The following is a 72,089-nucleotide window of genomic DNA, read 5'->3' as shown; positions in this document are numbered from 1 at the left end:
TTGCTGTTTTAAAGGTAAAACAAAAATGAGATTAATAAATTTTGGAAATTGTATGCACACCAAATAATTATAAGTACCATCTAATCACTCTGTCTGTACAATCTCATGTTCCACCTTCTGTCTTCTTGTTAATCCTCACCCGAGGATATTTCTCCCCCCACTGATTTTTAGAGAGAGTGGAAGGGAAGGGGAGAGATACAGAGAGAGAAACATCAATGTGATAGACACATCGATTGGTTACCTCCTGCACGTGCCCCAGTCTTGGGGAATCAAGCTTGCAACCAAGGTACTTGCCCATGACCAGAATGGAACTCAGGACACTTCAGTCCACAGGCCGATGCTCTAACCACTGATCACAACTGGTTAAGGCTACCTTCTGACTTCTTATGACTGCCTCTCCAGAGTGTAAAATACAGTAATCTATTCATGTTAACTGACGGTAAACAATTCAGTCAATTATCTGGAATATTTGTATAACCAACACAAAATATCTGAATATTTAGAAACATCTAGATGTTTTGTTGTTATGTAGGTAGACAGAGTCTATTGCTCATACAAATGTAATTTTGGTATCAACATTAACACAAGGTTTTTTTCCCTCAAAGAGTTATGATTTACATTACTTTCCTTTTTTCTAACTGAATTTCAATCCATGTTTTAGTATTGGCCAAACATTAGTAAACCAACACCATACTATGCACAAACACTAACAAATTTCTGAATATATTATCAGGACAGAAAATTTAGTTTCCTGAGAAACATTTAATAGACAATTTTGTCTATTCTGTCCTCACCACATATATATTGTCACACATTGAGCTTGCCAAAAATATAGAAAACTAAACAGTAGGCACACAATATTTACCATAAAGAAAAGGTCATTTGATGGGTACATGGCTACACTTCAAACAGAAAGGATCTACAGAACTCTCAAGTACATAGCAAAATGATTTAACACACTCTGGGAAAATTACACTCCTACTCTTCAAATTATCAAGTGAAAAGAATAAAATATTGAAGGAAAGCCTTTGAGAATTGCACAAATTGCTAAACTAGCATGCTGTTTGTCCTTAATGCATGCAAATTTATAAGAGCAACAACCTTTCCAATTCAGTTTTTAGCTCTTGGAACCAATCACATAACCTGTGATAAATTTAATTTCCAATTTTGTAACCTTTCCTGGTTTGACTTACTGTTAAGGCACTTAGAGTACGTCTGACCGAATCTGTCACACAGGCAATAGTAATAACTGTATATAATGAAGTCTGCTCATTCAAATGTCTAGGTGCCGGGAGCCAGTCCATCCTTGCTGTTTCAAAGGACCTGGCATATATGTCATACTGTTCTTAAAATGTTTGCTCACCTGCTTGGCATTATGTGTTTTAACCAAGGTCTCCTCTCTGAGAAAGGTTGTTTCCCCAGGTAGGGATTTTCCCCTGAAGTTAGGGAGGGAATAAAACCCCTCAACTAAGTGCCAGGCGTGTAATTAATCACTTTAACTACGAACAATCATGCTTAAGCTACATAATCTTTACTCCCTGGAATGGAGATAAGAAACGCCCTAACCTTTGGAATAGAGATTGATAGGATTGGAATCAACTGGTATAAATACAGATGTAACAAGACAGAACTTAGAAGACAGAACCAAGAGACACAGAACCTAGCGAGAGAACATGGCAAAAGATCCTGGACTGCACCTGACTACAGAAATTGGCAAGAGAACCTGGCTAGAACCTGGTGACTGAACCTGGCTGGAGAACCTGGACAGAACCTGGCTGGAGAACCTAGCGAGGGAACATGGCTACAGAACCTGGCTGGAGAACCTGGAGAACCTAGCAAGAGAACATGGACACAGAACCTGGCTGGAGAACCTGGACAGAACCTGGCTGGAGATCCTAACCAGAACTTCGCTGGAGATCCAGACCAGAACTTCACTGGAGATCCAGACCAGAACTTGGCTGGAGATCCTGGCTAGAGAGCCTGGCTAGGCTGCTGATCAACTGAACGCTATCTCTGTGTCATTCCTTCTTCGCCAACTCCGTCCACACCTTTGGGGACCCCTGGACCTGCTGGGGTTGGACCCCAGCATCTAGGTATATAAATTCATCCTTATCTTATGAAAAATTATCTCAAAATTTATACTGTGTGTAGAGTATACATTTTAAAATTCATTTCATAATTTTATTTGTTTAAAGGTACTTTGTTCCCAGTGATTATATATATATATATATATATATACATAGTAAAAAATCTATAACATATGATTTTGTAAGACAAACCATTAATTTATAATCATTTTATACATGTCTGTTCTGATAATAATGATGCTGTACAATCTGTATCAGTTCATCATACTTTGGCAGAAGCAACCACTTTTTATTATGGCCATTTACATGGCCATTTCAGCTCTGTTTTTATTTTCATTACATTCACAATTATTATCTTGTATTATTTTCACACCACTGAATAAAAATGGCTACTCTTGTTTGATCTTTTCTATTAAAGTGAATCTAATATTAAGCAACAATTTTCTTTTTAAGTTAAAATGATTTTTTTTCATATTGTGTGGGAAGTACTGAAGTCGTGTTTAAATTGAAGTCACATAAAGCACTTAATATTGTATTATATTATTTAATCACCTTTGGTCAGGCTTCCTTAAATTACATTTTGCCATGGTTACTCCATTAGAAATTCCACTGGAAATCCTCAGTTAAATTAGATTTTGTGATACCACTGAGGACAAGGAAAAGTCAAATGCAGCAAGATGTTTGCTCCCATTATTCTTCTGCAAGTTCATATTCTTCTGTTGAAATAATTGATGCAATTTACAGTTCATCATTACCTAAAGCATATTTTTATGTGCCATGTCATTAATGATTATTATTTACATAACAGCTTACTGAATTTAGGCAGAAGTGGAGGTCATTATAGATTGAATGCATAATTATATTTTGGTTAGAATAAATGATGAATTATTTTACATGAATAGTTATCATATACAACAGTGAGAATTAGATGTGAGTTAGTACTCCAGGGGTGAAAGGTTCCTGTAAGTGTTCCAAATTTAGATAATGATTTAGAAGTATAACTAGGTAGGGGGGTACTTTCCTTGTAAGACAAGGTGGAATCTTTAGAGCTCCAAATTTATGAAAACTAATAAATAGCATTTCAAAATATATTCCCAAACAATCAAATAAAGAGAAAAAACACAACAATCAATCAAGCTATTTGGTATATATATCCTATCTAATAAAAGAGAAACATGGTAATTGACGTACGACCGCTACCCTTCCCATAGGCTAATCAGAGCGATATGCAAATTAACTGACAGCCAAGATGGCGGCCAGCAGCCAGGCAGCTTAAACTGAACATGAGGCTTGCGTGCTTCAGTGATGGAGGACTGCAATGTTCCCCGCCTGCCTTGCCAGCCTCTGAGCTTGCAGTTTAAAAAACATTGTAACAAATATAGAAGCTAAACAAAACCCCAGAAACCAGCTTTCAGAGAGCTGGGATCTCAGAGCTGGAGTTGATACAGAGTTTCGATTATAGAACCGAAACAAACCAGATACCTGTTTTCAGCAGCTGAGGCGACAGGGGGCAGCGCCCAAACCCCCTGATCGCCCTGAGGCTCTGTGTGTGACAGGGGGGGCTGGGTCACAACCTCCCTATCGGCCCTGCTCTGATCATGACAGGGGAAGGTGCCCCAACCACCTGATGGGCCCTACTCTGATGGGGGGAGCTGCCCAAACCCCTGATCACTCTGCGGCTCTGTGTGTGACAGGGTGCGGCGCCCCAACTCCCCCACCCCACGGGCCCTGCTCTGTGTGTGACGGGGTAGAGCCATAACCTCCCCATCGGCCCTGCCCTGAGTGTGAGAGTGGCGGCGCCCCAACCCCCTGATCGGCCCTGCTCTGTGGATGATAGAGGGCGGCGCCCCACCCCCCCCACCCCCATGGGCCCTGCTCTGAGTGTGATGGGGTAGAGCCATAACCTCCCCATCGGCCCTGCCCTGACTGTGACAGTGGCGGCGCCCCAAACCCCTGATCGGCTCTGCTCTGTGGGTGATAGAGGGCGGCACCCCAACCCCCTGATCTGCCCTGCTCTGTGTGTGACAGGGGAAAGCTCCCCAACCCTCTGATGGGCCCTGCTCTGTGTGTGACAGGGGGGAGCTCCCCAACCCCCTGATGGGCCCTGCTCTGTGTGTGATGGGGGTGAGCTCCCCAACCCCCTGATGGGCCCTGCTCTGTGCATGACAGGGGGGAGCTCCCCAACACCCTGATGGGCCCTGCTCTGTGTGTGACAGGGTGGAGCTCCCCAACCCCCTGATCGGCCCTGCTCTGTGCGTGACAGGGGGGAGGTCCCCAACCCCCTGATTGACCCTGCTCTATGCATGACAGGGTGGAGCTCCCCAACCCTCTGATTGTCCCTGCTCTATGGGTGACAGGGGGTGGCGCCACAACCTCCCCATCGACGTTGCCTTGAGTGTGACGGGGGGGGTGCCCCAACCCCCCAATCGGCCCTACCCTGAGCATGACTGAGGGTGGCATCGCAACCTCCCAGGCCACCCTGCTCTGTGCATGACAGGGGGCGGTGCCTCAACTCCCCAATTGGCCCTGCTCTGAGCCCGACCAGGGGCTGCACCTAGGGATTGGGCCTGCCCTCTGCCACCCGGGAGCAGGACTAAGCCAGCAGGTCTTTATCTCCCGAGGGGTCCCAGACTGCGAGAGGGCACAGGCGGGGCTGAGGCATGCCCCCTCTCCCCCGAGTGCACAAATTTTTGTGCACCGGGCCTCTAGTATATATATATATAATGCCTCCAATATTATTTTCTTTTCAACTGTTTTTTGGTATTGTAGAGGTATGGCCTAGATCCGTGGTTGGCAAACTGTGGCTCGCGAGCCACATGCAGCTCTTTGACCCTTTGAGTGTGGCTCTTCCTAAGCCTTAGGAGTACCCTAATTAAGGTAATAACAATGTACCTACTTATAAAGTTTAAGTTTTAAAAATTTGGCTCTCAAAAGAAATTTCAATCGTTGTACTGTTGATATTTGGCTCTGTTGACTAATGAGTTTGCCGACCACAGGCCTACATCATATGATTCAGAGGATTCTGCTCTCAGGAATTATGTTTTATACACACACACACACACACACACACACACACACATCATTCAGACCATTACAATTGACACAATGGGGGAGTATGCTCAAAACGGGACATGTAAACTAATGGCTGTCACTCCAGTTCCTATTTTTTACTGCTCAATCAAAAGCTGATGTATTATGTTGCCATAATAGAATGCTTATCATGATCCAGTCCCACAGACATCTTGGTTACACTAGTGGTTAGCAAAGTAATTCATGATCTTAATGTCTAAATGATGACCGACAGCTCAGGTTTCACTGTCATTCCAGAAAGCAACTTCTTCCAACTCTTTCTATGACCTTAAATGATAAAGGACACAAAGGGGAGTCTAACAACCTTCTGTATCTAAAAGGAAATGACATCTTTTAAAAGTGATCTCATCCTTTTCTGTAGAAAATAGAGTCATTATCCTCCCTTCTCCTCCCTTCAGTTGCAGCCATTTTCTGCTCTCCAATATGTGAGGCCACCCATGACATGTAAAATTTAGTGCAGGTAAGCTCACTTGAGAAATGGCCACAGAAAAGAAAAAGAAAAAGAGAGAAAAGAAAAGAAATTGAACAAGCTCACCAACTGCTAGTGCATTAAAAGTAAAACAACCAGGAGAAAGGACATCAACTAGAGTGCATTTCCACACAAGCGACAGGGAAGAATGAGAACTGCCAGTGGGTGGAAGGCAGAGGAAGAAGTAAGGCTAGTTGGATTTCTAAGCAACAATCCACCCAGGGAAATGTGGATACTAAAGCTAATTCTTGGATAAACAAAAGAAATGGAAATTTATTCCTATTTTCATCTGAATTAATTTAATTTTGGAGCAAGCATAGTCGAAGGATTAGAGCACTTGTTCAGTAATCAGGTGTCTTGGGTTTTCAGCTCTGCCACCAACTGTAGTAAATTGCTTTGCCTCTTAGTCCTTCACAGAGATAATGGTAACTATCCTTTGCTTTGTTTTCAGGAATGTTTTTGAGAGGTGAGATAATGCCTTTAAAGTGTTTAAAGCTCTTCAAAGAAAAGCTCTAAATTTAAATATCTGATCCATTTGTAATTAGACATCTATTTTTCAAATACTGTGGAGCTGTTACTAAGTACACAGTATTGGGTTAGGTGTTATGGAGGTACAGGAATAAATAAACTTAAACTCATGTAGTCATGAAGCTAACTAATTGAGTAGCAGGACCACTCACAAATATAAATAAATATAAATAATTGTTATTTAGGCAATATGGGCACATGCAATAAGAGAAATAAACATAACATTTTAGGGGGTCAAGCAAAGTAGCAATCACTACCTGTCTAGGAGAAACAGGGTAGATTATATGGAGAAAGGGAACTTTAGATGACCCTTGAAAGATGTCTAGAATTTCAAAAAACAAAGATGTGGAAAGAGCCTTTCCTAAGGAGAAAAGAACATAGGCAGGGACGTGGTGTCTGATTTGTGGAATGACAAGTAGTTTGGCTATACTCTATATAGAGTATGTGAAGGGAAGTAGCTGGGGATAAAGTTAGAAAATGTAGGTTAGGATCAGAATACATGAACTTCAATACTTGGCTTGGAAATTTGGACTTCATTTGGCAAGGAGAAGCCACATAAGGTATCACATGACATTGAGCAAAATGGCTCTACTTTTATAACTGAACAGATTGCAATGGGGCACACTGGAGGTTAAGTGACTAAGGTATTAAGTTCAGGTGTGAGGTATTAGTTGAATAAGCATAGTGGTAATGGGCTTGAAGAGAGAGGGAGGTAAAGGTAGAGATAGTGATAGAACTAGAACTAGAGCTAGAGATAGATATAGAAATACAGCTAGAGCTAGAGCTAGATAGAGATGAAACTTTAGAGATCAAATTAATAATAAATTCTGACTGTCTAGTGTGGTTTGAGGGTGAGTGAGGAATTTAAGGATGACTCCTGTATTTATGAACCTAAGGAATTTGCAAAATTTAAATAAGTAGCTATAGAAAATTTGAAGATAACAATAGTAAGCCAACTTTTGGATATTTTGAGTTTTAGGTATTAACATGTACTTAGGTGAAAACATTCAAATGTTTAGGTATCATTTGGAACTGTGGGTCTGAGACTTAAATAAGGAAGTTGTTAGTGAAGGTATAGATTAGGAAAACCATTTGGACAGAGATGATAATTTTAAATTATATATATATATATATGTATATATATGTGTGTATATATATATATATATATATATATATATATATATATATATATAATCACTAGAGTGGAGCTTATAGAAAGAGAATTAAAGAAAGACAGAATCTTAGGTAATAACTACAATACAGGAGACAGGGAATGGATAGCTAGAAACAAATGGCCAAAACAGTAGAAGAATTCATAAGGATGAGTAATCCTATGAGCCAACAGAACAAATAAATTTCAACAAAGACATGTTAGTGTAATGTACTGTATTAAATGTTACAGAGAGGTCAAGCATATGGGCTAAGAAAATACAGAAATTTAACTGTTAGGAGGACATTAGTGACCTTCAAAAACCAGTTTCTATAGATGGGGGGGGGGGGGGAGTCAGCTTGACTATAAGTTGGTTGGAATTTAAATAATGATAAGTTGAAAAAGTGAGTCCAGATTTTATTTCTGAGATAGTTGGTGATAGAAGTAAGCCTAGATATATGTCATAAGCTTCAGTGAATTGAATTTCAGAGGAAAAGTCTTTGTTAGTTTTGTTATTTTTGTCTATCTTACTTTTGGTTTCTCTTAGACCAGAGTGTATTAGTGGCTATAGGGAAATACTAAAGATGTGAGAAAGAATGGGCCAATGGATGAAATATTGATACTAAAATAAAATAGAAGGAGAGGACAGAGGGGTTAATCTTGGAAAGAAGGAAGAAAATATTTTCCTCAAAGAAAAGACAAAAGGAAAAGATGATGAGGGAAAATCCAGAGAAGCTTTGAGATGGAAGGGGTGGGCAAGAAGGGGGTTTATGCATGGTGGTCTTTTTCTCTTAATAAAGTAATAAATTAGCCGAAACCGGTTTGGCTCAGTGGATAGAGCATCGGCCTGCGGACTGAAGGGTTCCAGGTTCGATTCCGGTCAAGGGCATGTGCCTTGGTTGCAGGCACATCCCCAGTAGGAGATGTGCAGGAGGCGGCTGATCGATGTTTCTCTCTCATCGATGTTTCTAACTCTCTATCTCTCTCCCTTCCTCTCTGTAAAAAAATCAATAAAATATATATTTTTTAAAAAAGTAATAAATTAAATTTTTCATAAGTGAGGAAATAGGATTGTCGCTGAAGGTTTAAGGAGATTATATATAATTTAGAATAACTGTTGTAGGGACTACAGAATGGTATCAAGAAAAGATAAGTAAAAGAATTGCCAAGCATCAACCAAGGACCAAATGAAGGTAAACTGAATCAGTACAGTTTCTTGATTTTCTTCAGCAATGTTCAGAAGCCTGTATAAAAGTGTGAATAAAACAGACATTGAGATTTTTCAGAGTAAAAGATTGTGAGTAGCAAATATGCAAAAACCCAAGGGGGCTAAGAATTCTAAAGTGCTATAAAAAATATTATTCAAATATTTGACCATGGCTTCTATAAAAATTAAGAAAGCAAATAAAACCAGAAGTGATGCATTATTTGAGAAAATAGGAAGGATTTAAAGGACACTTAGTCATGACAATAGTGAAATACTGATTTGTTAAATGTAAGGACGTCAAATCTAAGGAGCTCATAATATAGAAAACAGGATTTCAGAAATCTGTACTTATAAGTCACAAAGTTCTAACCCATGACTGTTAATGGGCTTTTAGCAGATTGATGAATGGCTGACATGGCATGAGTTATATATGTATTAATATTCTTATTATTACCCTTTAAAATATAGAATTGTTAAGTCATCAGTTCAAAGTTACCAAGTCATACCTAATGCTGTTATAAATCTGAAAATCATGCTCAGAAAAGTAATAGGGTGGGGAACACAAAGAAATCATTCATGGAAGTCTACAATGTATCAAGCACTGTGATAAGTTTTATATAACATATAATTTACTTTTTCCGATAGTCTTGTCAGATCGCCATTTCATGATTTCTCCAATCTCCTCTTCTTTTCCAGGTTGTTTTTGAAACAATAACTTTGGAACATCAAGGCTACTTCCCTATTGATGAAATTAATGTATTAGCACATCCCTATAGTAAGTTGCCTCAATTTTTTAATATTCTGGTACATAGTTGGGGGCATTTTTGCTTTATAGATTTAAAGAAGGTATTAAAACCCAGGGAGATGTCATTCTGCTTAGAGAGTTCCCTGACAAAACTTCTAGGTATTGTTTTTCCAGCCCAGATGTCCAAAAATATGTATTTCACGTGTCAATGTTATTGTATGTATCTAGGTGTCTTTAAATATATGTATATATGAAGCCAACTCCACAAATTCATGCACATTGAAAGGAAATTAATTAGAAGAAATATTTTAGAGGCCTGGGAGGGACCATGGGAGATTGGCCAGCCGGGGAGGGGCCACAGGACATTGGCTCCAGGGTGTGTCTAGCCCGTCTCGCCCAGTCCCAATCAGTCAGACCTCAGCAGCAAGCTAACCTTCCTGTTGGAGCGTCCATCCCCTGGTGGTCAGTGCATGTCATAATGATTGGTTGAATGGTGGAACAAACAGTTGGACACTTAGCATACTAGACTTTTATTATATAGGATAATAAATTAATTTCAGTAACTTGACCAAAGCACTATAGGTATTGAGTGAACAATGAGATTCGAGGCCTGGTTGGAATATATGTCATTTTGTAGCCTCAAGGCTATTTCTTCTCAAATAATTTATCTTGGCTTAAAATGGGTGCAAATAGGTTGATGAGTCCACCGTGATCTGTATAGCTGTTTTATACAGTAGCTATAGGATCCATGATCAGTATATCATTTCCTTGACTTATTAGGAGATATTTGATGATTTATTGTAACCTGTAAATATGAGCTTACCATGATTGCAGGGCCGTGGAGATGGATAATGGTGAATTGAACCTGGCAAGTAACTGATCCTCCAGAGAGTCACTTTGAACTTTGAAAGTACATTTAGATTTAGGCTTAGCTAGATGATCATTTTAGTTCTTTATCTCAGCCAAATTGAATTTCATCTGCATCTATTTGGCCTCTGTGATAAGAGGGGACTGAAAACATTACCAAATACAATTTTTATAACCTGAGTAGATCAGTTCCTCAACATGTTAGCATGGCAGAAAAAAGCAAATATTTCTAGAGTTTCAAGCTGCTCTTGCACTGAGAAGATAGGTCATGTTGATTGATTTGATAAAGAGGTAGAATAAAAAACCTTAAAATTAAATCTTTTATTAGCATATGAACAGCCACAGCTTTAACTTCACAGAAGTACATTCATTTTCACATACTCTTTACATGGCTTCAATTTCAAGTCAGATTTGAAAGCAATTAGTACAAATGATTATCTAGGTAGAGCAGAGAAATTACCACAATATTTATGTAAAAAAGATTATGTATCAGAAGCAGCCAGATAAATGCTAAAACTAGTCCTTAAAATATATCAGTATAAGAATGACCTTTGTTTCAGTTCATTCTACTTGAATTCTTTTTCACCTTTAACTTTTATAAGTTTACATTTTTCAAACCATACATTTGGCAGCCACCAAAGGTGCAATATTTTAAGAGCATTCACACAGTCATAAATTATGGACATTAAGCACATGTAATGGTGCCAAATTACAGAAAGGTGAAGGACATCACAATTTGAATATTTATCTGAAGTTTCTGCACCAATAGTAAAAAGTAAAGTTATTTGATAAGTTATTTGCAGACATGAAAGATTTATCTTAAACTTAGGAATGAACCAATGCATTTATTGATTCCGGTGACTGTTCCATTCTTTAAATGCTTCCTAAATGGCCCATGTTTCTGGTTGCAAAGTCATCATATGCCATTAAGCATTATGGAAATGTTAGCATGATATGATTCAACAACATTAAAAATGCTAAATACAAGGACAAGTAGAAAGATGAATTAAATTAAATAGAATAATGCTCTAATAAATTTACTATTCTAATTTTAATTAACAAATCACATGATGAAGAAAAAAATATATATATATGTATATGTATTATGGTGAGATTCCAATTGGCCAATCTTAATGGCTTCTTGGATATGGGGAGGCTGAAATAACAGTATTCACCTTTCATAATGCAAGCTACATGTGTTGTGGCTCATCTACCTCTCAGATCTTTCATTCCTTTCAGGCTTTGTCATTGTCATGTATTATCGAATTCAAATTGTCCCTAAACCAGAACTGAGCCTTACAGGGTGATTTTTGAAGGCCTCCATATTGCTTTCATTTTCTCTTTTTGGTGTTTATACCTTCTAGAATTGCACTATACAACACATGGCCTCTGCATTTAATACATTAAAATTATATTAAATTAAAATTAATTAAATTTAAATGAAAGTTAAAATTAAGTTTCTCATTTGTATTAGCAACATTGCTATCATTACAAATGTTCTATTGCACAATGTTGCCCTAGAATTCTATATTGCATGTATAATTATTTCTCAGGACTCGTATTTTGTTATAAGATGGAAACAGAGTGTGTTAACATATTACTCTTACACAGATACATTTGCATAATCATAAAAGAGCTATTGAAATAACAAATAGTCTTCATAATCCAAATAAATTTGAATTATAAAGAGCAGAAAGTCAGATCCCAAGAAAAGTAGATGACAGAATTATTTTAAGAAAGAGATTGTTTTCTAGCACCATTCAAATCATATCATACACAAGGGTTGCCCTGCAGTCGCTGATATGTGAAACTCTGCTTGTTTATGCATTCTTTCCTTATTTTGTTTATTCTATTTATTCTATTTACTGTGTGGCTGTCCCTTTCTGTGTGCTGGGGATTCAGTTATAATAAAAATAGATAGGCTTTTATCCTCAATGAGCTTATACTCTAGAAAGGGAAAGCAACAATTAAACAGGCATTTATAATATTATATAGCAAGTGTTATGAGACAATAAAAGGGAGAACATAGGAAATGCATGCAATAAGGACTTTGATGGACTTTGAAGGACAACAGCGGAAGGACTCTGTTGTTGGCAATATATATTGCGATTACCCTTTGTGTGTTGCCCTGATCAACTCTAAGAATGCTTCTCTAATATCTTTTCTTTTATTACATGCTAATAGGATATATGTTTGTTTTGTGACATGTGTCAAACACATGGTTTCAACTTAAGCCACCTCAGAGTCCTTCCTTGGTATTCTGAAATGTAGAAAAAATGTTTTTTCATCATGTTGTCAGATGAAAAGGTATATGGTGGCAAATTATTTTGAGGGACTTCAAATATTTGATTCCCCCCTCTATTTGCCTCACCTTCTTGCCTAGCACATCCATTCTACTCTTAATAGCTAATTTCCTTATATTAGAGCCCACCAGGCATCGCCTCCTAAACATTACCACAGTTTTTCAAACTTACCTGATGACATTTTCTTTTCTAATCAAAATTTGCTAATCTTCTGTCTTGTCTTTCTCTTGTCCTTGCTAGAAAAACAAACAAACAAACAAACAAACAAACAAAAAGCAGTTATATAATGTAATAATGCATACAAGTGTAGGAATAGCATTTTCTTTTACACTTATGCATCTAGAGGGGCTACCAGTGTTCTATACCAGTGATTTCAAATTTTTCATCTTGTGGCACATATAAAATAATGACTGAAGTTCTGGGGCACACCAAAAATACGTTATCTTTTGCTAATCTGACAAAAATAGGTATAATTTTGACTCATTCACACCGGATGGCTATTGTTGTGTTGGCTGTTGTCATTTTTTTTTACTTGACAATCTAAGGGCAAAGAAGTTAGTGCCCCTGACTAGTCAGGTATTGCATGTTTTAAAAATTCTTGCAGCACACCAGTTGAAAACCGCTATTCTAGACTGAAGAAGAAACCCCCAAACTAAGATTTCTTGCAAATCATCTTTATAACAGACTAGACAAGTGATTTTCAAACTATGTTTTATAAAATTTTGGGTTAGTGAATGGGCACCCTGGGATTGGTGAGGGAGAGGTAGACACTTAATATATATGGTTTTGTGTCCCTTCACTTCCTATTTAATCAGAGAAGCTCTTCTTTTTTTCTGTTTTCAGACAGGATTCTATGTGAGAGTTTATAAAATTCACAAAATTCTTCACTACAATACTCTCAAATGGACAAACATTCTTACATATTCTTTTTTTTCCCCTATGCAGCATAGTACCTTAAACACTGAAGGAACTAAAAAACATACATTGAAATAATGATTGAATAAACAAATTAATAGATATATAACAATGTCAGTCCCCTTTCTGTTTATGTCCATCACTGAATTTGCACTATACTTCTTATGAAATTTAAGTAATATGTATCTCTTTGAATTTATTTTCTGGAGTTGTTTTCCTCTACTAACATTTTAGTGACTAAATAAAATTTCCTTTTCTTTAGCATTCCAGATCTTTGTAATCTTTGAGATTGTTATAAATTTCATTATCATCCATGTTAACTTATCATTATTACTATTTCTACTAAAATTAATAACCAAAGTATTATCAAATGCTTATTTTACATATGTTACTTTCTTTAATGTTAACCAGAAATCTATAGAATTATAGAGTAGGTAATATCTTCATGTTATAGAGAAATAAAGACCACATAACATACTCAAAGTGTATATAGCTAGTAAGAGAAGAAGCTGGGATTCAAATCCAGATTGATCTGATTTTGAATTACATGCTCTGAACCATTACAGTAAACTAAACAGCCTTCCTCTACATTATACTGCTTTTTAATTTCATTTCTTCATTTCTGACTTTAAGTACATTGGCATAATCAATATCTACATTCACTAAGCTCTTTGTGTGAGAAAAAATCTACCCTTACTGACCTCTTTGTCTCTGCATTGCTGTATCAAGAAAGAGCATCTCCAATTCTAATTGACTGCACTTCTTAGCAGTAAGCTTCATTTCTGTAAGCTTGGCTGAGCACCATTTTAAATAAAGGAGGAAATGATGGGGGTTGATAGTTCAGTACACCAGCCTATCACATACACAGCCATGGATGGTAAAACTAATGTGCTAAAGTATCCAGAGTCCTTCTATAATTCTACCTCTGATAATTGGTTAAATTTGTCCCAAAAGAAGTTATGCATTTTTCCAGGCAGACTATGCATTTGCATGGTACCAGGTGATCCCAAACTGGCAATACAAGCAAGCCATTTATACCCCAGGAAACTGAACTGATACCACTGTGTATACCAATTGATAATAAGGTCTGTGGCAGTATACTTTCAATGAACTATTCAGAGTAAACTCAGTCAAATAATATATTTCAAAGAGAAATCTGTAAATTTAGAAACTAAATCTTCACTACATAAAGAACTTCTGCACAAGTGGAGAGATGTATAAGCACAGATGAAAGAATTATTAACAAGGCAAAACATATCAAAATGATGAGAGAGAAAAGTGTAAGAAGAGGAGAACAGAAAGCTAAACATTAAGTTGAATCATATAACATTGTTATTTTATTAATCAAAACTAGTTGAATGTTGACAATCTTATATGGTTCAACATAATAATAATGTCCTTACAGACTAAGAAGGAGAAAATAAACAGCAGAACCTGGCAAGACTTCAGAATGTGAAACTGAAAACTACAGGAGGGAAAGGAAACAAAGAATCTATAAATTCTTTTCTGACCCTTAGGCCTATTCTGAACATTATACTCTTTTACTGAGAATAAGATCCTGATAGTTTCTGAAAAAAGAATCTCTTGTTTTGGTCTCTGTGGTCAGAGTATTGAATATAGTGGATTGGAATTGAAAATGGATGAAGCAAACCGTTCTTGGATGAACCTAGTCACTGTGAGACTTTTCTGAAGGTCAATGGGGCTTTGCGTAACTCTAGTGTGTGTGTGTGGTCTCTGTAGTGTTTTAATCTGGGATCAGCAAATGTTTTCTGTAATGGGCCAGATATTAAATATCATAGCTTTCATGGGCCATGTATGGTCTCTGTCACATGTTCTTTATTTAAACAACTCATTAGAAATATAAAAGTCATTCTTAGCTTGATAGCTGTACAAAAATAGGGCACAGCAGAATTTGGTCTGTGGGTAGTTTGCTGACTCTATTTTAGAACATTTGACAGTTATGTTTTCTTTTTTCAGATTTCTTTCACTTTGCTTTCCTATTTGCCATACTATTTCCTTCTCCCTCTTCCATTTTGCACAGCTCATGCTAGACTGTAACACTATCTTTGCCCATGAAAACTGCAAGAACCTGGGTATGTGAGTTCTGTTGCTAGGGCTTTCTCACCTGGAATATAAACAGGTTAGATTTTGTGGTGGCTAAGGTCCTTCTTATTTCTGGCAGGCTTTGATTATATTCTTAACCAATGGATGAAAAAATAAACAGAAAAAGTAATAGAGACATATGAAGGGAAAACTAAAGTTTCTAAAGAGGAAAAGAGATTTTACTAAAGATTTAATCCCTGAATTGTATTAATTCCTTCACATGTGGGATTCAGAAATATTTCCTATGCTAAGGGAAAATGTAAGATAATATATCACTATAGTCTTGAAATAGGCCATTCTACATAACCTTATCTTAATCTTGCTGCTTTCCTTGAAGGTTTACTGGATGTCTTCCAGCTGAACTTTTTCCATTAACCATTGACCATGACATCCAAAAGGAAGAAGACGAGGTCAGAATTCCCCCTCACTATCATCCTGAGAACAAAGCAAACTATACTTATAATAATTTTGGACTGATAATTTACCCTTCAAATTTTACATTTGAAATTGTTACTTGTCCAGAATATAAAATTAGATACTATTTAATCAATTGTATCTTCAATTATTGTTCTTGAACAAAAGACGTTTTATTCTTCAGCTTCTAGGTTACCTTTTTCAATCTTAATCAGAGCAGGAGTTGATTTCTGCAGTATTTGACTTCAAAAGTGAGTATCACCTATATTTTAGAATAAATGATAATGACATTAATAATATAACATAGACCAAAGAAGCAGATATCCCTCTCTTTTTTACTGCCCCTTGGATGACTATACAATTTCCATGTAGTGGTCAGGTCACATGTAGTTCTATGGAGTATTAAAACTAAAAAGTATTTAAATAAAATTTCTTTAATGTTGAAGTGATACTAAAGCCCAGATGTGAAACAACTTGTGTTACCTAACCATCTATTTGTTATCTGAACAAGGACCAAAATCCAGGCCTTCTAACTTTCATTCTGAGCTCTTCCCATCATAACATACCGCATGGCTACTCAAAGCAACTCAAAAAATGTCTACAAGACTCGTTAGTCAACAGTTGTGACTAGCAGAGAGCATATCTATGTTTATCACTTTGCTTTCAAAAGAGATGACAAAATCTACTTCAAAGACTTTAGGGTAAAATGCACAGCGAGTTGCTCTTTCAAGGCCTCCAGGAAGATGAATGTTCTGTTCTCTTAGCTACTAGTACTAACCAGAAACAATTTATGGAACTTCTAGTTAAAGCCTCAGATGTTTAGACACCTTTACAAATAATTAAAAGTCCCTTACCTCAAAGAACTTATAGTCGCAGGGAGTGCCATTGCTACTTCTGCATCTCCTACCCAGGCCAGCACATAAAGAGAAACCCCAATAATCTATCCTTCAGGGAGATAGATATAATCTTCATGATCTGATTTGGCTCTTTTAAGCACTCTGCTATAGCATTTGAATCAAAGGAAGATGTAAACTGGCAGATAGCAGGGACTACATCTATTTAATTTGTATTGTATAGTACTTAGCGTGGCGCCATGTATATATGGGCACTTGATAAATATCACTTGAGGAGAAATGTATTCCAAATGCATTTGTTGGCAATGAGCTTAGTTTTCATCCCTTTACTGATTGGGGATCTAAATGTCACATTTTTTCCACTTTATACTTCTTAAACAAAGACTTCACTCTTCCCCTTGGTACAAGAGAAAATTTTAAATGAAAGAATACCGGTCTTGTGAGAGACCTTCCCAGAGGGGCAGAAAGAGAATAAGTCCTAAAAGAATCACTTTCAACTACAGATTACCCAAAACAGAAGATTTAGAGACTCTAGCTAAAATCCCTCAGGACAATATCATTTTCCTCCCACGTTTCTCAGCAGTGGGCAAGGGACTTTCTCAGTTTCAACAACATATAGAACATGACTTATTCAATCAAATTTCATTGTCAAAGGAGGAATTTACCAGTTCTACTGAGCTTCATTCTTTCTTTGTCTTAGATATCTATATCCATTAGCTTGAATGAGGACTCTGAACTGCAGGCGTTACCTAAATGAATACAAATATTTTCTGATATTTTACTTTTAAAACTCAACAAATCAGTGTTTGTGGAGAAACCAAAACTTAATGGTATCAAAATAAGTCAATTCTGAAATAAAAAATAAAACATCAAAGTGAAATAACCAATCTCATTTCATTATACAGCCTAAACAAGAGAGTAAAATAGTAAGAAGTTATTTTGATTGAAAATATATCTGTCTTAGTAATATAAGCAGGGATAACTTCAAATATAGGCCTTTCATCTCACTTCTCTCTCTCTTCAAGTCACTTTTTAATAGCTAAATAAGCCAGTAAGAGAAAGACAAATATCACATGATCTCATTTATATATGGAATCTAATGAAAAAAATAAACTGACAAACAAAATAAGTCCAGAGGCATGGATAAATAGAACAAACTGACAGATTTATATGCATACTAGAGGCCCAGTGCAGAAAAATTTGTGCACTCGGGGGGGAGGGTCCCTCAGCCTGGCCTGTGCCCTCTCACAGTCTGGGACCCCTAGGGGGATGACCGCCTGTTGGCTTAGGCCTGCTCCCCAGGGGATTGGGAATAAGCTGGCAGTCAGACATCCCTCTGGCAGCCCGGGAGCCCTTGGGGGATGTCCACTTGCCAGCAGGGAGCAGGCCTAAGCTGCAGTCAGACATCCTTAGCACTGCTGAGGAGGTGGGAGAGGCTCCCACCACCACCACTGTACAGGCAGCCATCAGCCTGGCTTGTGGCTGAGCAGAGCTCCCCCTGTGGGAGCGCACTGACCACCAGAGGGCAGCTCCTGCATTGAGTGTCTGGCCCCTGGTGGTCAGTGTGTGTCATAGTGACCAGTCATTCCCAGTCGTTCTGCTGTTAGGATAAATTTGCATATTACCCTTTTATTATATAGGATAGAGGCCTGGTGCACAGGTGGGGGCCAGCTGGTTTGCCCTGAAGGGTGTCCCAGATCAGGATGGGGGTCCCTCTGGGGTGCCTGGCCAGCCTGGGTGAGGGGCTGATGTCTGTTTGCAGGCTGGTCACACCCCTTCAGGGTAGAGGTCCCCACTGGGGTGACTGGCCAGCCTGGGTGAGGGGCTGATGGCTGTTTGTAGGCTGGTCAAGCACCCCTCCCAGTGGGGACCCTCACCCCATCGAGGTTTGGCCAGCCTGGGTGAGGGACTGATGGCTGTTTTCAGGCTGGCCACACCCCCTTTAAGGTGGGGGGTCCCCACTGGAGTGCCTGGCCAGTCTGGGTGAGGGGCTGAGGGCCGTTTTCAGGCTGGCCAAACCTCCCCGGCGACGGAAGCTCCCAGCCTCTCCTTTTTGTCTTTTTCTTTTTTTATTCTGGGATTTATTTACCTTCTATAACTCAAACTTTGTAGCCTGGAGTGGAGCTCAGAGCCAGCCAGGACAGGCCTCCTGCTTGCTCCAGCTCCGTGGCCATGGCCAGCTGAAAGCAAGTATCTGGGGTTTATTTACCTTCTATAATTGAAACATTGTTGCTTTGAGTGGAGCTCAGAGCCAGCTGCGGCAGCTGGGAAGCTTGGCTTCCTCCATCATTGGGGCAACCAAGCCTCCTGCTTGCTCCAGATCCATGGCCACTGGCCACCATCTTGGTTGGGTTAATTTGCATATAGTCACTCTGATTGGATGGTGAGTGTGGCTTGTTTGTCAATCTGTATGTTTGACTTTTATTAGTGTAGATATGCATAGTTCATGGACACACACAATAGTATGGTAAAGACCTGGAGTGGGGTGGGGCCTGGGTGGAGGAGGGCAAAGTGGTGGAAAATGGGGACATCTGTAATACTCTCTACCATAAAAAATCAGTAAAATAACTATCAATTTTGAACAAATAGTCCCAATCCCAAGCCAGTGTTGTCAGAGGCCTCACAGTGGTGAGTGATGCTATTACATTTATGTGAGTAACCTAGCTATATAAGATAAATATTTTTTCCTAATAGTATCTATCTATCATCCATCCATTTATGTATTTATCTATGCATCTATGTATCTATCTATCTATATCATCTATCTCTATTGGTTTAGTATGAATTAACTTATTTAATGCTACTTACTACCAGCAGCTGACCATCTGTCTTATGTAAAATGTAAACCAATAACCCCATGTGATAGTTAGGCACATAGTACATCAAGCATTATAGGCAACCTGAGAAAGAAGTTTACAGGTAAAAAAGACAGGAGGACAAGCTTGCCTGTGGGAGAATTTCTCTTACTAAGTGGTCTGTAGAATGGAGAAGCAGTTTTCATAGCCTTTGCCCTAAGTCATTCATTCTCTAGTGGATGTTAAGCATGAAACACACTTAAAAAATCTATTTCATAAGTGAACTAACCTCACTCATCATACAGCTATAAATGAAACTACGTAGGTGATGTTATTTATAAAAACCTTTTACTTTCTGGGAACAAATAACTAAATCACCTTTGCCACCCACAGAGGAAAATGAATCCAAAAAGGAAGCATGAGCCAGCTAACTGACTGAAGAAAACAATAAAATTGTGGCAAAAATCCAAATAGAAAGGTGTGGGAATTAAATGTACTTTGCCTGAGTGCATAGTTTTAATTGGCATTTGAGCCTAATACTCCCCATTAACAATTTGCTCAAAGCATCCAGTAGTATGGCACAGCATACAGCCACATGATGTGCTCCTTAAACCACATTTTCATCTTTGAGAATTCCCACATCTGCAGTTGCAGGATGCTCCTTCTATATCTGGTATGGAGTCCCCAGTGCCAGTTCAATAAAGCTGGGAAGGCTGAGGCTCCCAGAAGCCTACTCAGGAGGAAAAGCATGAGAAGCAGACACACAGAAAAAAAAATATGCCTGGCTCCATCTCAGCAGCAGACCACTTACTAGAATAATTAATAGAGTGCCTTTCTGACATCCTTGTCTTCGTCTTAGTTGCTAAGAGTCAAAATTATTATGTGACTCTTCCTCTTATACATTTTCCACTACTGAGGTGATTTAATTTTTTTCCATTGATTTTCCCCCTGACATAGTCTCTCTTTTTCCACTATCACTCTAATCCACGTGTGTTTTTTTAAATCTCATAGATGTATTACTAACAAACTTTTAGCTAGCATTTCTTACTAATCTTTCCCCACCTTAACAACTTGCCCTATTAGAGACAGTGTTTCCTACTATACATTCTACTATTCATCATGGTCTTCCCCAACTGAAAATTTTCCAGGGATTCCAACTGGCCAGCCAACCTCTTTGCTTGACTTTCAATGTCCTTCAATGTCCTTCATAACATGTTTCTATGCAAATGTATCCCCCACTAGTGCATGCATGGTGCATTTAGTCATGTTTTTACATATAGTGTTAGAGGGAGTATATATTCTCATTTTGACATCTCTACACATTGAACCAACCATTTAGCACTTTTCTGTACTCCATTGTTGTTGTTTTCACCTGCAAAATGAGGGTAAGTTTGTTATGAGGATTAATGAGTCAGAATAGTTCCTGGCATATACTGTTATATAAGAACTGTTTTTTAAATACATAAATATAGTGAATGAATATTTCCTTTTCCCTCTGCTTATCAAAATCCTATCAACTAACTTTCTCTATAACCTTCTATTTGTCACTCCAATTGCTCACCAATTTCAGGTCCCTCTGAATGCTTAGCTATATTCTGTGCTACCAAATATAATGTTTAATTATATATCACTTTATATTTCTCACTGTTGTTTCAATGGTATACATTTAATCATCCGGAGTCAATTATAAGTTCTTTGAGGTAAGGGACTTTTAATTATTCACTCTTCTTTAATGCAATATTTACTATATAGTGGACACTAAAACATCTAATTATTATTAGAGCAAGAAAGAAATGTACTAAATTACTGGCCATTTGATACTAGAAAGGTTACAGCCTGAACCAGTCACCCCTTCTCTATCCGTTGAACACTTTGTGAGACCTATCTGAAGGTTAACACAATTTGTATGCTTAACAGTTTCATCCTTTCCCTCTGGGAAAATTCTAGAGCACACAGGACAGGAAGCACTAAACCAAAACAACATTGAGGGTCTTAGCGAGATTTCCAGCTACGGTTCAATCTTTCCTTAGAAAAGACAAAGTGGATATCACTCGCTAAACCTCAAAAGTAGCTTTGCCTTTATTTTGCCTAAAAACTGACATCAACTCTGTCTAACAACAGACTTACTGTGTTAGAAACTCACTTTAATCTGACAGTGCTCTAAGCACCTGCATCTTTCCCATTAGGCTCATGCAGTTTACACATTAATCTGTTGGTATGAAATGATTGCGTAATAAAACCATAGCTAAGGGATGTTTAGTTAGGTGACACAGGAATTAGACAGGGAATGGAGTCCACCAGTAATGTTTCAGTTACTGCACTATATCAGAAAAGTTATTTCATTTCATCTTTATGCCAACTTATGTCAATTATTATGGGAGTTCAGTGCACTGAGATTAAGAAACTCACCCTAAGTCACATAGCAAGTAGAGTTGGGAGTTTGTGCTGGAATAATTATTATCAGTTCATAGTTATTGAGAACTCACTATGTCACAGACACTGTGTCAACTAATATACTTTCTAACTTTAACAATGGTCCCCCTGACCCCTGTGATTTATTGTCTCCTATGTATTAGCAAACAAGTACAGAAAGATGTTTTTAACGGGTGTTTTGAGAAAATGAATTTTACTAAGTTTTAATATTTATACAGATTTGTGAAATACTATAAGTGACTGCAATTATGCAACAATACTGTTAACGACTTCTTTTTGTGTTAAAACTTTATACACTTTCCATTGTGTAAATGTGGCACAGCTTTTTAATTCACTAATCTACTGATGGTCACTTGGGCTGCTTCCAAATTTTGGCTATTGTAAATAGCACTGCAATGAATACAGGGGTGTGTATTTTCTTATGAATTGGTGTTTTGGGTTTCTTAGGATATATTCCCAGAAGTAGGATTGGTGGGTCAAAAGGCAGTTCCATTTTCAATTTTTTGAGGAAACTCCATACTGCTTTTCACAGTGTCTGCACCAGTCTGCATTCCCACCAGCAGTGTAGAAAGGTTCTCTTTCTCCACATTCTCGCCAACATTTGTTGTTTGTTGATTTATTGATGATAGCCATTCTGACAGGTGTGAGGTGATAGCTCATTGTGGTTTTAATTTGCATTTCTCTGATGATTAGTGACAATGAGAATCTTTTCATAGGTGTATTGGCCATCTGTATGTTCTCTTTGGAGAAGTGTTTATTCAGGTCCTTTGCCCATTTTTAATTGGATTGTTTGGTTTTTCTGGTGTAGAATTGTATAAGTTATTTATACATTTTGGATGTTAACCCCTTATCAGATGTAGCAGCAAATAAGTTCTCTCATTCAGTGGGTTGTCTTTTCATTTTGTTGATAGTTTCCTTCTCTGTGAATAACTTTTTAGTTTGGCCAGGCCAGTGTGACTCAGTTGACTGAGCATTGACCCATGAACCAAGGTTGCTGGTTTGGTTCATGGTCAGGGCACATGCCCAGGTTGCAGGCTTGATCTCTAATTGGCAGGGTGGTGGGGGGCGGGGGGGGGCGGGCGTGCAGAAGGCAGCCAATCTCAATATTTATCTCTCATCAATGTTTCTACCTCTCTATCCATCTCCCATCCTCTCTCTCTAAAATCAAGAAAAACATATTAAACAAAAAAATTTAGTTTGATGTAGTCCCATTTGTTTACTTTTTCTCTTGCTTCCTTTGCCCAAGGAGATAAATCAGAAAAAAAATATTGCTACAAGAAATGTCTAAGATTTTACTACCCTATGTATTCTTCTAGGATTTTAATAGTTTCAAGTCTGACATACTACTTGGCTATAAAATGAAGAAAATAAATCTTACTTTTTGGGACAACATGGATGGACCTGGAAAGTATTATGTAAAGTGAAATAAGCCCATCAGGGAAAGACAAGTACCATATGATTCCACTTATATGTGTAATCTAATGAACAAAATAAACTAACAAACAAAATAGACTCATAGATACAGAGAACAGACTGAGAGCTATCAGAGGGGAAGGGGCAAGAGGGCCTGGGTGAAAAAAGTGAAGGGATTAAGCAAAAAAAAAAATCATAGACACAGACAATAGAAGGGTGATTATGATTACCATATGGAAAATGGGTGGGGGAAGTAAGAGAGGGTAAAGGAGGGATAAATGGCGATGAAAAGAAACTTGACTGTGGTGGTGAACACACAGTATAATATACTGAATCATTATAGAATTGTACACCTGAAATCTATAAAATTTTCTTAACCAATGTCACCCCAATAAATTTAATGTAAATAAATAACTTTACACAATTTGCAAACAGAGAGATTGATGTATCTAATATGGGTTGGTGGGAAAATTGTAAAATATGAATCAGTATTCAAACAGAATATGGACAACAGATCACACAAAATGGACAGATGAGGAAGGAAAGCTTAGGCATGGGGTAGAATCAAAATAGTTTTCTTAGTCATATTAAAATGTTCAATTTCCTTGTAAGGAGGAACTGGTATATATATTAGATTTACACTGTAGCTATATCTTATTTTAATACTACCTAAGTTAATAATAAAATAGATTAATGACTAAAAAATCACTTTTAGTTTATTCAATAGCATGTCTTCTGCTGTTTTCACAAAAAAAGATCTCTTTGTTGCTGTTTATGTGACATTCTCAGTTAAATAGGCTGCTTCATCTTTGATGAATAAAAAGTACCTGACTAACTGCACCCACAATTCTTATAACCTGAGGAATCTATCCATGTAAGCAATATACTTTAAGAATAGTGCTTGAATATAGCCTATTTCTCTTGGATGAGCCACAGGTGATATTAACACATAATCATTCCCCATCTGATACCTTTATAGTAACAAAAACCTCAGTTTTATTGTGTTTTATTATTTTTGATCAGTAAAAAAAGCAACAAATACTATCTCTTATTAAAAGACATGTATCATGTTGGCAGGTTAGCGGAGAGGCAAGCAATTTGAAAGGGCTTAGTCTTGTGCCCTCTGTCTTTTAAATAAAATTTCTTGCTCTAAATTTTCATGGTTTCAAATTTGACATGTGTCTTTGGATAGGTGATTTATTTTTATGTAAAATCAAATAGGAGCAGAAAGAAAGAATGCCTCTCCCCCACCCCAGAACCATACACAAACATTTATTCCCTTTTTAGTCTCAATTGTACATTCTGGCTATTGGTGGATAACTGCCAAGATTCACATTGGTGAAATGCAATATTTTGAGGAAGTATTGAAAGCATTTTTCCCCATATGCTAGAAAAAATGATCTAACGATCAGTAATGGGTTCAAACCTTTCCAGGAATACATATTGAAAAGAAAGGCAAATACTGATTTATAAGACATTAGGTAACCTGCATCTATAAGAAACTTCATTTCATACTGAGACACAGCAGGAGATTTGCAGAGAGAGTTTCAGCCCTAATTTCATCCTTATCATAATGTTTATGTTTATGTCTTCATGTTATGTCACTCTTGGGAATCATTTTCCCTTTAGTGATCATGACTGGCTAGTTGTTTGCCTGTCTTACATGAGAAAATCCAATAATCAGCTCTACTATTAAAAAAAAAAAAAAAAGGTGCTTAGGAAAAAACAGTTACTTCTCCAGAAAGTTAAGAAAAAGCATTCAACAGTATTATCAACTAGACTTTGGTAAAAAAATTCCACTGAGTTCAGCTAGGTTTTAGGTATATCCAAAATACACATTCACAAATGTTAGAAAATTGAACCATTCAACTTTGAACACAATAGTCAAGGTGATCTCGCAGAGACTGCCTGCTCAGCTAATCTTCTCAGGAGATATATACTAGTAAAACAAAAAAAAAAGTTAGTTAACATAAATTGTTATTCTACAAGTCTTCTTATCTAAATAGGCAGTGTAGTGTTCTTTGGTATATTCTTGAGGATTCGAGATGGATCTAGAAAATAAACAGTATTTCTTCACATTTATATGCTAGGAGAGCTGATGTTATGGTAGACTGGTCTCAGTCTTTTTCTCTGTATTAAGATATTTCACAACCATCAAAAAACTTGCTTTTCTCTAGTATCAGTTTTATAATAAATATAGTTATTATATGCTGCCTTTTTCTGTCTGGGAGAAAGCCTTTCTTCAAGTACTTCTCCTGATGCCAGATAATTCGGTTAAATAAATTCAGAATGTATTTAAGGGAGTATACACAAATATGAGCAGTACAACAAGAATTTCAATAAATAAATAAATAAATAAATAAATAAATAAGGAAATCATGATGAAGCAATTTGAAAAGTTAGCAAAGTAAGGTTAATCAGAGATGAGATTAATGCTAAAATTGCATGCTGTAAAGTACAGAAAGAAATGGTACATGAGGTGTAGCCCAAAAACAAAATGTTCAAGAGAATTAAAAGTATTCACAGGTACAAGTTAGAAAATTTTATTGTTATTTTTATGTGTATTTTACAGCATAATGTAAATAAAAGAACCAACGTTAAATAAAAGAACCATTAAATAAATGTTAAATAAAAGAACCAAAATCACCAGGCTGTATTATAAGATCTCTCAGTGTATAATACTAATATTATTCCATAGGCCTATACCTAGTTCCAAAAAATAAATTTTGCTGGTTCCAGTCAAGATGGTGTTATACAGGAACACAGTACTCAAATCCTCCCACAACCACATCAAAAGTAGAACTAAACTACAGAACAACCATCATTTAAACCCCCCAGAAATGTAGCTAAATAGAAGTTCTACAATTAAGGATATAAAGAAGAAGCCACATAGATACTGGTAGGAACAGCAGAGATGCAGAATGAGCTGGTCCCACAACCACACTGGCAGATAAAAATTGAAAGACATATCTCTAATATAAACTTTACCCCTGGAAAAGCGAGGGGTCCAAACCCCACACCAGGCAACTAAGCCCAGGGTTCCAATGACAGGAACAGAAGTCCTCATAACTTCTGACTATAAAAACCAGCAGTGAATGTGACTGAATGAGACGGACAGGTGCTGGAGTCCCAGGCATTCCTCTTAAAAGGTCAACAAACACTTGCTCTAAGCTCCAGTGATGGGGTGGCAGCTCAAAAGGTACCAGAGACATACAAGGAGGAACTGAATTATCTGGCATCAGGACAAGTGCTTGAAGAAAAGCTTTCTCCCAGACAAAAGTGCTGGCAGAGGCCATTGTTCCTTTTCTGAGGTCTCCCCAAAGAGAGCCAGCAGGCCAGCACCATAAGTGAGTCTCCATCAACCAGTCTAACACTGAGACCCTGACCCACCCAACTTAGAGGCCAACCCAAGCCATTCCCAGTAGCATTTTGATACAAATAGCCTATCTTGGCTTATGCTTCACACTTTCATTAAATTTCTTAAGCAAGCAGTATCTGGCCTTGGTATACCTCTTACCTCTTACTTTGTGACCCAAGGCCTGGCACTAGTGGCATCCAGTGTTGGTTCATAGGTTGGACTCTCCTAGGCAGCTCTAAGCCCAGCACAATGATTCATCTGCAGATTGCTCTGTGCTGCATGCCAGTGGCCCCAGGCAGGTCACAGGTGGTAGCTGACCACGGCCTGTACCTCTTGGGAAGCCCCAGAGCCAGCTCACCATGTAGCCAGCTTCGGACCATGCTGAAGCGCCTCCACAAGCTGCATACTGAAGGGGTGGATTCACTGGGCAACAGAGCCCCACTGAGGTGAGTCCTGCTCAGTGATAGATCCCTTCCACTGACATGTCAACAGCAATCAGGGGTCAACAAAAACAGAAGGGTGTACACAGCCCACATGGGAATTGTACCTGGAGTGCTCAGCTCATGTGATTAGGGAGGCTATGCCACTCGACCCTACAGAACAACTATTATATTAGGCCACTTAACCAATTTTGGGAGATGTAGCAGCTCTACCTAATGCATAGCAACCAAATGAAAAAAAACAAAACAAAACTCTAGTAAAAGAGCTAAGCAGCCGAAACCGGTTTGGCTCGGTGGATAGAGCGTCGGCCTGTGGACTGAAAGGTCCCAGGTTTGATTCCAGTCAGGGGCATGTACTTGGGTTGCAGGCACGTCCCCAGTAGGGGATGTGCAGGAGGCAGCTGAACGATGTTTCTCTCTCATCGATGTTTCTAACTCTCTATCTCGCTCCCTTCCTCTCTGTGGAAAATCAATAAAATATTTTTATAAAAAAGAGCTAAACAAAATGAAGACAAATAATCTACCAGAAGGAGAGTTCAAAGCACTGGTTATAAAGATACTCAATGAATTTAGGGCAAGACTAGATGAACTTAATGAGAACATCAACAAAGAGAAAACATAAACAAGAACTAGTCATAAATGAATAATATATTAACTTAAATGAAGAATGCATTACAAGGAACCAACAGTAGAATAGATGAAGCACAGGATCAAACCAGAGATTTGGAAGATAAAGAGCAGAAAAATCCCAATCAAAACAGCAAAAATAGCCCTAACCGCTTTGGCTCAGTAGATAGAGCGTCAGCCTGGGGACTCAAGGGTCCCAGGTTTTATTCTGGTCAAGGGCGTGTACCTTAGTTGCAGGCACATCCCCAGTAGGGGGTGTGTAGGAAGCAGTTGATTGATGTTTCTCTCTCATCCATGTTTCTAACTCGATATTCCCTCTCCCTTCTTCTCTGTGAAAAAATCAATAAAATATATTAAAAAAAAACAGCAAAAATAATTTTTAAAATGAGGATAGAATAAGGAGCTGCTGGGACCACTTCAAACATACCAACATTTGCATCATGGGGGCACCAGGAGGAGAAGAGAGAGAGCAAGGAATTGAAAATCTATGTAAAAAAATAATGACAGAAAACTTCCCTAGCCTGGTGAAGGAAGTAGAAATACAAGTCCAGGAAACACGAGAGTCCCAAACAAGATGAACCCAAACAGGCCCACAGTAAGACACATCATAATTTGCCGGGAGCCGATCCATCCTTGCTGTTTCAAGGGACCTGGCATATATGGCATACGGTTCTTAATATGTTTGCTCACCTTCTTGGCGCTGTGTTTTAACCAAAGTCACCTCTCCGAGAAAGGTTGAATCCCCAGGTAGGGATTTTCCCCTGAAGTTAGGAAGGGAATAAAACCCCTCAACTAAGTGCCAGGTGGGTAATTAATCCCTTTAACTACGAACAATCATGCTTAAACTACATAATCTTTCCCCCCTGGAATGGAGATAAGAAACGCCCTAACCTTTGTAATAGAGATTGATAGGATTGAATCAACTGGTATAAATACAGTTGTAACAAGACAGAACTCAGAATCTAGAGACAGAGACAGAAACTCAGAACACACCTTTGGGAACCCTGGAGATCCGGGCTAGAGATCCTGGCTAGGTTGCTGATCAACTGAACGCTGTCTCCGTGTCCTTCCTTCTTCGCCGACTCCGTCTACGCCTTTGGGGACCCCTGGACCTGCTGGGGTTGGACCCCGGCATATGGCGCCCGAACAGGGACCCCTAGGTAAGCGCCCCGCACTCGGGACGGATCGGACTCCACCGTAGGAAGAAGGTGGATAGTCTTCGCCGACTCCGTCCACACCTTTGGGAACCCCTGGAACAGGATTCCCCTAGGTAAGCCCCCCTCCCCCATTGAGAACCCCCACACTCGGGACGGATCAGACTCCACCGTAGGAAGAGGGTGGATAGTCTTCGCCGAATCCGTCCACACCTTTGGGAACCCCTGGAACAGGATTCCCTTAGGTAAGCCCCCCCCCATTGAGAACCCCACACTCGGGACGGATAGGACTCCACCAGGGTGCTACAGACCCCCCTATAGAGGATAAGTAGGGTAAGAAGGTGGATAGTACAGAACTTAGATTGAGAAGATGTGCCATACTGAGTCCAAAGAAAGAAGACTCTGTATTGATTCTTAGATTGAGAAGATGTGCCATACTGAGTCCAAAGAAAGAAGACTCTGTATTGATCTTTAGATTAAGAAGATGTGCCATACTGAGTCTAAAGAAAAAAGACTCCGTATTGATCTTTTAACATACATGCTTGTTAGCAGAGGAATTAAGGTTACTCCCAGTCAGACAGAACATTTTATACAAGAAGTATGTCCATGCTTTTCTGAGGAAGGAAAGGTGCCGGAAAGGTAAATGTAGAGGCATGGGAGAAGGTAGGCCCAAGGAGCCTTATCCTTAACCCCACTGCAGCCTTTCTACCCTGGGAAAGTGCAGGATTGGCAAGCTCTCCCTGGGATGATAGATCAGGACTCAGGTAATAGCAGAAAGCGCCAATCCTACTCTTAAAATGGATACAAGAGAGCGTTTCAGGTTTTTCTTTTTAATGCTTGCTTTTAAAAAATAAAAAAGGGGGAATTTGCCGGGAGCTGATCCATCCTTGCTGTTTCAAGGGACCTGGCATATATGGCATACGGTTCTTAATATGTTTGCTCACCTTCTTGGCGCTGTGTTTTAACCAAAGTCACCTCTCCGAGAAAGGTTGAATCCCCAGGTAGGGATTTTCCCCTGAAGTTAGGAAGGGAATAAAACCCCTCAACTAAGTGCCAGGTGGGTAATTAATCCCTTTAACTACGAACAATCATGCTTAAACTACATAATCTTTTCCCCCTGGAATGGAGATAAGAAACGCCCTAACCTTTGTAATAGAGATTGATAGGATTGAATCAACTGGTATAAATACAGTTGTAACAAGACAGAACTCAGAATCTAGAGACAGAGACAGAAACTCAGAACACACCTTTGGGAACCCTGGAGATCCGGGCTAGAGATCCTGGCTAGGTTGCTGATCAACTGAACGCTGTCTCCGTGTCCTTCCTTCTTCGCCGACTCCGTCTACGCCTTTGGGGACCCCTGGACCTGCTGGGGTTGGACCCCGGCAATAATTAAAATGCCAAAAGTTAAAGACAGAGAATCATAAAAGCAACAAGAAAAAAGCAGTTGGTTATCTAAAACGACTTCCCATAAGACTATCAGCTGATTTCTCAACAGAAACTTTGCAGACTAGAAGGGTTTGGCAATAAATATTCAAAGTAATGAACAGCAAGATTACCCTGTGAAGCTATCATTTAGAATCAAAGGACAGATAAAGAGTCTCCCAGACAAGGAAAAGCTAAAGGAGTTCATCACCACCAAACCAATATTACAAGAAATGTTAAAAGCTATTCCTTTAAGATGGAAGGGTGGTTGGGAAGATAGGTAATTAAAAAAAAGTGAAGGGATTAAGAAATACAAATTGGTAATTACCAAATAGTCACGAAATGTAAAGTACAGAATATGGAATATAGTTAATGATATTGTAATAGCTATATATGAAATCAAATGGGTACTAGATTATTTAGGTGATAACTTATTAAGTTATATAACGTCTAATCACTGGATTGTACACCTGAAACTAATACAATATTGTATGTCAACTTTAATTGAAAAATAAAATTTTATTTAAAGCAAAAAATAATTTCCCATGTTTGGGACTGGATGAGGTGGGTAATGGAGCAAGCAATATTGTTCAACCAAAGTCAAATTGAAGACTACCTAGAGGAGCAGATTGCCTTTAGTTATTTAAGGCAATACTATTCCAGAGATATTCTCTCATCTGAGTTTTGACATGTATTTCATGATAGAAACTTTTAGGTAATATTCTCTGGCAAGTCTGGAAGTAGAGCTAATACATACTGTTTATAGATTTAGGAATATATGCTTTAATAATCAGGCAAACTAAGGTAGAATCCAAGTCCTCTTAATAACATTGAGGACACTTACCTGAAGAGGAATGCACTGAAATTTTTTACAAAAGTGAACCAAGGAAGTACCTGCACGAAGTAGCAAGATTTCTCTGGTAAATAAGTTAAGGTTTGTTTCATACCCTGAATGAATAAGTAGTCAAGGTCCCAAAGTTTTGTATCATAGTGCATTTCCTTATTATTTAACTTGTGTTGTTTTTTAAACAGGGTGTAACCAAATACCTTACCTATCTATAAACCAAAACTTATTAATAACTGATAAAACTCAAACAGTGTCACTCTCTGGTGACCCCTCTAAGCCTGGCTGCTTGCAAAACATAATCCTAGTTAACTGAAGAAAGCTGTCTGCTGTATAAAGTAGTTACCAATAAGCCAGTCAAATATTGGGAATTGCATACCAAAGTAGTGGATCTTAAATCACTTATCCTGGAAGCAATTGCCTAGTGAGACTAGTTGTTTCCTATGGTTTCAAGTACGTAGACCATTAGATTAAAACTCTTCCATCTGTATATAGGAGCGCATTTATCTTTTTAGCTCCTATAATGCTAAGAAGATACAGATTTGAGCATTATAAGCAAGTATACTTTGTGTGCCTAACACAATAATTTGATTATCTTAAGGATGAAAGAATGCTATATGATTGAATAGCTTTGTGAGATGATGAACAAGTGGTCAAGGTTCCAAAATGATTTTCCTCTACTTCTAAAAATGATCCCCCTCCCCCATTTTGGGCCATGATACTTATAAATCTATCATTAGGGGTTAACTCCTTTAGGTGTTTATTACAAAAGGAAATAAAATACCGTAGTTCAGTTGTTCACAAACTGTATTTTGAATCAGAATTACTTGGGGAGCCTGTTAAAGAGGCAGATTTTGTACTATAACTTTAGATGACCTGATTCCGTAGTTCTCGGGTTAGACCCAAGGAGCTGTGTTTTAACAAAAGCCTTGGAGATAATGCTGATGCAAGGCCTCAGCTGACCACATTCTGAGAAGCACTCTTTAGGACATCATCCGTTGGCATTATAATGGGGGTTACTTTTTGGCCAGATAAGAGCCAGACCTTGGAATAAAGGTACAGAGAATACTTCTAGAGTAGGAGAGTAGTGAACACTCATGACAGTTTTAGAAAAGTGCAAATGGCATCATCTAGTTCATAAGGGCCATTCTTGGATGCCTAACAACCCAAGGCTTTGCCATTACCAAGAATGATATGCAATCTGGAAAGCAGGAGAGCAGATATGAATAGTATAGTACTGTAAAAGATATATATATATATATATATACATATATATATATATATATATATATATACCAGAAATTTCTGTACTGCATGATAGCCAGTTCTATAAGAAAGAGTGGGTAATAATAGAGATTTCTAAAAAATATCTTTTCCACCTTAGCTTCCAGAATAAAAAGCAGTTCAGTTACTCTGTAATCAGAACAATAGTTTCATATTTTCATTTTATTCATGTTAGTAAAAATATTTAATGACATCTCAATAAATATTTCTTATGCAACTCACATGACAGAAATCAACACAGCTGAAATATCTTTGCAGCATGTCTTTGTACTACACATTCATTCTCAAATTCTTGGACTATAATGTGAGATATAAACATACAATAAAATGGAAAAGTGGAGTTATCATTTGTCATAGAAAAAACCCATTTAGTCATCAAGTAGGTCTTGTAATATACCTAAGGATTCAGAAGACGAGATGGTAAAAATGAGTATAATGGAAAGGAGAGAGTGAAGTCTTAGATGTTCTCAGATACAATGATGAAGTGACCTCTATCAGAAATAAAGACTACGTAGAAGCAGATGCAAACTTTTTCAGACTATAGTACACCAACCTATATATTAGACATGATCAGAATTCTTAAAATATTTCTGGGGAACAAAACTAAAGAGAGAAAAAACATAATTCATAGGTAATACTAATAACAATGGATAACAATTCCCTCAAACATTTACAGCTTATACTCCTTTTTAAGGTATAGTCATGGGTCCTGAAGTTGCAAAAATTAGGGCTTCTCCCACCAAAGAGCACACAATCTAGTGGAAGAGACAAAAATGTGTCAAATAACCACAGCACAGATTTTTTTAGTGTAATAATAGAGACTTAGTACTTATAAGAGCTCAGAAACAGAAAATAATTATCCTAGATGTAAAGACAGGAGGTTAAGGAAGGTTTGGCTTTTGAATGCTGAGCAGGAATTTGTAAAGCATTTTATGCTTTGGGAAGAGCATAATCCCAGAGCATTATATTGGGGAATAGCTGGTGTCCAGATGAGGATTGGACCTTATGAGAATAGGACATGAAACACTCCTAAAGTATGAGGGTAATGAACATTTAGAGGTGAATAAGAGAGTGAAAATGGCATCCCTTACTTCATAATGTGGCTCAGGTCTGCATTTTGCAGAAGCTTTATGACATTATTGGCAAGGGGATTTATATCATTACTAGAGGCCCATTGCATGAAGAGATTCATGCAATAGGCCTTCCTTCCCCTGGCTGCTGGCACCGGTTTTCCTCCGGCATCTGGGACCCAGGCCTTCGCTCCAGCCGCAGCAGAGAAGCCAAGCCTCTTCAGTCTTCAGTCATCTTCAGTCTTCACTCGGGCGGAGTCTTCAGTCTTTGCTCCACACCTGCATAGGCAAATTAACTGCCATCTTTGTTGGGTTAATATGCATACTCATCCTGATTGGCTGGTGGGCATAGCAGAGTGATACCAATTTGCATGTTTCTCTTTTGTTAGTGTAGAGTATTAAGAACTAGAGGCTTGGTGCATGAAACTCATGCATTTGGTGGGGGGGGTGTCCTTCAGTCCAGCCTGCATCCTCTCACAGTCCAAGATCCCTTGGGGGATGTCCGACAGACGGCTTAGGCCCGCTCCCTATCTAAGCCATCAGTCAGACATCCTTAGCGCTGCCATGGAGGAGGGAGAGGCTCCTGACACTTCAGCTGCGCTCTCCAGCTGTGAGCCCAGCTTCTGGCTGAGCGGCACTCCCCCTATGGGAACACACTGAACACCAGGGGTCAGCTCTTGCTTTGAGTGTCTGCCCCTTGATGGTCAGTGTGCATCATAGGGACCCGTTGTTCTGCTGTTTGGTCAAATTGCATATTAGCCTTTTATTATATAGGATAAGTATACCTTATACAGATTTCCAGGAGTAATTGATTAAATCTAGATTTCCACCACTCCAAAGCATTTTTTTCTTCCTACCCTTAACTTTACAAACTTTATAATTATCCGTGTGTGTGTGTGTGTGTGTGTGTGTGTATGTGTGTGTGTGTGTTGAAGGACTTCATCCTTCTATTCTTTGGATGGAATTCCTTACTGTATCCTATAACAGCCTTTTCCCTCTTTGCTGACATTGCTAAAATATTTTTTTCTAATATTATGTCCATGTCTTTCCTTATTTTACTTTATTGTCTGCCTCCAGTCAAATTGATTCTTCCTGAGGAAACTTCCAGAGGTCTCTGCCTTTCCAAACATTATAAGAGCATTGACAATGGAAAGTAATAACAGAATCTTCTGAGTGGGGCACGGTGGGAAGAACAGCAGGCTTACTAGGAGAGCTGACTGTGAACCTGGGTGGGCATAAAAGGTTCTCAGAAAGAAAATCCAGACCATACCAGATTCTTTCACTAGCCCAGCACAGGAATACTCTCTTTATGGTGTCTACTACCCACCAAGTTAAATCCTTTAGGCACTTGATATTTTCTTTCTGAATGTGGAACCATCTTTGATGTGACATACCCGTCTTTCCCTAAGTGCTCCTTTCTTCCTGTATACTTTAAAGATTGACTATTTTCTGTCTGTCTTGAGCTACGCTAGCTACAAACTTTTCTTCTTACCTTCTTAATTTCTGGACCTCAAATAATCAAGAAACATTGTAAAAACTGCACATGATTTTAAGAAGGACAGATGCTGTAATACTTGTCCTGGTATTGCATGTGCCTAGAGGAAACAGGAAAATGCTTAAAATGGTTCCAGCTAATTTCAAAGAGAAAGGCATAAACTGCTGCCTGAAGCAGAAGGCTGGAGACGACTGCCTGTGTCATCACAAGCAGCTGTTCTCATCCAAAACAGTAGAATGAGGAAAAACTCAGATTCCAGCTGGGTAACAGAATTGGAGAGATTAAACATATAATTTTGATTAAAATCTTTCTTCTGTAACTTTCACACATATTTCTCTGTAAACATTTTCCTTTTTTGGCCTCAACTAAGAGTCAGTGTGGTTCAGTGAGGAAAAACACACATAAATTTACACACATATAATATTGAGACTCGAGATTTTAGCCTCATGCAAGATTCTTTTCTTTTTTTTTTTGACCTTGGGTAAGAATACATTGTGCTCATCTAAAACTAGTAAATTATGCAAAGTAAATTCTGGATCAATTTGGGACTATCTGTATGATAAAAAAAAAAAACACCACAATTTCCATTGCCCTGATAAAGTATGTTGTATAACTTTTTTAAAAATATATATATTTTATTGATTTTTTACAGAGAGGAAGGGAGAGGGATAGAGAGTTAGAAACATCGATGAGAGAGAAACATCGATCAGCTGCCTCTTGCACACTCCCTACTGGGGATGTGCCCGCAACCAAGGTACATGCCCTTGACCAGAATTGAACCTGGGACCCTTGAGTCCGCAGGCTGACACTCTCCACTGAGCCAAGCCGGTTAGGGCTTGTTGTATAACTTTTAAAGAATATTATATTTTTATTTTTAAATAAATATGGACTATGAACTAAAAGCATAGAAGTAGTAAATGGCATTTAACAGATTAGAATTGATATAATTTAGAGAGTATAATAATTACCAAGTTAAATTCTCACACGAAAGGTATTTCCAGAAGACATAGTTGTGGTCTATTGTAATAAATGATTGATTTATAAAGAACAACAAAAATTATGAATGATTAGAAAACGTTAGTATGGCATAGACTAGCAAAGGCATTCTCTAACAAGACTAAAAATTGATAAGTCAGAAAGAGAACAGTTGACTAATACGACTATAAATTTTTAAGCCTCTGTATGATTTAAACATTTATTGGCATAGTTTAAGGACAAATTATGTAATTGGAATGCATACTTTTATAATGTACAACAGAGGGAACTAAACTTTATGTATGAGTTATTATAATTCAATAAAAATAAAATTTCTTGATAAAAATTTATTATGTGCATAAAATATATTTTAGAAAAAATACAGTCAATAAGTATTACAAGGTAATCATTATCACCAGTAATCAGAGAATTACAATTAAAACTATATAGTATTTTTCAACTATAAGCAAAGGGGTATTCTCACAAAGTATTGGCAGAAGTATAGGTGATTACAGCACACAAATGAATATATCTTTTAAAAAAGCATTTCAATTACAAGGAATATCTCTGTCCTATAGAAACAATTACACATGTGTAAAAATATATATGCAAAAGATATTCACTGTAATGTTGTTGTAGTAGAAAAAATATTTGAAACCTTCTAATTTTCTAAAAACTAGGGGCCAATTAAGTAATTTATATATGCAAAAGCCATTAAAAAGAATTGGACAAAACTACTGTCAAGAGCTATCAAGAGTCTCAGATTTTATCCTACTTACAAGTGAATGAGTTAGCCTGTCACAATTTCATGGGTGCTGGTAGAAGACATAAGGCTTCTGGATAAGAGTCAAAGAATTTTGTTATTTGTGGCACAGCAAGCATCTTCAAATTTATGTTCACCTAGGTCTCCTTGACCAAGGGAGTGATGCAGAAAGGCTTCCTTGGAGGTTGTACCACAGCTTGTATCACAGCTTAAGAACCTGGATTTAGGGAACCAGAATCTTTTACTAGGATAGTGGGTATAGGAAAACCTGCTGGAACTTTTCACTACAGGGAGAGATGACCTTTAGTATAATGGCCACTGAACACATCTGTCCTTGTGTCTGAAGGGTAACATTTCTATCTTCCAAAACCGTTTTCTCTACAAACATTCTTGAAAAAGTAATGCTGAATAAAAGGGAAGTTAGTGCCTCTGCTTTCAAGTTGGGTAGAAACAAGAGACCCACAGATTATTGTGTCCCAATAATATACATCTCTTGTTTTATACCATTTTGACATCTGTCAGTTCTCTCTGTGAGTATGCTACTACTCTGATTAATCTGACCAACAGGACTAGGATCAATTTGGCTCACACAGCATTCATTTAAGGCTATCAACAGTAGGGCTCAAAGAATCCTATATAATAAAGAGGGAATATGCAAATTGACCATCACTCTGTCACAAAGATGGTGGAGCCTACAGCGGAGGCAGGGGGGGGTGGTGGTTTCTGTAACACAAGATGGTTGCGCCCACAGCAGAAGCCAAGTTCCCATAATGAGCCTTAACAAACAATCAGCAGGGACCTGAGGCTACGCCCCCCCACCCCACCTTCTGTGGAGTTTGACAGGGGACCTCAGGCCGCTCCCCCCACACTGGTGCCAGGCTTAGGGACCTCAGGCTGTGCCCCCCACTCAGCAGGGCTTGACGGGGGATCTCAGGCCACTCCTTCTGCCTGGTGGGGCTTGACGAGGGACCTCAAGGTGCACCCCCTGCCCAGTAGGGCCTGATGATGGTCCTCAGGTGGTGCCCCCTACCCAGTGGGACTTGATGGGGGACCTCACGCAGTTATCCATGCCCTGGCACTGGGCCAGGGGACCTCAGGCCGTACCCCCACCCCAGCGCCAGACCAGGGGACCGCAGGCTGCTCCCCCGAGCCCTGCGCCTGGCTGGGGAATCTGAGGCCATGCACCCTGCCCTGGTGCCAGGCCAGGGGACCTGAGGCTGCACCCCCTGCCCGGAAGGGTTTGTTGGATGACCTGAGGCTACACCCCTAATCCTTCAGGGCTTGACGAGGGCCCTGAGGCTGTGATCCCTACCTGGTGGGGCTTGACGGGGGACCTGAGGCTGCACCCCCGGCTGCGGGGACTTGACTCTGGGTCCTGCAGTATGCCCAGGACTCTGACAGGAGGAAGATTTTCATATACATTTTACTAATTTTCTTTCATCTCTGACACTTCTATTATAGAGAAAGGGCAAATAGGAATATTAAAATATTTCCTCTAATTAATCCCCTTTTAATGTGCATGACTTTCATGCACTGGGCCTCTAGTAATTATATAACCAACCTGGTGCATTGTTTTAAACTATACATCTTTCCAAATCTCTAATTTCTGAAATCAACCAGTTGAACAAATACCACAACTCATCAGGGTCTACCTTAGAAAGTGCCTTACTGTGCTTGGGCTATCATAGCAAAACATCACAAACTGGATGACTTAAATGACAGAAATGTATTTTGTTATAATCTGGAGACTAGAAGTCCAGTAACAAGGTTCTAGCCAATTCAGTTTCTGGTATGAGTCCTCACAAGGCCTTTCTTTAGTGTGTACATGGGGGGAAGAGAGAGAAAGAACACAAGCTGTCTGGTTTCTTTTCTTATAAGGACATTGATTCTAGCAGATCAGGCCCTACACTTATGCACTCCTTTAACCTTAATTACTTCTATTAAGACCCTGTCTTCAAATTACTTTGAGTATATGACTTTGACATATGAATTTGGGTATAGCTGGTGGAGACACAAACATTTAATCCACAGCAGAAAGCTAGGTGGATTTATCCTTAAGTATTTTTATTGACCTTTCTACTTGGTATTACCTTTACCAAGGTATAAAAAGGATGTGATTATACAGAATCCACCTTGGTTCATAAAGAGGAAGTCTAGTACAATTCTACTTTCTATAACAACTTGGCCAGTGAGTAAACACTGACTTGTATGCCTTTTACGGCCAACACACTGTTTCCATAATACTTGAAGGCCTCATAACCATCTCTAACTAGGGTTCAATTTACATGTTTTCTGCAGAGGCTTTTATACAGGAAGTACAGGAAAGAAAGCATTGTTTATGATGATTGAGGTCCCACCAGTGTGGCCTACATCAGAGGACACAGGCTTATAGTGACTCTAATGCAGCCTCCCAGCCAGCTGGTAAACCTTAATATTTCAGATTCATTTTTAATAATTGAATATAGTCCTTTTTTTGAAGGGTCTAAGGGCAGTCTGCTAAATCTATGGTGTATGTCCATCCTCAGAAAGATGGCATTCATCTCTCCCATAGAATGACTAAAAAGAGGGAACATCCAAGATTATACATGGGAAGTGCAGGAACTGGAGACATCTCCTGTTCTTTCTGATAGCCTTCTCTGTAAGATTAAGAGAAATAGTTATTAATTTATGTTTGGAGCTAGCTAATAGGCAGTTCAATTTGAGCTGCTAGCAAGAGTTTAGGAGAGCTTCACCAAGCATTTTCATTTGTGAGAAAGGCTCCAGGGGTGGTTTTGAAAGACAAAAATTAATCAATGTTTTTCATCTTATATATCTTTTAGGATGTAAGGCATTCCTCTCCCTCCATCTTCACGATATCAATGCATTCTATTCAAGCAGCCATACTTCATCTTTTTTTTCAATCATCTCCTAAGAGTCAGGTACAAGAGGGACAGAAAATTTTTATAAAACTTAACCGTAGTTAAATTTGAATCCTCTAGGCCCCCTTTTGTCCAGGCTGTATCTGGATAGCTTATCAACTAGGTTAGCTATTGTTAAGGGAAATAATGAAACATGCTCAGGAAGGGTAGGGGCAGAATCCTGAATTTTCAATATAGCATATTATAATTATTGCCCTCTTTTTTGGCCTGATTATTTTCCAGAAAGCTGCTAAGAATATATTATTTCTTTATGGAAGAAATCAGTGGAAAAAACTGCCTTACTAAGATATTTAAATAAGTTAGAGTTAAGATAGAGTTATAAATCTTATAAAGACATTTTTTGAGGAAGTAACAATAATAGATACCCATGGATGACAGGGGCATGAAATGTCCATCAAATACCTTGACTATTGGCCCATTGGTGAGTCACCTTTATGATATAAAGTGCAACATTGTCTGACTACAAATGATCCAGAAAGCTTAATGTGTGATTTATATTAATTTTAAGGGCTAGAATCAACTAATCAGACTGAAATAGAAACCCCATAGTCTGAAAAAGTGTCAACATCCGTGAGGAAACACACTTAGCTTTGATAATTATTCAAAGGTTCAATATAGTCATTGTGACAGGAGTAGGCAGGGCAATGTGGCTTGTGTCACATTGTCACATTTTTCCTACCATGAGAAACCAGGACAACTTTTGACAGGGATCACAAGTCTGGCATGTTGTGGTGGCCTCTGCATCAGAAACATAGAATATTTTACTTTGTGCCAAGTTTCTACTGGTGAATGTGTGCACCCATGTTCAGTACAGTGACAGATCCATGCAGCATTGGTGGCAATTCGATAACTACAGAGTTGAGCAATCTCATATGTGTGATTCTGACACTTTGTTCAGGAGCTACAATTTGTTTCCAGAGATTACTACAGAGAGAGGGAAAGTCTTTAATTTTCCAGGTAGCAACTGAAATATCTAGGCTATTTATAAGAGTAAAAATATAACAAGGTTCATCAAGAAGAGTATTGACCAGAAGCATGAGAAAAACCATGAGTTCTGTCCTATGAGTGGAGTGATCATGTCCATTTTCAGTTCTGTGTAGTTGTATCTAACAGTGGCCACAGACCAGTGAAACTGTTGTTTCAGATTAGCCTGTCAGTGAAGCAGGTCCAAGCATTTAGGGGAAACTTGAATTGAGGCCACATTTCTATGATACATAATCTGTATATTGCATTGTGTGCCCACCACCCAAATTCGAATCTTCTTCTATCACCATATATTTGACCCCATTTATCCCCCAAACCCCTCCCTCTGGAAAACACCATACTGTTGTCTGCATATATGAAGGTTTTTTGTTTGTTTTACTTATTTGTTCATTTGTTGCTTTCAGCTTTATAGCCCACATATGAGTGAAATCATATGGTTCTTAACTTTTCCTGTCTGACTTATTTTACTTAGCATAATATCTCAAGGTCCATACATGTTGTCACAAATGGCTGTATTTCATCTTTACTTATTTCCATTTAAAAAGTGAGAATTGTTGGGTCTTCCTCACCTTAGTAGTCATTGAGTCTGGCTTGATCCATCTATAAGTGAAAAAACAGTATCAAGCTGGAGAGTCACAAGGTCTCCTTGGGTCAGGTGTTCAATTTCAGCAAGAACCCCAATAACAAGTTAATAGCTGCTTCTCAAAAGAGTGAAAAATCCAAAACCCTGAGTGGTGCCTCAAGCTGGAGGCTGCCTCCCTTTGCTAGGTGATCTGATTGAAAAAAAAATTATCAGTCAGAGACTTCTAACTCAAAGCTATCAATAGGGTTATAAGCCCTAAAGGTACTAACACTTCTCAATATGTGGCTTTTATTTCCAATTGGGTTAATCCTGTCTGGTAAAAACAGGAAAGAAATTATATCATGTAACATCAATATCTGCTATGCATTTAGGAGTGGAGGCAAGAGAAGCATTAAATGAGCCAGAAGACTCCACTTACAAAGTCATGTTAGCTTGTCTTCCCTACTGTGAACCCAGTCCAAAGATCAGTTGAATCTGGGTCACTCCTAGCCTGATCGGGCCAGCATCATCAAAGCTTCAATTATTCCTCTTCCTAGAGCTCCCCAGCATAATATTTGTGTACATATAAGCTCTATACCTAATCATCTTTGCACTTAAAGTAGCTAAGGTTACAACAGAAGGGGAGGGAGGAACCAGAGGTCACTGTACTAGTAAGCTTTGAGAAGCCTGGGAGCTGCTTATGGCTTAACTAAATAAATTTTGAATGTTTTAGATCCATCCAAAGTTCTATATCTTCATTGTTGACATTTATTTAACCTTTGAGGATTCCTTGCCTCTGTTTCTATAGCCACATTGCCCTTCAGCTGGGTCTTGGACCTTCCTGTTCCATTATCATAACAAAATTATTCTGTCTTCCCTCTTAAAGAAGAGTGGAAACAAATGAAACATCATTTGGGTGGCTTGCTATAATCCTACCATTCATTAATCAGCCTCAGAACACTCAGAAACAGGTAGGACAGTGAGGGCTTTTTACTACTGGCCCCATCATTTGTGCAACATTATGCACTGCTGGATCTCAGGTAGTCATTTCATAGTGGAAACCTGGCTTGGAAGGCCCTCATCCTTTCTCTTCTAAAGAGTCATGCCCTGTCCCCATCATTATCAGAGCTGCCAAGAACACTTAAAGATTTGAGATATTATTCTACTTGGCAACTAACCAGTTAACCTTGTACAGTTCCATGGGCACTGACAAAAGACATGAAATTCCGGGGTCAGAGATGGAGGACTTTATTACCCACAGGACAGCAAGCAACATGAACATCATATTTGTATCTTTTCTCCTTGACCCCAGTCCCATAGGGGCAACACAGGAAAGAACAGTGGATGCTTTGCAAACACTGGGTTTTGTCACACCCGAGGAAGCTCAAGTTCAGGAACCAGAATATTTTTAAATGGGTTATAAGCAAACCTGCTGAAATTTGCCCTTGAAGGAAACATTATCTTTATTACACCAAACAGGAAAAAAGACTTGCCCTTTGCTCTGGAGAGAGACATTACGATTATCTTTGAAGGTGGTTTGCTCTGTACATATCCAGAATAAAATGACAATTAGTGCCTCTGTTCACAGAAACATGAGACTCAAGTAAATGTGTCTCCCAACAATATGCATTGTAATGTAATAATGTACAACTCATAATTTTAAGTAAAATAGTCTCAGCAGGATATATACGGTATGACATTATTTATGTAAAGAAATATGATTGGGTTTGGCTTCTCTTAATGTTTCTACTTTGTTTAAACCTTAATCAACAAGAATGTTTTTAAGTATTATTTATATAATAATAAACATTAAAATAAATTAAATAGAATTAAAAGGCTATAAAATATAAAGTTGTTTAAATATAGAAATGTTTCTCTATAAATTATGATAATAACCATTATTAATATGCTACTTACATTATCTGAAACTCATTCTCAAAAATCTTTAGTTGTTTAAATAAGTTCTGTTTTAGTTTATAACAAGACGTCTTTTGCCAAGGCAAGGTTTGAAAATCTGCTGCTTTTCTAGAAAGACATAAAGTTGAACTTTCAAGTAATGGAGCAGTTACAATGCAAGTATCTGTTGTTGAGTTTTTGTTTTTCTCTTCTTAGGAGCAGAAGAAAATCCATGTCCTCTAGATTTAAAAAAAAACAAAAAAACATATGTATATGGATATACTTTATATAAATGTGTATACAGTGGGGCCTTGACTTACGAGTTTAATTCGTTCCGTGATGGAGTTCATAACTCAAATTACTTGTATGTCAAGTGAAAAAGTGAACGAGTGAGACACGTGATGCTGGGCTGGTGTTGTGGTGTTCACTGTGGCATTTGCTGCGCCAACTAGCAGTGGGGTATCTGAAGCTGGCTCAAAACCCAAATTTTAGCTCGCAACTCAAAGCAAAACATTGGCCTTATCTCAAAAAACTCGTTAGTCTGGACACTCGTAAGTCAAGGCCCCACTGTATGTGTGTGTGTGTGTGCGAGCGCGTGCACGTGTGTGTGTGTGTGTATAATCTATAACCTATAATCTATAATCTATAATCTATAATCTATAATCTATAATACATAATACATAATACATAATACATAATACATAATACATAATACATAATACATAATATATAATATATAATATATAATATATAATATGTAATATAGAGGCCTGGTGCACGAATTCATGCATGGGTGAGGTCCCTTGGGGTGGCCTGCAGAGATCTTTCCCCAGCTCCCGCCCCCAGCCTTGCAGTCCCACAACCCCACCTGGCACCCCACCTTAGCCTGGCATCATCCCCCACCTTCTCCATCATCCCACCTCTGGGGCGATCGATCAGGGCTGGACCCCCAACTCAGCTCCCTCAGCACCTGGGAGCTGGGTGGCAGCCCTGCCCCCCACTGCCGCCTGGTCGCCATCTGTGGGGCGATTGGTGAGGCGATCAAGCCCCTGCTCGTACCCACCTTGACCTGGTGCTTACCACTCACCTGTTCCACATCCTGCCACAGTCATGCTCTCCTCTCATAGGGGCCCATCAGGGCCAGCAGCACCTCCACTGCTGCCCACTGCCAGCACCCTGTCACCAATGCCCGCCATGTTCTGCGCCGTCCATGGTGGTTAGGGCTCGTCATAACAAGCGGTCAAACACCCGGTCAAATGACTACCTGAGGGGATAATGTGCATATAAGCCTTATATTATGTAGGATATATATATATATATATATACACACACACACATACACACAGGGTGCCCCCAAATGTATATACACTATAACAACTGATAACTTAATTTTGAAAATGAAATGTATTTTAATAAAGACTGCCTTTATAATTATTCAGAGTGTGTGTATAGCCATAACCAGTTTGGCTCAGTGGATAGAGCATCAGCCTGCAGACTGAAGGGTCCCAGGTTTGATTCTGGTCAAGGGCATGTACCTTGGTTGCGGGCACATCCCCAGTATGGTGTGTGCAGAAGACGGCTGATGGATGTTTCTCTCTCATCGATGTTTTTAACTCTCTATTCCTCTCCCTTCCTCTCTGTAAAAAAATCAATAAAATATATATTTTTTAAAAAGTGTGTGTATACATTTTGGGGGGCACCTTATATACATACACACAAAAATATGGATTTGTATGTGTATACGTGTGTGTTTATATTAATCAAAGACATGTGTTCTACTTTTTGCAGTTGTCTCTTTGTCTTTCTGTTTCCACTTTAATTTATGTGAAAAAAAACTTTAATAAATTTGCCATCTGAGAAAAATGACTTCAAATAGTCAATCATCTATTGTTTCATTTATTCATTGTTGAAGCATTGATTCCGTACTTAAATATTCCAGGCATTCTTCTAGCCATAGAGTGATTAACACTGCAGTTTGTCATCATAGAACTTATAGTCTAATGATGGGAAATAAGTAATAAGCAAACATACATTCTAATGAGCTACAAGGAATAAAAAGTAGAGTAAGTAACTATATATATTTTTTAATATATATAATATGTATTTATTTATTTATTTATTTTTCAATCTTTTTTTATTGTCTAAAGTTTTACATATGTATTCTTTTTCCCCAATTGACCACTCCCAGCCATTCCCATCCTGGATAAGCCCCCACTTCCCAGTGTCTGTGTCCATTGGTTATGCTAATCTGCATGCATACAAGTCCTTTGGTAGCTCTCAAAATCCCTGTCCCCTACCATTTGTCTCTGGATCTATTCTTGTTCATCAAATTATGTTGGTCATTATACCCCACATATGAGTGAGATCGTGTGATATTTATCTTTCTCTGACTGGCTTATTTCACTTAGCATAATGCTCTCCAGTTCTATCCATGTTGTTGCAAATTGTAAAAGTTCCTTCTTTTTCACAGGAGCATAGTATTCTATTGTGTAGATGTACCATTGAATTTTAACCCACTCATCTGCTGATGGGCATTTAGGCTGTTTCCAAATCTTAGCTCTTGTAAATTGTGCTACTATGAACATAAGGGTGCTTATATCCCAGTGATCCCACTTCTAGGACTATATCCGAAGAAACCAGAAACACTAATCAGAATGAATATATATATTCTTGCCTCTTTCTGATTATATATAATATATATACATTTCTTTAGCTATAATAGTAAGGGAAAGGTTCTGTGGGGAGCAGACACGTGAAAGAATTGAAGGAATGAGCCATGCAAAGTTGATAAAGAGGCAGTTATTAAAAAAATGACATTTTAAACTTAAATTTTCACTGTTGATAGCTGTGAAAAACCTCAAGTGTTTTAAATGTCCAGTGGTCTTAAGTTGTATAATTCCAACCCAGTAATTATCTTTCCAAAATAAGGTTGAGGAATGTTAGAAAATAATATTATAATAAACTCTAAATATAAGAACAAGGTTATGGTTAGCTGCCGTAGACCAATTCCAGCATGTCATAATTTCAAGAGTTTCATCAAAAGGTTGATGAGACTTGGGGACTCAACAGGGTTGAGTCACACATGTAGTCACCTGTTGGGACTGGCTAAAGGCATTTCCCCAAACCTGAATAGGAAACTGATTGTGGCTGCCAGACAGTTAAAGGGCATCTTAATCTACATGTTATTGCCTCCTACGGGCCAAACACCTGAACAGCCGTAGGCTATTCCCCCATTCTGACAATGGACTCTGTACCCTTTGAAACCTTACCCTTTGAAGTGTATTATCTCCACCTTGCCTTAGGACAAATTGTGTGAATAAAAGCAAGGGTCCTAGACAAGGAAGGAGTCTTCAGTTCCTTTAGCTGAAGGTCCTCTGACCCCCAATGCCTTTCAAAATTATATCTCGTCTCCGGATTCCTATGTCATCTACACGCAGCGCCTTTTCCAGATTCCTGAACCCTTCTTGATGCTGGGACAAGAACCCCGGCATAAATGGACGCCTGAAGTGGGACTAGAGCGACAACAATAAATGGCACCCCAGATGGGACTTTCTGAACCCTGGAAGCTCCAACAGTTCGCCATGACAATTTGAAAGGCAATGAATTTATAACTAGTTACTTACTTCCTTAAACATTACAAACTCTTTCTTTTTAATTCGAATATTGAAATTCTTTATACTGAATGTCAAAGAGAATAGTATTAAAATAGTATAACAAATACCCATCTTTCTCAAATCTAAGTATTTTATTTTTCTCAAATATGATTTTAAAGAAATAAAATATTACATATACACTAATATTACATATGTAGTATATACTTTTCCACTTTTGTGAATTTATTTCCCCAATCACCTTCTCTAGTTGTAATCACTATCATGTATTCTGTGTTTGGTTGCACTATATCAGGCACCTCTTATGAACATCTTTAGTTCCTCTTGGGCTCACCTGTCTGCTATTCTTACCACTGTTGTGGATATCATTATTGTGCCAGATCTGACCAGTTTTATGCAAATACAATCTGACAGCACTTTATCTCACATCAAAATTGTGTACTTCTTGCTCCTATCCTCTATTTAATTTGGGCTCTTTTATTGCTGCAGTGGACATTATATAATGCAAGAACCCAATCAGGTTTCATGCAGGTACAACCTGGAAGTATAAAAGAGTAAATTTTCCATGAGGCAAAACTTCGACCATCAAGATGAAATGTGATGGATAATTCCATCTTCTAACACCATCTAAACAGAGTTTTTAGATATGCTACATATGGCTAATCAGATGGTCCCATGAGATAAAGCAACCAGTGGCCTGGAGAGGTTGTCAGTTTGATAATGCATCCCTGTCTTGGCCCTACCATCCTTCCTGCTTTGTTTTCCCTGTCCCTCATTCCTGCTCCCTAAGATCATAAGTCCTGAAAACTACTTACACCTCAACTTTTGTCTCATACTCTGCTTCCTGGGGAATTTAGGGTAAGAAAGCTATCTTATTTGATATAGCAGAGCTTTTAATATTAACATAGTCAGTTTTTCCACTTTAATTTGCCTTTTGCAAGAAATTTAAGAAATTCTCCCTTATCCTGAGGGCATGAATATAATTCTTCTATACTTTCTTCTAAATGTTTGGTGTGAGGTAAGAATCTACTTTTTATCTAAAGAGATAATCAGTCATCTCAGTAACATTTACTGAATGAATAAACCATCCTTTCCTACCATTTTATTTTGAAAATTCTCAAACATACAGATAAGTTGATTAAATTGTATGTTCTTCAATCATATAACTATTATCTATTGCTAAACTAGTATCACACTTGTTTGATCTGTATTTCTCTATGTGCATACATGCCTTTCATAACTACTTTTCAAAGCCAGGGTCCATTCAATGAAAATGCATTTTAAGTCTTTCAATCTTTAAATCCATTGCAATTCTCTTATCTTTTTTATTTCATGACAATAACTTTTGGAAACATCAAGCTAGTTGTCATGTAAATTACTCCTATTTTGGATCTGTCTGACTGCTTCCTCCAAGTGTTGTTCAACATGATCCTTTCTTCCTTGTAGTTTTTCTGAACTTGAAGTTAGATATAAAGGCTAGATTTAAATTGGGTTCTATATTTATTATTAAAAAATCATGTGATGCTGTGTACTTCACATTGCATCATATCAATATGCCTGCAATGTTAAGTTTTGCTAGTATTCATGATATTAAGTTTGATTATTTGGTTGATTACTTACCATCATATTAGTGCATTTACCTTCCTAACTCTTAGGGAATAACTATTATCCTATATTTGGTATGCACTGTTTTCAGGCACTTGCTCAAATATTTATTATATCCTTACCTTCTTAAACAATGTATAGTATCATATACATTGTAATATATCCTATCTAATAAAAGAGAAACATGGTAATTAGCGTACATCCGCTACCCTTCCAATTGGCTAATCAGCGAGATATGCAAAATAACTGCCAGCCAAGATGGCACCGGCAGCCAGGCAGCTTGAAACTAACATGAGGCTTGCTTGCTTCAGTGATGGAGGAAACCAACGTTCCCCGCCTGCCTTGCCGGCCTCTGAGCTTGCAGTTTGAAACATTGTTATAAATATAGAAGTAAACAAAACCCCAGAAACCAGCTTTCAGAGAGCTGGGATCTCAGAGCTGGAGTTGATACAGAGTTTCGATTATAGAACCCAAACAAACCAGATACCTGCTTTCAGCAACAGAGGCCTCAGAGCTGGAGCCAGAGCTAAAGCTGGCCCAGAATAAAAAAAAGAAAAGAAAAAAGGGAGCAATTGGGAGCTTCAGTCACCCACCAGCCTGAAAACAGCCATCATCCCCTCACCAAGGCTGCCCAGGCACCCCAGTGGGGACCCCCACCCTGATCCAGGACACCCTTCAGGGCAAACCAGCCAGCCCCCACCTGTGCACCAGGCCTCTATCTTATATAGTAAAAAGGTAATATGCCTCCCACCACCGGGATCAGTGGAGCCGTGAGGCCTCCCGGCACCAGGATCAGTGTGACAGGGGGCAGCACCCAAACACCCAGCAGCTCTGTGTGTGACGGGTGCGGGGCCACAACCTCCCTATCCACCCTGCTCTGTTCATGACAAGGGAAGGCGCCCCAACCCCCTGATCAGCCCTGCTCTGTGCCTGATACGGGGGAGCTCCCCAACCCCCTGATTGCCCTGCGGCTCTGTGTGTGACAGGGTGCGGCGCCCCAACACCCCCCCCCAATGGGCCCTGCTCTGTGTGTGATGGGTTAGAGGCATAACCTCCTCATAGGCCCTGCCCTGAGTATGAGAGTGGGGGCACCCCAACCCCCTGACCTGCCCTGCTCTGTGTGTGAGAGGGGGGAGCTCCCCAACCCCCTGATCGGCCCTGCTCTGTGCGTGACAGGGTACGGAGCCCCAACCCCCTTGATGGGCCCTGCTCTGTGCGTGACAGGGGGTGGCGCCGCAACCTCCCCATCGACCCTGCCTTGAGTGTGACAGGGGGCGGTGCCCCAACCCCCCTATTGGCCCTGCTCTGAGCCCGACCAGGGGCTGCACCTAGGGATTGGCCCTGCCCTCTGCCACCTGGGAGCAGGCCTAAGCCAGCAGGTCATTATCTCCTGAGGGGTCTCAGACTGTGAGAGGGCACAGGCCGGGATGAGGGACCCCCCCCCCTTCCCTCCGGAGCGCACAAATTTTTGTGCACCGGGCCTCTAGTAGTATTATATACAATTATAATGTACAGTATTATATAAAATTATAATGTATAGTTTTTAAATATTTACATGAATTTCATCATTCTTTATGTTTTCTTCTGTAATTATTTTTAAATTGAATATTTGTGAGAATCATTTATATTAACTTACAGAAGTTCTGTTTTTTACTGTTGTATAAGATTCTTCTATAGAGGCCACTAACAACCTGAACAAAAAATTACCTTGGGAAAGAGAATGTATTGGATTGTAACTTTTCATGAAGTTGGTTACTATCCTCCCCAGAGGCAAGTCTAAAAGAGAAGACTTTGGGAATTCCCATTCAAGTCTTATTACTTATTGTCTTAAGTAAACTCTTGGTACCCAGTATGCTAGGGTTAAGAATAGAAAGAGTAAAATGTCCTTCTCCAAAGACCACATGCATGAGTTATAAATTTCTTCTTTCCTCTTCTGCATGCCATTATCTTCCCTATTGCATCCCCTGCAATTCTTATATTCACATTCAGTTCTATGATAGTCCTTGTCTTGGAGATTTAAGTTACATCCAAATGTTAAAGACAATAACATTCGTCTCAGGTGATTTGAATTATTTTTATCTATATATTTTTATTTAATCAATGCTATAGACTTCCAGTACCCTATTCTTTATCATTAGATTACCCTTCAATCACAATTGTTATCTGGATAATATTGGTTGAAACAAAATCTAAAATGTTTAAAAGTGACAGAAAATATCTACACTAGCTACCTATTGCTGTATTACAAATTATTCCAAACCTTAACAGTTTAACCCTACAAACATGTAAAGTTTTGGTGGGCCAAGAGTCCAGGTATGGACTTTTTGGATTCTCAATTCTAGTCTTTAATGGGGGTGAAATCAGCTGTCTGCAAGGGCTGACTGACACCTCCACTGGGGAAGGATCTGCTTCCAAGCTCAGTTATGTGGTTCTTGTCAGAGTTCAGTTTCTTGCATATTATTAAACTGATTGCTCTGTTTTGTCAGTTGGAGGCAACCCTCAGTTACTTGCCATGTAAGGCCCTTCCATAGAGCAGCTACCAAAAAGGGAATTAGCTTCATCACACTGAGCAAGAAGAGAGGCAGAGAGCATGAGCAAGACAAAAGCCTAGCTTTTATAACCTAATACTAGAAGTGACATCCCCTATCTTTTACTGTATCTATTAAATTCAAGTCACTTTGTTCAGCATACATTAAAAAGGAAGTGATTACACTAGAACATAAATGCCAGGAGTCTGGCCTGTCATTTAAAACCTGTATTGCTAAAACTTTGACCAATAAAGCCCATATATAGAAAGAACAATAAATTTATTAGCTTTAATTTAAAAGTATATTCATATTTTAAAGTTGGAATATAAAGAAAAAATACCACCCAAATAATCCCAGTCACCAGAAATAATCAGTGCTCCTTTCCCATATTTACCTCCAGTATTTTTTCAATAGATTGTTGTTGTTTTTTTGTTTCTACAAATCCATAATAATATTACATATCAAACTATATAGTTTGCTTTTTCTGCTGATCATGACAGTATAAACATCCACAGTGTTCTCATAAACTGTTTGCCATTGTCATTTTAATTGCTATATGATAACTCAATGTGTAAATATTCAATATTTACTTAAACTTATGCTTATATTTTTCCATTCATATTATTTTTATACTAGAGGCCCAGTGCATGAAATCTGTGCACTTGGGGGATCCTTCAGCCAGGCCTGTGCCCTCTAGCAAACTGGGAGCCCTCAGGGAATGTCTGACTGACAGCTCCTGGGCCTAAGCCATCAGTCAGACATCCTTAGGGCTGCCATGGAGGCGGGAGAGGTTCTTGCCACCGCCACTGCGCTCACCAGCCATGAGCTCGGCTTCTGGCTGAGCAGCACTTCCCCTGTGGGAGTGCCCTGACCACCAGTGGGCAGCTCCTGCATTGAGCGTCTGCTCCCTGGTGGTTAGTGCAGGTCATAGCAGCCAGTCGTTCTGCCATTTGGTCAATTTGAGTATTAGCTTTTTATTATATAGGATTCACTATCATAAATTACCTACGATTGAAATGATAATTTTCAGATAATATATGCTTCTAAATGGCAGAGGAATCTAAATTAGTTTTTTTAAATGGGCCAGAAAAAAAGTAGAAAGAAGAAAATTTAGTTGTTTAATTTAGAAATAAAATACAAATGAGAAAGCTACAGAAAATAGAAAACAAATCATTAACAAAAGTATAAGAAACACCTAAATTATGCACATTTGAGTAGCCAAAGCAAGGCACATTACAAATGGAACATAAACAAGAGTATCTAATGCATACGGAATACAGGAAATCAAGAATTGCATCCTTGACAGGCCTAGTAGGAAAATGAATGGCAGAATACTACACTAAGAATGTCTAGATTTTTATGGGAAAATTACTTAAATAAACTAGATGAATTTGAAAATGTAGGCGCTCATTAATTATATCTTTGGCTATTTAAGAAATTGACTACTGCAATTTCATTCTTATCCTTTTTTAATGTATATCTTCAACAGTCAAAAGGGTATACAGTCATCATCTTTTAGAAAAATGATAGATTACTTCACATTACCTTTGTTTATACATCTGGAAAAGTGTTTTGTTTTTAGTTAATAACAAAACAAAAAGAAGCTCCTAAAATAATACTGATCTATACCAGTCATAATATTATATGTTGAGTAAAATAATCTCACCTGTGTTTGATCTCATGCATACTCAGGGAGAAAGAGAAGCCAAATGTCTTTGGACATAACAAAGCAAATAAATGTTTCAGGTAAACGTTTTTATTCCTTGGTTATCTAGATTATTAAACTAAAAAAAACATAGTTGTTGATTTAATAATATTTATAGTTGTACTTCTATGAACCAAATGTAATAGTGATTTGTATTCCTGTGAACCAAATGTAATAATGATATGGTAAAACTAGACCAGTGATCGCGAACCTATGACATGCATGTCAGAGGTGACATGCGAACTCATATTTTTGGTTGATTTTTCTTTGTTAAATGGCATTTAAATATATAAAATAAATATCAAAAATATAAATATTTGTTTTACTATGGTTGTAAATATCAAAAAATTTCTATATGTGACACGGCACCAGAGTTAAGTTAGGGTTTTTCGAAATGCTGACATGCCGAGCTCAAAAGGTTCGCCATCACTGACCTAGACTATCAAGAAAACTATTGATTTTAGTAAGGTTGTATCTTAGTAAGGTAAGGAAAGAGAGAAGGAGAGAGAGAGAGAGAAATAAACTTGAAACTTTTCAAAGGAAGACCTATTTGAGATATCAAGGATTCTCACCTTTTTTAAATATATTTTTTATTGATTAAGATATTACATATGTGTCCTTATCCCCACGTTACCCCCTACTCCCCCCTCCCCCACTCATGCCCTCACCCCCCTGTTGTCTGTGTCCATTGGTTAGGCCTATATGCTTGCATATAAGTCCTTTGGTTGATATTTCCCCCTTACCCCCACCCTCCCCTACCTTCCCTCCAAGGCCTGACAGTCCAATCAATGCCTCTCCGTCTCTGGATCAGTCCTTGTTCATCAGTTTATGTTGTTCATTATATTCAACAAATGAGTGAGATCATGTGGTGTTTATCATTCTCTGACTGGCTTATTTCACTTAGCATAATGCTCTCCAGTTCCATCCATGCTGTGGTAAATGGTAAGAGTTCCTTTTTCTTCTTCTTCTTCTAAAAGAATACCTTTCAGCATTTCATATAATGCTGGTTTGGTGGTGATGAACTCCTTTAGCTTGTTCTTATCTCTGAAGCTCTTTATCTGACCTTCAATTCTGAATGATAGCTTTGCTGAATAAAGTAATCTTGGTTGTAGGTTCTTGCTGTTCATCACTTTGAATATTTCTTGCCACTCTCTTCTGGCCTGCATGGTTTCTATTGAGAAATCAGCTGACAGTCATATGGGTACTCCCTTGTAGGTAACTGACCATCTTTCTCTTGCTGCTTTTAGGATTCTCTCTTTGTCTTTTGCTCTTGGCATTTTAATTATGATGTGTCTTGGTGTGGTCCTCTTTGGATTCCTTTTGTTTGGGGTTCTCTGCGCTTCCTGGACTTGTAAGTCTCTTTCTTTCACCAGGTAGGGGAAGTTTTCTGTCATTATTTCTTCAAATAGGTTTTCAATATCTTGCCTTCTCTCTTCTTCTGGTACCCCTATAATTCTGATGTTGGTATGCTTGAAGTTGTCCCAGAGGCTCCTTACACTATCTTCATATTTTTGGATTCTTTTTTCTTTTTCGGTTGGGTATTTTTTGTTTCTTTGTATTTCAAATCTTTGACTTGATTCTTAGGATCCTCTGGTCTGCTGTTGGATCTCTGTATATTATTCTTCTGATCTGTAGTAAGACACGTTATCCATTAGGCCACTGGCCCACCTGATTGTATATTATTCTTTATTTCAGTCAGTGTATGCTTAATTTCTAGTTGGTCTTTTTTTATATCCTCCAGGGTCTCACTAAATTTATCAGCGGTTTCCATAAAATTCTTGAAAAACCTTATAAACGTGGCCTTGAACTCTATATCCAGTCGTTTGCTTTCCTCCATTTCTGTCATTTGTGTCCTGTTTCTTTGTCTTGGCATTTTTTATGCTTCCCTGTGTTGATAGAGTGGCTTTGTGTGCTAGGTGTCCTGTAGGGCCCAGTGGCTCAGCCTCCCCAGTTACCTGAGGTGGACACTCTTGGTGCACCCTCTTGTGGGCTTTGTGCACAGTCTTGTTGTAGTTATGCCTTGATTGTTGTAGGATCACTGGGAGGAATTGACCTCCAGGTCAATTGGCAGTGAGAATCAGCTGTGTCTGCAGTGGGAGAACTTCTGTGCTGAAGACACCCTTCTGGGGCAAGACTTGCTTCAGTGGGGCTTTGGTGCTCACTGAGTCTGCCCCCTGAGTGTGCCCCTTATGGATCTGAGGAGTTGTAATCTGGATGGTCCCACTCTGACCACTGGATACACTGGCTCTTGGATCTAAGGAGGTGCTAATTTAGCCTCTGTCTGAGTGCTGGGGTCCGACCCAGCAGGTCCAGGTGTCCCCAAAGGTGTGGACGGAGTTGGCGAAGAAGGAATGACATGGAGACAGTGTTCAGTTGATCAGCAGCCTTGCCAGGATCTCTAGCCACAATCTCCAGCCAAGTTCTGTGTCCATGTTCTCTTGCTAGGTTCTCCATCCAGGTTCTCCAGGTTCTCTTGCCATGTTCAGTCACCAGGTTCTAGTCAGGTTCTCTTGCCATGTTCTATCCAGGTTCTGTAGCCAGGTTCTGTCTCTAGGATCTTCAACCAAGTTCTCTCGCTAGGTTCTGTCTCTAGGTTCTGTTGCCAGTTTCTGTCCAGGATCTTTTGCCATGTTCTGTCTCTAGGTTCTATCTCTAGGTTCTGTGTCTATTTTCTGTCCAGGATCCTTTGCCATGTTCTCTCACTAGGTTCTGTCTCTAGGTTCTGTGTAGGTTCTGTCTCTATGTTCTGTCTGTTGTTGTCTTGTTACATCTGTATTTATACCAGTTGATTCCAATCCTATCAATCTCTATTCCAAAGGTTAGGGCGTTTCTTATCTCCGTTCCAGGGAGTAAAGATTATGTAGCTTAAGCATGATTGTTCATAGTTAAAGTGATTAATTACCTGCCTGGCACTTAGTTAAGGGGTTTTATTCCCTCCCTAACTTCAGGGGAAAATCCCTACCTGGGGAAACAACCTTTCTCAGAGAGGTGACCCTGGTTAAAACACATAGTGCCAAGAAGGTGAGCAAACATATTAAGAACAGTATGCCATATATGCCAGGTCCCTTGAAACAGCAAGGATGGACTGGCTCCGGGCATCTGAGGTTACCCAGCAGAAGCTCAGAAGACAACTGCAGATTCCCCTTCCTTTTTTGGAGTTTGGAGGTGCCCAGATGAGGCCCAGCTGTGAAGCAATGCAAGCTGATGTGGGGCCTTGGGCCTTCTATTGGAAGTTCTGGGTCTGTCTGGCCCAGCTGCAATTTGTTAGGTAATTTTCAGGTTGCAAAGGGCCAGGGCATTCATATGCAAAAGCCTCTGCCTCAGCCTGGGTGGGGCGGGGTCTCAGGGAATCAAAGGGTGGAGCAAGCAGCTATGGGGGATCCTCAGCTCTGCCCTAAGGGGCTGCGCGTCTCAGTGTCCCGGTAATTGCTGCAAGCACCTCTGAGGGAAAGCCGCCCTCAAGTTCTGAGTTCTGCCTTCTGCCAGACAGTCCAGTTTCTCCCCGTATGAGTCCTGGGTCCCCAGAGACTTCCCGGAACCGGAGTTCAGAGCAGTCGGGAGCTTGTGACTCCCTCCCGATTAAAAAAGACAGCTGGCCCTAGCTGGTTTGGCTCAGCGGATAGAGCATCAGCCTGTGGACTCAAGGGTCCCAGGTTCGATTCCGGTCAAGGGCCTGTACCTGGGTTGCGGGCACATCCCCAGTGGGGGGCATGCAAGAGGCAGCTGAATCGATGTTTCTCTCTCATCGATGTTTCTAACTCGTGATCCCTCTCCCTCTCCCTTCCTCTCTGTAAAAAAATCAATAAAATATATTTAAAAAAAAAGACAGCCACGTCCTCAGGTGCCCGCCCCTTTCCACGCGCGAGCTCGAGCTTCCGTACCTCTGCACTTTACTTCCACAGCTCCTCTGAGTCTACATGTGCTTTTCTTTTTCCTTCTAGTTGTAGAATTTCAACTCAGCCAGCCTTCCTGTAGTTCTGGATGATGTCCGTTTTGTCTTTTCATTGTATTTTTGAAGTTGTTGTGGGAGGCAGCAATTTCCGGTTTTTACCCATGCCGCCATCTTGGTTTCCCCCAAGGGATTCTCACCTTTTGATGGGAGGGATAACGTGTTATAATAAAAATATTCTTTATTTTCTTTCGCTCTTCTACCTCCAAATCATTGTGTAAGGATGTGTGCATTTTGGATTCGGAGTAAGCTCCTTTTGAGGTGTCTTTAGCTTTTTAGATTTTGGAGGAAAGACTGGGAGTGGCCCAGAGGAAGGTATGTCAATGTAGGTAATTTAGAGCTGGCTCAACTCTGAAGGAAGCTTCAGAACAGGTTGGTAAATGTGATCATGATGGCTCCTCCCTCTTTTATCCCAGTTTGCAAGAATAGGAATGCAGGCTGGTGTACAAATTAGAAACAAATCCCAGAAACACTCTTTCCCACTCTTGCTGTTGATGTTTTATGTCTTTGCTCAATTGTCACTCACATCAGGGATGTCTTCTCATGTCTTCTCTAATATTCCTAATTAAGTCAACTCCCCCTATTATAAGCTTTTTTATATGATATACCTCTTACATTTAGCATTTGTCACATTTGCTAATTTGCATGTATTACTATTTTTTAATCATTATTTATAACTCCCATTAGCCTGCAAGCTTCATTAGGTCAGAGGTCTTGCCTTTTTTCTCTTTTTTCCTCCATGTCATTCCTTCTTTCTGCCTTATATTCTATATCCTTCCCTCTTTCCGTCTCTCCCTTTATTTTTTGCTTTATTTTTTCTGTTTTCTATTGTATCCAGGTAGCACATTGTGTTACTTAGCAGGTGGTCAATACTATTTTTTTTAAATTTTTAAATATATTTTTATTGATTTCAGAGAGGAAGGTAGAGGAAGAGAGAGATAGAAACATCAATGATGAGAGGAAATCATTGATTAGCTGCCTACTGCACTCCCCCCACTGGGGACCAAGCCCACAACCTAGGCATGTGCCCTTGACTGGAATTGAAACTGGGACCCTTCAGTCTGCAAGCCAACGCTCTATCCACTAAGCCGAATCTACTAGGGCTCTATTTTTGAATGAATAAATGCTTACGAGCTATATTTGGGCTAATTCTATTATATCTCTAAAAATTTAACAGAGGCAGTCCTCACAAAGATTTATGATGAACCACATAAGGAGCAGGAGCACCTATAATAATCATTCAGGTTAAGTGAGCACATAGCAGGTTTGTAGATACTACTGTGATTATATCAACAAATGATTTGTAAGCCTGATGGAGTGTTATCACTATTTTTTTCAATGATAGTTCTAGGTTTATGTTTTTCTGTAATGCAGATACAGAATAGAGAGCACAGTCATTTCAGTTGAATTGGAAATCCGATTTCCATCTCCTTAAGTCAGACATGACTTGTTAGATATAAGAACCTTTTAAAGATCCATTCCCATATGAATTTATCTGCTATCAAAGTATAGATATGCTACTTCAAGAGGTGTGATGGATCCACATTTTTGGGTACATATCCTAGATATATGGTTGATGTAGTCTCACCATAAGTCAAAATCATTTATGAGAAAATATATGTCTACTAAGAATCCCTAGATTCCTTTTTCTCTTTTAGTATAATTCTTTGCTGCACTAGCTTTTGATAGTTTCCCTCCTGTAGAGACAAATTTACCTTTTGATTGAACTTCCCAATTATTTTGCAAATAGATTATTTTTCTCCCACAGAAAAAGGACAATACATCCTCTATCATCCTTTGTGATCATCAGGGATTTTTTCTTTTCCTTTGAAAGAAACCTTTGCTGAGAAAACAAGATTGCCAGGGAAAAAACCTCCTTTGGGGGGGAAAAAGGAAGGAGGAGAGGTTTTGAACTTCTATGTGAGGAACTAAATCAATATAAGGTCAAATAAAAACAGGGGCCTTTTTCTTCCTGCAAACTAATAGATAAAAACCAATGTAATCTTTGCTCCTTTGCCCTCCTGACTTTCTTTTACTTGGGAAAAATAATAAAACATGCATTTTATGTTTCGAGGTATTCATTATTAAGTTACTTAATTTTCATTGTTGTTTTTATTGGTATTTTATTTCACAACTAAGTTTGGTTTTTACCTTTTCATTTTGTCCTTTATTCAGCTGAATGTCTACATTCAGTTACAGGTAGCTGAGTTTTGATAACAATGTGAATTTTTGTGATTCAAGTAGGTTATTTTATTTAACCTCATAAGAACTTAATTATGTATGGTCACATCCTTTCCTAACTATAACATTGTAGATGTAAACACAGATGCTATGAAGCAAAAGAAATGTATATAAAAAGTATCCAGTAATTTAAAGTAGTCAGCTTTATTTTCACAGGGAATGTGCATAATTTATTAAATAAAACAAATTTAAAACACACTTCTTTTTGGTCAGCTTTTGCTTTTGTCTCAATGGTCCATGATAGATGGAGCCTTTCTCAGGCTCATATAGTTTCATGGGCCTCTTTCATGGCCTACATTCCCATATAGATAGTGCTTCTTACTGGAACCTCACAGAGCCCCACTGATATATTTGCCCTCTGCATTCTATCTGTCCAATATGGTAGTCAGTGATGTAGAGAATCAAAAGGGAGAAAGAAAAGGGTGACAATTGGCCATGCATTCAATTCGGCTCCAAATCTCTCTAATTTTCTTTAAATCAGCAATCTGGCTGTCAAATGAAAGCACAACTTTTAATGTTTTTTGTCTAGTGCAGAGAATTTAATTGCACTTAGCAAAATATCTTCATTAATAAAAAATGATTTTGCCTTCTCAGCAACTCCTCTGTTAAATACCACTAAAGAAGACATATTTAGAGTTATTTAAGATGTCAGATATCAGGATGGGGCTATGGAGTTATATCCAAAGTGGATTGGTTTCTGATCACTTCCTTGAGACTAACCTCCAGTTCACTATTTTATTTTTTTAAATTTTTTTAAACCAATACTTACAATTAACATGGCATCATATATTTACAGGTTGACCACATTAAATAATCTTTTTAAAAATATATTTTATTGATTTTTTTTACAGAGAGGAAGGGAGAGAGACAGAGAGTTAGAAACATCGATGAGAGAGAAACATCAATCAGCTGCCTCCTGCACACTCCCTACTGGGCATGTGCCTGCAAGCAAGGTACATGCCCTTGACTGGAACCAAACCTGGGAACCTTGAGTCTGCAGGCCGATGTTCTATCCACTGACACAAACCTGTTAAGGCTAAATAATCTTTATAATTTGTTAAATTTGAAAGTGTACTTCAGTGAAAGTATTTTCCCTGGTAAAGGGGCTCTATAAGAAATGGCATCCAAAAGCTACCATAATACTCCCATCCCCATTGTTTTACTAGTTTCATTAAAATTGTCCTTCTTAGCAATCTCCCTTCTGTCCTTCTATGCCAATTAGAGAAGTTAAAAGGTAAAATGATTTAGCCAATCCAGGAGCAGGTGGCTGAACTGGAAAGAATCCAATTTCTTTCTTTGGCAAATTCTCTAATGGGTCTGCAAGTTGCTGGGCCAGGGACTTCCCTTTTTCTCGGATATGCAAATGAAAGTAATGACCCTGCAAAACTGTGGCAGGTATTTTTTTAAAAACTTTATTTTTAATGTTGACACTATTACAGATGTCCCCATTTTCCCCAACTTTGTTCACCTCAACCCAGGCTCCCCTGTGCCTCCTTTCTCTCCAGCCATCACAACACTCTTTCTGTGTTTGAGTTAAGCGTATATGTTCTTTGGCTAATCCTTTTACCTTCTTTCATCCAGTTCCATTTTTTGCCTCTAGGGCTTGGAGACTGCTACACCTGGCATGCAAACCCTAGGCAAATTAGTCTGCCATTTTACATGATTCCCAGGAACCAAGGTTATCACATGTCCCAATCTAAAACCAGGCCTAGGAATCTAATAAAAGATGTTTCAGGCTACTTCCAGGAAATATAGTTAGTACACAAATTTGTTGTAATTTATGTGATTTTTCATGAGACGTGGTAATAGTCCTCATTTTAAATAGTCTATCTTGGACAATTCAGAATGAATGCTCTTATTACCAGTAACATTTTTCTGTTAATCTTCATAAAACACATTCAATGAACATATAATAAATGTCATGAATGACACTGTGCCTATGATATATTTAATCCTTACCAATCACAGAAGGCATTTTATAACTTCCACTCCATTCCTGATCTTATAAAGAAGTAGAGGCCTGGTGCAAATATTCGTGCACGGGTGGGGTCCCTCAGCCTGGCCTGGGCCCTCTTGCAATTTGGGACCCCTTGGGGGATGTCAGACAGGCCAGATCAACTGCAGGGATTGGGCTGAAATTTGGCAGTCTGACATCTCCTTGAGGGATGTATCAGTGCTGAAGTGGCAGGCAGCTGGGGCTGGGTGCAGTTCCACTGCTGCTCATCCTGGCCCCACTGTGCCTGCAGCTACCGCTGCAACCACCACCGCACAGTAGGGCTGCCACAGAGGCGGGAGAGGCTCCCACCACTGAAGCTGCACTTGCCAGTAGGGAGCCCAGCTTCTGGCTGAGCTGCTCTCCCACTGTGGGAGCGCACTGAAAACCAGGGGGCAGCTCCTGCATTGAGCGTCTGCCCCCTGGTGGTCAGGGCACATCATAGCGACCAGTCAACTGGTCATTCTGGTCATTCTTCTCTTTCCATCATAAGGGTCACTTAGGCTTACACACACACACACACACACACACACACACACACACACACACACACTGAGTGGCCAGATTATTATGACCACCTGACATTTGTAGGCAAATTAGCTATAATTTCCCACTGAAGTTGCTAGAGGGCCAGACCATTATAAATAAGGAAGCAGGTTGTTTACCACGACAGTAGAAGTGATTTTTTTTCTGAAGATATTGGTAAACAACGCAATTTAACAGCCTTTGAACATGGGATATATTTGAGCGTGAGTGGCCAGATTATTATGACCACCTGACGTTTGTAGGCAAATTAACCGTACACTGCATCGTATAGGATATGGAAGCCGAAGGCCTGTTCGAACACCTTTGCTGTCTGCAGTTACCAAGATAAAACGTCTCAAATTTGTACAGGAACACAAGAATTGGACAGTCGAGCACTGGAAAAATGTCATGTGGTCCGATGAATCACGTTTCCAGTTGCATTATGCAGATGGCAGAGTGAGAATTTGGCAGAAACAGCATGAAAGCATGTACCACACATGCATGAGTACAACCCTTCAAGCTGGTAGGGGCAGTGTTATGGTTTGGGACATGTTTTCCTGGAATGATTTGGGCCCTTTAATTCGTGTGGAACAATGTCTGAATAGCACAACATACCTAAGTATCGTTGCTGATCAAGTTCATCCTATCATGTTGATGGCGTATCCCAATGGAGGTGGCTTCTTCCAACAAGACAATGCGCCATGCCACAGTGCTCATATTGTGCAGGAGTGGTTTCAAGAACATGAGGGAGACTTTACCTTGCTTAGGTGGCCCCCACAAACACCAGATCTCAATCCAATTGAGCATTTGTGGGACGAAGTTAAAAGAGCCATCAGGCAGCTGGTTCCACAACCATCAAATCTCACGGAACTGGACAGTGCTATTCATCAGGCATGGTGTCAGATTCCTTGCATCACCTTTCAACATCTCATGGAGTCAATGGCAAGGAGAATCACCACAGTATTAAAGGCAAAAGGTGGCCCAATGAAGTACTGATGGTGTGGTCATAATAATCTGGCCACTCAGTGCAATATATGTCCCACGTTCAAAGGCTGTTAAATCACATTGTTTACCCATATCTTCAGAAAGAAATCACTTCTACTGTCATGGTAAACAACCTGCTTCCCTATTTATAATGGTGTGGCCCTCTAGCAACTTCAGTGCGAAATTATAGCTAATTTGCCTACAAACGTCAGGTGGTCATAATAATCTGGCCATTCAGTGTAGATGTGGAGAGCTAAGGAATTAATTCTTTGAAGAATTAATCAGTTTTAAGGGCAGCTTTTAACTGAATGCCTGATGTGAATGGTGGTACCTTTAATCTATGTTGTGATGCAGGAATCCTGAGTCCTATTTTACACATAAAAAATGAGGCTTTGATAGGTGTAGACCCAATGTCTAAGGTCACTTTACTACTTGTGTAACCAGAATTTAAAACCAAGTTGCTTTGTCCTAACAGCCTGAGTAATCTTTGCTCACCTCACTGTATCATGAAAAGTCTTAGTGTAGTTCTCTGTGCAGAAAAAGAAATGAGATTAAATTATATGTAGTATTGTGAGTTTTATTGAATACCAGTGGTAGTCCTCAGTCAGGAAAGGCAGAAATAAAGTAGAAAAGAATGTGTTGAGGACAAAAGGGATCGAGAGGTAAGGAGAGGGGGAAATAGAAGGAATAAGTGTATGTGGATAGTTATCAGTTAAAGTTGCTTCAGGGGCACCTAAGCTAACTGGTAAACTATTTTACCAATGTGCCTTCTAGTGCTAGAATTCTGTGATGAATTGTTGTTCCTTTGAACACTAGCACAACAGATGGGCTATATTTCTAATTATATGTATTCATTTTGCATTTCAAAGAGACATTCCAGGTTGAACAGCAGTGTATAGAATCAGGAAACCTTACATAAAAGCCATAAATATGTCTCACCTAAAGCATTTGGTGACCCAACAGTAACTCCCTAACAGAGAAAGTTAACTTCTTACACCTGAACAAATCTCTAGCAAACATTGTCATCCAATGCTGTTAAGGCTGCACTGATTATCTAAATAGCTGATGGAGATCAAAGAGCTAGTGAAACAAAGTCTTTCAAATCAATTCCCTCTCCAGTTGCTCCTCAGGTTAAAATTAAGTGACTCAAAACACAATGGCAGCCAACCTCTTTTGGAAAACAAGCCATACATTTTTGAAATCAATAAGTGGTCCTGCAGCCATCACACAATCCTCCCCTGTACCAGGTTCAGGTGCAACTATTCTTAACCACAACCAGGAGACCAGGTGTCAGGATTCTCATGCAAAGGTGGAGCACTTCCCACTGGGTAGGCTCTCTGAGCCTCACCACAGGGTGATGGAGTAGTATTGTTAGGTCACTAATAAGGAAGCTGAAACTGATCCAAACTTGAAATGGCAAAAATATGAACTTATTTTGAAGGTAGAAAAACATAAATCTCTATTGTTAGCAAAGTAAAGAATAGCAAGGTGAGGGGGAGAACAGGCCTTTCTTGCTCCTTTACTAAAAAAAAAGTAAGCTTTGCTTTCTGAGATGTCCACAATGCCTAGAACGATGGTTTTCAAACTGTGGTTTATATTAGAATTATCTGGAGGAAGTTTCTATCAGTATCGTATGGGAATATTTCATAAAATGGTGGAGAGGACAGAGAATCTGCATTCTTTGTCATTTTTATGGGTAATTCTGAGCTAGGAAGTCTGAATACTACTACCATGCTCTGAAAATACTGCTAACTAGAGAAAGAAAGAATCTTCAACTTTCTGCTTTAAAAAAAAATGCCAAATCCTCTCAAGCAACAAAGCTATCAAAATATGAAAGGGAATTATTTCACTCAACAAACTTATTTCATTTCTGTAAGTAACTTTCCTGACAGTGCAACTCTTGGTGGCTTACTCTTTAGAAATTGTAGACCTGCCTACCCGCAGCTTTTAAACAAGAATTAGAATGCCACATGGCACAGCATGATTATCACGAAACCCTGGTATCAAGGTCATTGCAGAAGCTCAACTCTGCCTCTGGATTGTCTAAAAAATGTCGTGTTATAGACAGACAAGCTTTTATTCACCTTGTGCTTAGTTTATAATCAACTTTTATTGAGGGATCACTATGATGAGTTTGCAACTGAATGGTAGCATACTGAAAATATTTGGGTCTATCTCGTGAACTGAGCAGAAAGGACAATATATAATGCATCCACAGGAAAGGGCACCATTTTGATGAAAGAAAGATAAATTCAATTTTCATAGGACACAGTCTCTGCTATGTCTCTCTCATCTGGATTGTATTTTGTTGCCAACACTGAAGGATAAACTGAAAAATAAAGTGAAAAATGGAGGCAATTGCCACTGTTCAAGGCAAGATTTCCCTGGAATGATCCAGGTTTGCTATATGGCATAGATGTATCTGGGCATGAATTATAAAGTTGGCTCAAAAGGCATCAATAGAATACAGCTATAATTATTCTAGGGAAGTATAATGTTTGAGAGCTACATATTATTTTTCAGTAAGACCAATATAGCCAGTTTTTCCTCCTGTGTCAGAACAGATTGCTGTGTCTTCCGTTGAGCACCAGATAAAATACTTGGATTACATTTAGGGGCCATATTGCAAGAAAAATACATATCTTAAAAATAAGGAACACACTGAGCATGGCAAGATGTTTGCAATATTGGAAGTATATTGAAACTTAGACTAACTGAGAGGATCACGCAGTCATATGTACCATAGCACAATCACACTATGGCATATGCTATTTGAGTGGAATGGCAAGCAGAATTATTCATTCTATTTAAAGTTTCTATTCTCTAAGTCCAACTCTGCAACAAAGACCTATGTAATAGCATGTGCATAATTTAAGTTTGTAAAAGATACAACTCCAAAATATATGTAAGGTTATAAACTGAAGAGCTCTTATATTAATTAAATGCTGTCCAGCTGAAATTGTATACAATATACATTTAGATATTTATCATTGAGCAGTAGGATTGAGGACAGTGTCATCAAGGGCATATTTGAAAAGAACATGGATAATTGAAATCTGAAACTTCTTCACTAGGTGGTCTTTACAGGAGCCTGCAGGATCTTGGCAATCTAAATCTTCTAAAGGTAAATCAAATAATTTAACTAATGATTAAGATAAGGACATTCACAATATGATTGGATGAGTTAATATATTATGTAACCAACATGTATTGAAAAGAATTCAGTGGTCTGAAATAATGAGATGAATCTAAAAATATGAAAAAATACAAAATATAATGTTTTAGCTTAAAAATCCAGTTGAGAGACATAACTCAGAATGGTAGACGGAGGGTCTTTCTAAATCTACCGCTCCATAAAAGAATAAAACCACAGCATGATAAAAATTAACATTTTGATCTTGGGGATTCAGGAAATTAACCAAAGTATAACAACAATCTGAAGAGACTTTATTCAAGAAAAACTACTGAACCACAGTAAAAAACAAACAAACAAAAAATCACACACAAAAAACAACAAAAACTCAGTATAATTTAGGACCCTTTTTAACTTGGCCTATTCACATGTCCCCCTCTCCAGTTCTATGGTAGCTGTGGAAAAGTGTAGTCTTTCAGTTACTGGTTGGGGAAGACTGTGTTTGGAGTTCCTGAAAAGTCTAATCCCCAGAGCTCTGTCACAATTTGACCTGTTTTGCAGCTCCCGGTGAAAGCCCCATTCATAGCGTGTTCTTGTTATTTGATCTGGTTCAGAGCTAGTTCCAAAGGAAAATCCATATCCCCAGGGTGCTTTTTAAAAAGAAATAGCTGCAATTGTTTAACATTACAGCCCCCTAAGGCCATAATATGAGTTGGGGCATACAAGACACCCTGCAAGCATTTAAAAGGAAGATCTGAGAACAAGATATCCATGGGAGCTTTGAAAAGCTTCCACATATTTCTGGGAATCTAGAAGGCTATGCAAATGGGCAGGATTGTGTACATTCTCAGGAAGATAATAAGAGAAAACCCTAATATTTCACCCCTGCCTGACCTTGAGTCCTTGTAAGTGAAGGTTAAGGCAATGTTGTGAATTGTCCACTGCAGTGTTGCATTCATTATATACACACACATAGCTACTCAGCAAAGTGTGTGTGACCTATGATTCAAGGCATTTAAGGAAATTTCTGAACAATTGTTAAGTGACCACTTAACACAACCAAGCAGAGACTTCAGTGACCTCAGACTAAAGAGAATACAGACTTTAGAAATTTAACCCAGAAACATTACATAAGAAATAAATAACACTGTCTTCTCCCCACTCAAAAGAAAACAAAAATCAAGACAAAAACTTAGCAACAACAACAAACATATACAAGATGAGGGAATATGATTTACAAAGTTACCACATAATATTATATAAAATTTACAGTTTTTGACAAAAAAAGTATAAGACACACAAAGAATGGGAAAGTATGGACCATATACAGATGGCCCAATTATATATTATGTACAAGAGAGGCATTTTAGATTCAAAGACACAAATAGTTTGAAAGTAAAAAGATGGAAAAAAAATGTGATGCAAAAAGAAACCAAAGAGAGTTTGAAGTGTGTATCTTATATAATAAAAGGCTAATATGCAAATTGTCCCCATGGGCTGGAGTTCGACCAACTGGAAGTTAGATGTGCGCTGACCACCAGAGGGCGGCACAGAAGATGGTGGGAGTCAGTGATGCAGCACTGGTAGCGGGTGGCAGTGGAGGTGCCGCCAGCCCCAATGAGCCCCAATGAGAGCAGGACTGTGGTGGGATGGTGGAGCAGGTGAGTGGGCGGTGCCAGGCCAAGGCAGGTGCGAAGGGAGGCCCCATCCAGCAGCCGGCAGCCTCTAGGGACCCTACCCATACACAAATCTCATGCACTGGGCCTCTAGTAATAATATAAGACAAAATTGATTTTAAGACAAAAATTTTCACTAGAAGCAACATACATTTTATAATGATAAAATAGTCAAATTAGCTGGCACAGAAACAATTTTGAACATATATGTATCTAACAATAGACCCTTCCAAATATATTCATCTCACACTGAAAGAATCAAGGACGGAAAGAGAAAATCTAAAAATAATAGTGGATGCTTTAATGTTCCACTCTCAGTAATTGATAGAACAACCAAATGGAATGTTAGCAAGATATAGAAGACTTAAGCAACATTATCAACCAATTTGACTTACTAGTCATTTATCAACATCCTACCGAAACATAAAATACAAACTTTTCTAAAGAATGCACGGAATATTCTCCAGGATATACCATATGATAAATCATAAAAGAAGATTCAGTAAATAAAAATTTAATAATTAAATCACACAACATATGATCACAGAACAAAAAGGAGTGAAACTATCCAAGCTGGTGTGGCTCAGTGGTTGAGCATCAACCTATCAACCATGAGGTCATAGTTCGATTCCAGGTCAGAGCACATGCTTGGGTTGCAGGCTGGATCCCCAGTAGGGGGTGTGCAGGAGTTAGCTGGTCAATGATTCTCTCACACCATTGATGTTTCTATCTCTCTCTCCCTCTCCCTTCCTCTCTGAAATCAATAATATATATTTAACAACAAAAAGAACTAGAGACAGCAGAAATAAATATTGAAAATCCACAAATATTTTAAATTTAACAACATCCCAATAACACATAGATAAAAGAAGAAATCACAAGGGAACTTAGAATGCGTTTTGATCTGAATAAAAATAAAAACACCACATATCAAAATTTATGAAATGCAACAAAAATGGTATTTAGAAGGAAATTCATAACTTTAAATTACTGTATTAGAAAAACCCCTACCAAACTTAAGATAAGCAAAAAGCAGGAAATAATAAAGATTAGACATAAATTTAAAAAAGAGAACACAGAAAAAATAATAGAGAAAATCAGTGAAATCAGGAGCCAGTCCTTCAAAAAGATCAAATTTGACAAACCCTGAGCTAGACAAAGACAAAAAGGGAGAAAACACAAATTATACTAATAATTAAAAATAATAGAGAGAATATAACCACTAAGCACTTAGAAATTAAAAAGATTATAGAGGAATTCTGTGAATGACGTTATACCAACACATTTAACAATTTAGATGAAAGGACAAATTCCCAGAAGGTCATAAGTTATCAAAACTATTTCAATAAGAACTATAAAATCTGAAAAAATCTACTGTAAAAAAAATAGCCCTAACTGGTTTGGCTCAGTGGATAGATGTTGGCCTGTGGACTGAAGGGTCCCAGGTTCGATTCCGGTAAAGGGCATGCACCTTGGTTGCGGGTACATCCCTAGTGGAGGGTGTGCAGGAGGCAGCTGATCGATGTTTCTCTCTCATCGATGTTTCTAACTCTCTATCCCTCTCCCTTCCTCTCTGTAAAAAAATCAATAAAATATATTTAAAATAAATTAATTAGTAATTAATGAAACTTCCCCACAAAGTAAAACCTAGGCACAGATGGTAAAATGTGAGTTCTATGACATATTTATTGAAAAAATAATATGATTACAAATTCTTAGAGGAGTATATAACAGTTCCTAATTCATTCCATGAGGGTAGTACCTCCTTGATAGCAAAACCAGATAAAAACATCAATACAGAACAAAGCTATAGGCCAATATGCCTCATAAACTTGACATAAGAACTCTCACAAAATGTTAGCAAACAAATCCGATAACATTAAAAGAATGATTATATACCACGAGTAAGGGGGATTTATTCCAACAATGCAAGTTTAGTTTAATACCTGAAAATAAATTAGGGAAATGTACCATATTGATAGAATAAAGAACAAAACTCATATGATCTTATCAATATATGCATTAAAAGTATTTGAAACAATTCCAGCGTGCTTTCATGATTAATACAGCATTCATCAAACTAGAAATACAAGGGAAATTTCTCATCCTGATGCAGGACATAGATAATAGCCCAAAACAAACATCATATTTTTATGTTTTAAATAGTGAAGGCCTGGATGCTTTCCCCTAAAGATCAAGAATAAGATAAGCATATCTGCTCTTGTCACTTCTTTTTTAAAAAATATATATTTTATTGATTTTTTACAGAGAGGAAGGGAGAAGGATAGAGAGTTAGAAACATCGATCAGCCGCTTCCTGCACACCCCTTACTGGGAATGTGCCCACAACCAAGGTACATGCCCTTGACCGGAATCAAACCCGGGACCCTTTGGTCCTCAGGCTGATGCTCTATCCACTGAGCCAAACCAGTCAGGGCTTGTCACTTCTTTTATACATTGTATTGGTGGTTCGATCTAGGGCAATTGAGCAAGAAAAAGAAATGATTGGCATCCATAGTGGGGAGAAAGAAGTAAAATTATCAGTTGCAAATTATATAATTATAAAAAAGACACACTCAAAATATATACTAGCAATGAGCAATCTAGAAATGAAGTGAAACAATCCTTTTTACACTAGCATCAAAAATAATTAAATAACTAGGAATAGTACAAGAGCTAAGATCTGGAAACAGACTAAGTGCCCATCAGTAGATGAATGGATTAAAAAGCTGTGGTATATTTACTATGCAGCTGTGAAAAAGAAGGTTCTATTACCCTTTGAAACAGCATGGAGAAACCTGGAGATTATTATGCCAAGCAAAATAAGCCAGTCAGAGAAAGACAGATATAACTTATATGTGGAATCTAATGAGAGCAAAATAAACAAATGAATAAAATAGAACCAGAAACATGTAAGCATGGAACAGACTGACAAATCTCAGAGGGAAAGGAGTTGGGGGGGGGGTGGTGGCGAAAAGAGATTAACCAAAGAACTTATATGAATATATGCATTGCCCATGGACACAGACAATAGGCTAGTGAAGGCCTGGGACAGGGTGAAGGCCTGGGACAGGGTGAGAACTGGGGAAGGGAGCAATGGGGGGCGTGGGGAGAATGGGGAGACATGTGTAATATTCTCAACAATAAGGATGAAAAATTTAAAATTTTAAAAATAAATATCTATGAATAAATTTAACAAAAGAAGTACAAGATTTGTACACTAAAGCTACAAAACAGCATTGAAAGAAATTAAAGGACATCAAAATAAATGGAAAGACATCCCATGTTTATGGATAGGAAGACAATAATGTTAATATGGTTATACTCTGAGTTGATATACAGATTCAATGCAATTACTATCAAAATCTCTATTGGCATTTGAGAATAAATTTAGAAGATGATCCTAAAATTAATATGTAAATACAAGGGACCCAGAATAGCCAAAACAATCTTGAAAAATAAACAAATTTGTAATACACTCACACTTTCTTTTTCCAAAACTTACTAAAAAGCTACAGATATCAAGACAGAACAATACTGGCATAAGAATAGACATATAATGAAATAGAATTTAAAGTCTAAAAATAAACCCTTATATTTATGGTCAGTTTATTTTTAACAAGTAAGTGCCAAGACAGTTTGGTTCAGAAACAATAGCTTTTTCAATAAATTATCCTGGGAAAATTGGATATCTATGTAAAATAATGACTTTGAGCCCATTCTCACCAAATTAAAAAAAAAAAATACTGAAAATGGCTTCTAGGCATAATTGTTAGCATTTAAAACAATAAAACTCTTAGAAGAAAACATGAGAGTAAATATTTCTGATCTTGTGTTAGGTAATAGTTTCGTAACTATGACTCCAAAAGCTCAAACAAAACAAACAGTAAATAAATGAGTTTTTGTTTGTTTCTTTCTTGTTTGTTCATTTCTTGCTTTCAGTTTGGGCAAAAGGGCTCAAATATATGGTGACAGATTTGACTTTGGATGGTGGGCGCACAATGCAATATACATATGATGATCATAGAATTGTACACTTGAAACCTATATAATTTTATTAACCATTACCCCAATAATTTAATTAAATAAAAACTCACAATAAAAATTTTGATAGAGAAAAAATTGTAGTGTATAAAATGGACTTCATCAAAATTAAAAGATTTTGTGATAAAATTATATAATAAAGTAAAGAAATAACCCATATGATAGGGGAAATATTTGTAAATCATATCTGTTAAAGGATGTTTAGAATATTCAAAAGCTAATACATTCAATAATAATAAGATGAATGGGCAATGTTATGAACTGCTATTTTACCAAAGAAGATATATGAATGACCAATAAGCACATAAAAGATTGTCAATATCATGAATCTTTAGGAAAATGGAAATCAAATTTAAAATAATATATTTCTTTACACCCACTAGGAGTATTAAAAAAAGACAGTAATATGTTTTGGTGAGGATGTAGTGGTATTAAAACCTCATTCACTGCTACTGGGATAGAAAATTGTTTAGCTACTTTTTAAAACAGTCTGCCAGTTCCTCTAAAACTTAAACATAAAGTTACAACATGACCCAACAATTTCATTCCTGAGAAATAAATGCATACCTTCACACAAAAAATTGCATGCAAATGTTAAAAGCAGCGTTTCTCATAATAGTAAAAAATATGGAAACACCACGTGTTCATTAATTGATGAATGGATAAAGAAAAGGTGCTATATACTCTCAAATAAATATCATTCTTGAAAATAAAAAAGAATACAATTCTAACAGTGCTATAAACATTGATGAAACTTAAAATAGTATGCTAAATAAAAGAAGCAATATACAAAAAGGCCATCTGCTGTATGATTTCATTTATATAACATCTACAGATTGGGCAAATTTATAGAGAGATAAAGTGGGTTCTCCAGAAGTGGGTGTGGTGTGGGGGACTAGGGATAACTGCTAATGGGTACGGGGTTTCT

The sequence above is a fragment of the Myotis daubentonii genome, chromosome X (assembly GCF_963259705.1).
Source record: "Myotis daubentonii chromosome X, mMyoDau2.1, whole genome shotgun sequence".
Lineage (NCBI taxonomy): Eukaryota > Metazoa > Chordata > Mammalia > Chiroptera > Vespertilionidae > Myotis > Myotis daubentonii.
This window is presented reverse-complemented; position numbering follows the sequence as displayed.